Below are 65,505 nucleotides of genomic sequence, written 5' to 3' on the forward strand. Positions count from 1 at the left end.
AAATGGAAAATTCTTTTAATAATTTTAAATAACAATAATAATCTCAAATTAGATTATAACAATAAGAAAGTCATATTTCCTTTCCATCATAACTCTTTTATAATCATAGCTCACCTTCTTAATTACCTAATATGCTTTGTGTTCTAACTCTATAGGTAGATGAAGTACTTTCCTATAAACAACTCTATAAGGAGACATCCCAAGACTAGTCTTATAAGTTTTTTCTATAAACCCTCAATAGGTTAGGTAACTTCCAACCCAATCTTAATGTTCACAAATTTTAACAAAATGTCTTCCTTTTATAGTTTTCCTAGAGGATAAATAAAAGGGCCCTCATAAAGTTAAGTCCCCAATAATCCAAGACTTCTATAACTTGGACATGACTCAGACATTTGATATCTCTTGCTAATTCTTTCTAGCTCCAGGTACTACATACAACTTCTAAAATGTATGTTACCATTTTCAAACAATGAAAGCCAAGCAAATTCGCTTTGTTTTGATATCTTCCTTGCAACAAGTATTCTCTACAAGCTTTCTCATGATACATATTCAAAATACTTCATTATTCTTCCTCGGTCACATATCTTTAAAATAATTCTACTTAGCCCTTAATAGAAATCGCTTCTTCTCATCTCTGATCTAATCAATAAGTTCGTATTTACATACTATATCTATAGCACAAAGTATATGATGTGGAAAAGTATATTAAGTTGTCTTCAAATGTTGAGTTAATTTTCCCTAAAGAGATAGTCTATAACCACATTCTCTACTCTTTGTTTGTCCTTAATATGATGATTAAACTCTTGTGATAGAAGAATCCATTGAATGAACCTAGCCTTGTTGTCTTTTTGTTATTCAATAGATAGTTAACGGCTGTGTAGTCTATGAACACTACTATATGATTCGTGCCCAATTGGTGTCTCAGCTGATTCGTGTCCAGCTGGTGCTCCTTGATTGAGGGAGTAATCAACAAAATTTATAACCTATTACACCATATACTAGGGTAGCAAAGACAAAGCTACTATAGCATAGTGGCTCTAGGATCGTTCACTGGGATGGGTTTTCACTTCACAAATGATGTTAATTCAAAGTTGAATTGGTGTCTTTTCATTTCAAGGTTAGCTTTAAAAGAAAACATAAAGATGTTTGAATGAAAAAGGATTGGTTTTAAGCTAACCAAAAATAGTAACTGATTTTACTTACAAAGAAAAATGTTTCTTGGAGTTTAGATCACTAGGCTCAGGTTCCTCATACAAAAAGGGAGTTCCGGTCACTTGTTTCTTTTCCTCGCATTAGAGAATTAACATATAGTTCCTTCTCCAACCGGTATTGTACAGATGCTTCCCATTAATGGGTTCAAACACTAAATCCCTCTCACTGATGCACATTGCAATGGCTCATACCTCTCACCTAGCACTTGCCATTCAAGGTTATCTTTAACCTTGGACTTCCCTTCAAACGCTCGCAAGAGATAACTAATGGATGTCTCCTTGGAGTCCAAAAGCTTACCAAGTGTTGGCAATTTCAGAAAATCCTACCTACAAGTCACCTCCCAGAGGCTCGCAAGGGGTAAACTAGTGCATCTCCATGGTTGGAGATCACTTGCCTTACCAAGTGTTGGCCCAGGTGACTCTAAGGTGTTTTAAGTTAACTAAAAAGATAAAAACCATTAACGGGTCACACTTTCTCTTCATTAAAAACTAAAACAACAAAACTTCCAAATTATGCATGTGGAAACTTACCCGGCTTTCCTTACTCCAAGAGACAAAAAGCTTAGCCTCTCATCCTCTGAGGAAAAATCCTCAAAGTTTGGTTGGCTAGAAATAAAAAGAAATGAAAAATGAAAGAGAAGGAAAAACAGAGCAAGGCTCTGTATATTCTATATATTGATCGATTGATTACATTGGATGCAAGGGAGTTTATATAGGAAGGTAATTTACCCTTCCTTGGATACTTCCTAGCTAAGGAATTACATGAGTGGTTGAATACAAGGAGAAAATGGAAATTTAGACACAAAAATCTGAAGAAAATATCCCAAAGTGTCGGTCACAAATATCGGGAAGCACTAAGGACCATTTCGCAGGTGAAAACGAGGTCTACGAGATTTCGCAGACATCCAAAAAGGGCTGCGAAATCACTTCGCAGCAAAAGGCTGGTTCCGCACCGCTGCGAAGTTGGCTTTCATCTTGTGGTGTTTGGCTTCCATCGCGGCGTGAAACTTCAAAAGGGAATCCACAACACTGTACAAAAAGGCTGCGGAATTCTCGTAACAAAAGGCTGATTCCGCAACACTTTGCAAAATGCTTCCTTCAGCTTAGAGTGATTGACTTGTAGTGGCTGTAACTTCTTCGTTTCAACTCCAAATTGTACACCGTTTGAAGCATTGGATTTTTGACTTCCTGAGCTTTGAAATGGTATATAGCATGTAGAAAATGGACTTCGGGAAGTGCTCCAAAAGTACACAAGAAGACTACAGCTGCTGTCCTCTGTTTTCTTCACTCTGTTTTTCCTCTCTCCTTGCTTCTCTCCTTGCATACTTTGAACGAATTTGGCAAAGGTCTATGGAGCTCCAAAGCTTGGTTCTTCATGAATTTGAGCTCTTCATTGCTTTGCCATGGATTCCAAATAACTCTCCTCAATCTTGGATTGTTTTGGTGATCAAATTACTAACAAAAACACCAAAACTTACACAATTTGATTAGAAATGATTGCAAGGGTCCTTAACATGTTAATTGGGTTAAAAGGCAATAACTACTACTCAAAAGTGTTTAAAAGAGTTAATTACAAGCTATCAAATAGCACTTTTTGAGTAGTAATCACTATAGAAGTCCCAAGTAGGTAGTTTCTAAACTTGTCCAAGGCAAATACAACAAGAAGCAACTCTTTTTTTCAATTGTGCTATAATTCCTCTATATTTTGGTTAATGTCTTGTTAGCATAGTAGATTACATTTGATTTAAATTCTTTTCTTTGTCCTAGTACAACTCCTAACGCATAATCACTTACATGATACATAATCTCAAAAGGTGGTGCCCAATCAAGAGGTCTCACAATAGGTGCTAATGTCAATAACAACTTTAACTTCTCAAAAGCTTTTTGGTAGGCATTAATCCAATTGAATTCAACCACTTTTAGCAATAGAGGAGATGGTGATTGAGATATCTTTGAGAAATCTTTTATCAATCTCTTATAAAATCTTGTATGTGTAGGGAATTATCTTATTTCTTTAACAGTGGCAGGTGGTGGAAGATTTATGGTTAACTCCATGCTAGCTAGATCAACTTTAATTCCGTCCCTAGCAATGATATGACCTAACACCACTCTTAAAGTTGTCATGGATTGACACTTTTCTTAATTTAGCACTAGGTCTTTTTCAATTTATATCTCAACACTATCTTCAAATTCAACAAACACTCATCAAATGGTTTCTTGTAAGTTATCAAGTCATCCATGAATACTTTTGTAATCCTTTCAATCACTAAAAATGTTGAGTATACACCTTTGGAAACTAGTTGGTGCATTGCACACTCCAAAAGACATCCTCAATCTTATAAGCATAGGTTCCAAATGGATAGGTGAAACTAGTCTTCCTTTAGTCCTCCATTTTGCAATTTAAAAATATCCTGAGTAGCCATCCAAAAAATTGTAATACTCATGTTCTGCTACTCTTCGTCATACTTGATCTAAGAAGGGCAATGGAAAGCAGTCTTTCGTTGTTATAACATTTAGTTATCCATGTTCAATGCATACTTTCCCTCCACTAGTAAGTTTTTCTAGTATGAAATCACCTTTTTCATTCTTCATAATAATGATTTTCCTCTTCTTTAACATCACTTGAGTAGACCTCACCTAAGTGCTATTAGAGATGGGATATATGATGCCTATATCTAAAAGCTTTAGTTATTCAATGCTAACTACATCTTACATTAAAATATTAAGTCTTCTTTATGGTTATCATGCAGATTTGGAATTCTCCTCCAAATATATATGATATATACAAATCATTAGAATGATCACCTTCAAGTCAAAGATGGACCAATCCATGGCTTCTTACATTCTTTAAGAACCTTCTATAACTTATTCTCTTGTTTCTCAGTAAGGCATAAATCACCACTAATGTCTATTTTCCCTAAAAAAAGTAGACTTTAAATTTTTTTTGTACGCAAAAACGTAATTTTAGTTTTCTTTGCTTCCATTTCTTCCCCTTCATTCTTAGTTACTCTACTAAAAAAAGATACTAATGTCCACTTTCTATAAAACATCTACTATTCCCCTTAGTACCCTAATAGATTGATCAACTAAGGATATAGTGATAGTGGTATATATCGTTGAGCTCTTCTAATCCCAATTGCTTATATATGGTGTAAAGTCATAAGTTCAAACTAGCTCCTAAGTTAAGTAAGGCTCTTTCTATATAAGAATATTTAATTTACACAAAAATTGTAAGGCAGTCAAGATCTTTATATTGAACCACTTTATTCTCAATGATTGCTCAGTTAAGAAGGTCTTCTTGCTCAACTTAATCTTCTGCTTCTTTGTGCATAAGTACTTTAAAATTTTTGCATAAATAGGAAATTGCTTGATCATTTCCAAGAGACTTTATTAATCTTCGCTTGCTTCAACAACTCAAGCATCTCAATCATTTGCTCAATTCATGTTATGCTTCTTTAGTGGTGAAGGGAAAATGAGGAGACTCTTGATAGTAGTCTTCTTTGTTTCTTCTTACATCATGTCTTCTTTATTCTAAACTTCTTTTTCTTTCATAGTCTCTTTGATTTTTCCACAATTGATTCATGCTTTTGGACTAATATGTCATCTCTTTTCTGCTTTATCTCTTCCAACTTCTTCATACTTCTTACTGTGATCATGATCTTAACCTTTTCATTCTTTCACAACTCAACTACCTCACAAGAATTCTTTAAGCTGGAAATTGCCCTTTCTCTAAGGCAAGTTAGCTAAAATTTGGCCTAAAGTAGTTTAAATATTGAAGTTGGCTTGTTATGTCTTAGTATTAAGCCTCCTCAACTTTTCATTAATCTTCCCTAGTTATTGTACAAACCATTGAATCAAGTTTTCCATATTTAAACTCGAAGGTGCTTGTTGATTTTTTTATACAAACCCTTGATGTTCTGATTGAGATGTGAATTCAAGAAGGAACTTGGTTTGACGTCATTTGAGGAGCATATAGTTGTTGTCTAATACATTACGTAGTTCCAAACTGATTTTCTTACTGTTATACTAGTTATTTGGTTGAGTTGGTTGCATTTCTTGCTAAAATTGATCTCTCCCTCTCCATGACAAGTATGAATGATTTTTTCACCTAGGATTGTGTGTGTTGGAGAATGGAGAATTTATATTACTCTATTTAAATGCACCAACAGCATTGGCTTACATACTAAAAAACCATGTTTTTCAATGCTAGAATTATTGGATAGCTTGCTACTTCAGGCTCTTCTAATTGATATACCAAACACTTCATCATCCCTGCTCTGTTCATAGACTTCATATCCTAAACTCATCTAGCTCCCAAGTCCTATAATCTTTTCACTAATTTGGATATCTTTTCTTGAAATCTATCCCATTAAACAATTTGAAGATACCATTAGAGCTTGTCTCTCTAAATAGCTCCTAGTTACAAGATGTTCCCAACTCCTTAACATGTCAGCCTTATAGTCCAGAAATTGAAGAACTTCATTTGAACTTTTGCTCATAATAATTGCTTCATTTGGAGAGACAATTCTTTCATAAAAATATGAGACCAACCTCCAGTTGTCAAAACCATCATGTTGGTAAGCTCCTCCTATCTTTTTAAACTGTTCTCAACATACGAAAAACTTGTTCTTCACTTGTTCCATGAAGTTTGAAATCTCCTTCTTGAATTAAATGCTTTTCTATGGCAAGAAAATTTTCTAAAGGAAAACTAACTAAAATTCATTCCAGTTACTTGATATTATTGGGTTTGAGAGTGTTCAATCATGTCTTTACCTTATCTCTCAATGTTTGAGGGGATGACTTCATCCTCAACACATTCAAAGGCATGTTTTTTTCCTAGAATGTAAAACATATCTCTCCACCTCCTTGATGTGTGTGTATGGATTCTTATTCCCATTTCCTCTTAAAACTGAAAGCAAGGGAACTAGTTGTGGTATGATCGTAATATGCTCCTATAGAGTGAAAAAACACGATGAAGGGCTCACCCTTAGAGGATTTAAATGCTCCCTCGTGGATTAAATTATAGGCACGGAAAGGCCTGGGAGGCCCATTATTGTTTCCATGCTAATCCTTATCATTGTTGCTTGAACAAGTTAATCAACTCTCTCTAGTCTCTCTACAAAGCCCCTTCTCCAACCAAGCATAAAATAAAAGAAACTCTAAGGAAAAAGAAAGATAACTAATGGAAAGAAACAATTGAATCCAAAATTAAGCAAAATTAATCCTAAGCTGAAAATAAGCTCTGAAATAAGAATAGCTACTAAAACCAACTTAATCTTTAACCTCAACTACTAAACTGAACTAAGTAGGAAATTCACTCTAACATATCACAACAGTAGCCGACACAATTTCCTTATCTTAAATTAATAAAAAGATTTATAGTAAAAAAAAATAAATAAAAAAATAAAAAATAAATAAAAATAAATAAAAAATAAAAAACCAGATGTCATCCTCTAGGACCAGCACAATTGGCTATTTGTGTTTTTGTTCAAAGTAAACTCACTAGTAGTGTTAATGGATTTAAGTCAAATAAGATATGTATGAAAGGTATTGCCTTTTTTTTAAGCTATCAAATTGTAATAAACAAAATCAATATAAAAAAAGGCTTAAGATGTTTCACAATTTATATTTCAAGTAACAAAATGAGAGAGATACTAGTAAACTTATCTATTATACAGAGATTAAAATCAATCCAAGAGTGAATTGAATCTTAAGATCAATACATGTATGGAATTCAGATTTAAATGTTAAAACACAGCTCTAAAACTTAATCAATGTGCTCTGCTACATTTTGTTTCTTATTACTTAGACTACAACCCATCATCTATCTTGTAGCTTCTCCTTGGATGCAATCATAGTAGATGAAACCAAATTGTCTAATGGTCAAGTTTTCCACAAGAATCAATAGGACCTAGTAAGTAATTTCATATTTTGTTTTATCTCAATGCAAAGGGAGATAGTATTTAAAGAAAGTATAAGGTCTAACCATCCATCATAACTAAGGGAGTCTACTTTGGCCTTCTTTGTTATATCACATGAATCATTATATGGATATATGTGTAAATGTCAACCATACAAGCTAGTCAAAGTTCTTGTAGTTATTGCAGTATTGCCTATGGCAATCTTAATTCCATTTGTTTTTCCCAAAAATGAGTCATTCTCACCCATGCTCCCTAGTCACACAATAGGGTCCTCATTGAATGTGACATGTTGGATTCTACTTCCCCTTATGGGTCCTTAAAGGTTCTCATTTATGTACGAGTGTGTGTAGATGAAGACTTTAATGTGACCTTGGACTTCCTAAGGAAACAAGATTTTGGCTATTAGTAAAGATTCGAACATGAAACTCTCCCATATTTTGCGTTAAGGTTGGGGGTGGAGAGATGGGTGACTCGAGTGGATGAATTCCAGTTGGTCATAGCCTATCAACTTGCAATTAAGAAAATGGTCTAACCATCTTGGATTGTATTTCTGTCAATGCGGAATTAAATTTTACCCAAAGTTCATTATGTGGAGTCGCTTTATAAAATTTTTTCACTTCAAACTAGGTGTTGGATTGGATGATTTTCTACAGGCCATGGAGGAAGAAGACATATATGGAAAAATTATGAGATATGTTGATGAGAGATTTCATTTTTCCTGGAATATGCTAATATGGTTTTTAAATTAATTAAATAAATAAATTAAACTATTAAAATGTCATGTGGAAATCAAAATTCAATCAAAAAAGTAATTATTATTATTTTTTTTTTTTAAGGTAAAGAACCAAAAGGGAATTAAAAGGATTAAACGGGTGTAAATGAAATAATATAATATATGCTTCAGATTAGGTTTACTAGTCTCAAGTAGTGCATATATTGCTGACCTTCGCAAAAGATAAAATATTAACCAAGGTGTATTAAAAGAATACATAACTTATCAATGATTCAGTTAGCTCAAACAGATATAATAGCATCGTGTAACAAAAATCTCCCAACTAGAGGCCCCATCTTTTGTTTCTAGGAATCATGAACATATTTTTGAAGCGCTAAAATAATAAAGCTGCAATTTCTAGGAAAGAGAACTTCCTTCTATTGGAGCTTTTAGGTGTGAACTTGCGAAGTTGTGAACCAAAAGGTATTGCCTATCTTATTTAAAAAAAAATTGTGAATCAATTTTGCTCAATTACCAAATTGATGTAGGTTAGAAATGACGAAAATACAGGTGAGAGAAGGAATTAGGTGAGAAAAAAAAAAGTAGAAATTGGAAGATAAATATATATAGGAAAGTATAGAGAGAATAAAGAAAAGTTGCAAATTGAATTAATAATTTTCAATGGCTACAAGTTACATACTTTTTATAAACAATTGAAGAAACTTAAGGGAAATATGATACCAATAAAAATACTAGCTAAAATTTGAAAATTAAAGTGATATGAAAAAATGTTCTAACTTTGATAAGAATAATCTCAAAGTACATGAATCTCTCTTAGCACCTACATTTTTGGGCTATATATAATAAACTTGAAATTGATGGTCATGATCCTTATCACTCATATTCCCCCTCAACCCCCTACTACTTAAACCAACTCTCAAAGGCCTTTAGGATGATACATTCATTTTATTAATCTAATGTATCAAAGAAACTATTTCTTATCCATGTACATGATAGAGTTAAAAAAATTTCTTACTTGATAATATTTGCTCACCCAAACAATTTTCTATACTATTATTCCCACTTATTTTCTGCTATTTGATCCATATCTGGAATTGTCCTACTTGGTTTCAATACAAACACTTAAAAATAAATTTTCCAAGCTAATAAAAATCCCATTTTCTAGGTCTAATTCACAGAAAATTTATTCATGATTGGTCAAATCACATATCCTTTCAGTCGATCTATAGCTACAATATATTTTGTGTTATGATATTGATTAAAATCTGTGTCCCAGGGCATTATGTTCCTCAGCTAAGCCAAGCAATTGTAAGGTACAATTTCGCAACAAAGGCAAAGTCAATTAATCTAAAGGGTTACATGGTAAGGTTCTCTTTCTATTCAATATAAAAATTAGATAGCCATTTTGCATTACCAGCAGAAAGAATTGACAAACCAAGATATCTGTGATGAAGGTGGGAAATGCTCTGACCGATGATTTCCATGACCACTTGGGGTTATTCCAGTTTATGTGGTCAGTTGGTATGATTTCTGATCAAACATACAAGCTACTGAATGTGTTTTGCGACTCCCAATCATTTATACTGTCCTCAGAGTTGTGTGATAAGATTATGGACATTGCTAGAGAGGAAATTGGAAACATTGACCTATACAGCATTTTTACTCCTCCCTGCAGTGTCAAAATTGGATTTTCGAATCAGCTGATGAAAAAATTGATTGTGAGTCACAAGTCTTGAACTATCTAGCTACTTTCATAGTGTATTGAAGCTCTCATTTTATTTTGACTAAAGTAATTTTCATGTTTAGGCATGTTTTTCATATAATATAGGGACATTTAGAAAAACCCCACCCTAAATCTGGCCAATTGACTCACTAAATTTCTCGAATGATTTAAGCATGTTTATCTCTGCCATTACTTTATCTAAACCTTCATAGTTTAATTTGAGTTTTATTTGTAAACACTTAGCCTTGAATGGAAGTTCAGAACTTGCTTCAGAAGAAATCTTCTAAAAAAAATAGTTGTGACTTTTGAAATGATTTTATCATATTATTAATAAATGTAATGTCATCTGATAGATGGCCAGTGGCATCAGTCGGAAGTATGATCCATGCACAGAGCAGCACTCAGCTGTGTACTACAATCTACCTGAGGTTCAACAAGCACTTCATGTTTATGTTGATAATGCAACATTTAAATGGGCAACCTGCAGGTATAGCTCTTTCTGAAGAAATATTCAGATACCATTACGAACACTGCATCCTTAGATTGCAAAGATAACGCATACTAACAAAAGAATTCCATTGATTCTTGATCAAGGATATTATATACAGAACATGCTAGACTAAATTAATCGAGAGACATGTTAATATGAAATCGTGCAATCATCGAGAAGGTATAAAATAAAAATGTACAGATAGGAGTTTTGTGTAAAGCACTTTTCAAAGCACTACTCACTTATTCAACTAACTTATAATATGAGCATCCATCTAACGATTGTAAAAAGTACTAATGGGGAGAATTTTCTAGAAAATTAGATTGTTTGATGAGTCAATTCTAGAATAGTAATATTCATGGGCAACCCAAGGTTAGCTTTCATGCACTCTCACAGGAGAAGTCTCAGGTTTGAGTCCTAAACTTCTAAAGGGAGGGTTATGTAGTTGTGGGCCTTCCCAATCTTTCAAAACCAGGCAAGTGGGGTTTGTGCATCATAAAATGTCACAAGAACTGCATCTTGTACTGATTCATTTCGACTTGCAATATGTTTTCTGCCAGTTCTCTGGATTCTATAACATTTGCATGATTCTGTAGCCTTGGCTAAGTGGCTTGGAGACTTGTTTCTAATATTACACCTTTCATTGCTAGCGTCACCTCTAACAAGTGCTTAATAGTGTACTTATTTTATTAAACTTGCAATATATTTTCCAACAATTCTTCTCGATAACAAATATTTGTATGATTTATAACTTTGGCTAAATTACTTGAAAATTAGTTTTTAACATCTCATTGATTTTCTTGCTATCACCAGTGATGAGGTTTCTACTACTTGGAAAGATTCTCCTAGGTCGGTGCTAAACATTTATCGTGAGCTGATACATGCGAGACTCCGTATTTGGATATTCAGGTTTCTCTAAAACATTTAGCATTTTAAGTTCGTTGTGCACTTACTAACTTGGCATGCATGTGCTTGGTTAATTCATTGCAGTATCCTAACTAACTAATTAAGTTGTCCATAATTTTATGATTATGTTGTGTTGATTTGATTTAGTGGTTGGCTCATGGATTTCCTTAAACCACTTTGTGTTTTGGAGCATCGGCTACATTAAAACATAACACATTCATTGATTATGTTGATATGAGGACATTAAGATGAATGAATAGCAAAAGGATAAAGTTATCAAATTGTCTAGCACTGGAGTGTAGGACATTGGGATTTCTAGATGCCTTTTGAACCCATGTCTAGCATACTTTAATGCATCGTTACATTGTTTCTTATTGAACTGGCAGACTATGAAGCATACTATGAGGCCAACATATGTTGGAGTCATATTGGAAATTAGATTATTAAGGAAAAAAAACATTATGGTTGATATGGGAAATATGAAAAACTTTTTGATAAAGTCGAACAAGGGAGGACGACGATTGTAATCCGTCAGAGCAGTAATAATATTGATATATTTGTGTAGTCATAACTCCAATTGATGATAGTTGGTCTGTGTGTGCTTCTGAGTGCTCAATATGAAGGCTAGCTCTAAGGTAGTGACATAGTGGAGATGTCAATGGAAGCAATCCCAAAAGTCAAATATGCAAATGGATAGACGGAAACATGATGAAATTTAAAAAGCATATGACCCCAAATAGTTTCAATATAGTTAGGTTGGTATTGATACTAGTAGGGTAATATCTTTATACTTTTTTCCCATGCAATATCGCTTCTTATTTCTCTTCATCTTATTGTAAACTCAAAATTTAGAAAGTTCTCAAAAATAAAATTTGATTTTAAGTTATTGATTTCTAATTTAACTAGTAAGTTTGAGTTTCTACATGTGCGTAATATTGTAATGAATCGTTCCATCCTAAATAGATATTGTCCACTATAGACCCAATGGTTCTCATGATTATAAAATATGTCTATATGATTAAGAGAAGTTTATATATATAATACTAATGTGGGATATTATAAATTACTTTCCTATTATGTCTTATGAGATTATGAGATCAATTAAAAACTTTTTCTTTTATCCAATGTAAGATATCATAATTACTACCTCATTCTTTTTATATGAATATGACATTATCTTATGGAGTTTTGATACCATTTATAATGATTAACTCTCTTCTGTGTGGATTGTGTGGATATTGTCTCGACTTAGATAACCTTGTCAAGGTTTTATGTTGAAAGAATGTTCAAACACTTTTCCTTTGTGACAGTGGTGATACTGACGCCGTAATCCCAGTTACATCCACCCGATACAGTATTGATGCTCTCAAGCTTCCCACTGTGAGCCCATGGCGAGCTTGGTATGATGACGGACAGGTAATTTTCAATTCAATAATAATAGTGCTTCTTCGTTATTTCAGAATATATATTAGTGTTAAGAAGGCAATAAAACATGACAGTTATGAGTAGTAATTAATATGAGATGTAAAACAGGTTGGAGGATGGACCCAAGATTATGCAGGGCTTACCTTCGTTACAGTGAGGGGAGCAGGGCATGAAGTTCCTCTGCATAAACCCAAACAAGCGTTCACACTCTTCAAGGCCTTCTTATCAGGAGCCCCAATGCCCTACATGGAACAAGTAAGCTACTCTTGAAGCTTCTTCTCCTATGATTGGGAGAAAAGACTACCGGTGACAGTAGTTTCCATATTGTGAGGTTATTTGGAACCTAAAATGTTATTTCTTAGAACGTCTTAAGTGGCTCTAGCAGACATGCATTTGCAAAACATCATGCTTTCCATTTTAACTTAGTACTCTTTTATAAGTACCAATAAATTGCATTTCATAGGGATGTTCCATTCCAAAAAGAACACTTAGGGCTCCACTATCTCCATGAATCCTTTACCCTAGAACTGGGGAAATTTTATCATGCATATATATCATGGGAATGGCTAGGAAATTATCTTTAAATAAATCTCAAGTATGTTTTTCTTTAGAATATTCACTTTGTCTAAATAGATTTAAGGCAAGAAGCTCTTGGGGATACGTCTGAACTTGCTTCTCTGCATGTTGTTTTGATTGAAGAGTATTAATATACTCATCCAACTGGATGGGGAATGCAAATATTTTGCATTTGGAAATACCATAATATAAACCAACTTAGATGAGAAACCAAAGTTTTCTCTTCTAACTAGAACTCATGGAAAAAAAAATTATAAATAGAGTCAAATATGTAGTATTTATGCTTCATTTGGGAATAGTTTTTTGCTATTTGCTCTAGTTAAATGTTTAAATTCAACGTAGAGTCATGATTTTTCATCATTTTAGAGGATAATTTTAGGATTAAAAAAACTTCATTAAACAATACGAAACCATTTTTTAAGGACTTCAAATTTTTAAATATCAAGGAATACTCTTTTTCTAAGAAATGCATTTTATCAAGCAAGAAAGTTTTATCACTTTTCATAGCATCCATCTCATCAATTAGGTTCTTATGAGTCACTTCTAATTAGTTTTCTTAACTTCCTGCTTTGAGCACTCATCAGAAAATGCTTCCAAAGGAAAATTGTATCATGAGAAGCATTCTCCTATTTAGAATCATCTTGATCATCATCGGTACTTGTAAATAAGAGCAATAAATTTAGCTTCAAACTCACTAAAATGGTTATAAACACAATATTAGCATATTCATCACTTATCAAATTGGATTTATGCAAGTTCAAATAAGGAATAAAAGTAGTGAAATCTGAGCAATCCTCATCCAATTTTTCAAATTTTTGATTTTTAGGTAGGAATTTTTCAATTTTTTTTCCCTTAAATTTGTGAAGGTAAATTTAAAATATGCTCAAATGATTTGAAAATTTGATGTGAGAAAATTAGAGGTTAGAGATTTCTTTCAAAATGTACCAATACCAATACCTCTCATTATAGATAGTAGAGATAACATTAATTTGACCACATATCCCTCATTTTCTTTTAAGTCATGTTTGGTTGGAAAAATGGGATAGAATATTATTTTCAATGTGATACCATTGTTAAGATAAAAGTATGACATAATGTAACAATAATAGATTTATTATTTATTAAGGAAAAAATAACACACCCTCAAATGTAATAGATAAAAATAATATACCCTCAAGTGCAAAAGAAAAAAATAACTAACCCACACATGATACATTTCTCATAAAGGAGTGATACATTTTTTTCATGGGTTGTGTCAATCAATGTTATTGCATAAAAGTTCACATGTGTTTCATGTTGTTTTACCATTACATAAGATGTGGAGCATGTAACAAGTAATACCCTCAATGATACTTTCTTCATAAATGAGTGATACCCTTTTTTCCAATGATTGGGTCAATTGATGTTATGACGCAAAAACTCTTATTTATTTGACATTATTTCACTATTACATAAGACATAGAGCACATAACGAGCAATAATATACCTTATCCTAGACCAAAGAAGAGTGGTACATTCTTCCTACAACAATGATACTTTTTGTAAAAGTAATATGAGAATGAATGTTTGTATTATATTGTTGTGTTAATAATGAATACAAGAGCAGCTTTATATAGCTGAATTACAGAGTTTGAAATAGCATAAAATCAGCTAACTACTTACATGATTAAAGGATGATAGTTACAACAATAAGATAGATACAAATAAAACAAACTATATCTGGTTGTTGCTCTAACATCCCCCATCAAGCTGAAGGCGGAGAAGAACAAAGTTGAAGCTTGTCTCAGTGCTTAACAAATAGACGCTGACCAAGTGGTTTGGTAAGAATATCAGCAATCTAGTCATCTGAAGAAATAAAACAAACTTGAATGTTGCGTTGTTGGACTTGTTCTCAAATGAAATGATAGTCAAGTTCGATATGTTTTGTTCGGGCATGAAAGATAGGATTCAAACATAGATAAATAGCTCCCACATTATCGCACCACAATGTAGCTGGATTTGAGGAAGAGAAGCCAAGTTTAGAGAGAAGTGATCAAAGCCACATAATTTCAATAGTAGAGTTAGCAAGAGCACGATATTCACTCTCGGTGGAAGACGGGACAATGGTTGGTTGTTTCTTCGAAGTCTATGAAATAAGATTTTTGCCTAGATAAACTGCATAACCATTTGTTGATCGACAATCATCGGGGCAACCACCCCAATCACTGTCAGTGAAGCATTGCAAATCAAGAGTGGAATGCTTGGAGAAGAACAAACCGAAACCAACAGTAGCCTTAAGATAATGCAACAGCCTCTTAACTGTTGTCCAATGCTCTTGAGTGGGCTGATGCATAAATTGAGATAATTTATTGATCGAGAATGAGATATCAGGTCTAGTCAAAGTAATGTACTGCAAGGATCCAACCACTTGGCGATATTGCTCTACATTTGATAAAGGATCATCAGAGAGTTTGGAAAGTGGAGGGCTGATCGACATAGGCGTATGACAAGGCTTGCAGTCAGACATGTTAGAATTGGCCAGCATATCAATAATGTACTTTCGTTGGGTGATGAGAAGACCATTAGCCGAAAATTGTGCCAAAATACCCAAGAAGAAATGAAGGGATCCAAGGTCTCGAACTGGAAAGGTTGATTTGATCTTACTTAAAAACCAATCCAGTTTAGTAGAATCAGAGCAAGCAAGGAGGATATCATCCACATAAATTAGAACATAGAATTTAAGAGCACCTTGATGAAGAATAAACAAAGAAGAATCGGCCTTTGAAGCTTGAAAACCAAGGTCCTGCAGAAAGGAAGTGAGTCTATGAAACCAGGCCCGAGGGGCCTGTTTGAGACCATACAACGACTTAGACAACTTACACACATAATCTGGATGTGAAGAGTCTTGAAAGCCAATGGGTTGCTCCATATAAATATTTGAATCAATAAAACCATGTAAAAACGCATTTGAGATATCAAGTTGGCGGATTGACCAATGTGAAGAAGTAGCAATTGATAAAATAGTCTGAATTGTAGTAGCTTTAGCCATAGGACTAAAGGTCTTAGTGTAGTCAATATCAGGCTACTGCGAGTAACCCTTCCCAATGATCCGAGCCTTAAATCGATCTATCTTCCCATTAGCTTTCTTTTTAATTCGATAAACCTATTTATTGCCAATGATATTGGCAGTTGGAGGTCGAGGAACAAGAACCGATGTGTGATTCTGAAGCAAGGCATTAATTTCACTTTGCATTGCATCACGCCATTCAGCATATGGTTTGGCTTGAGTGAAGGTTTGTGGTTCTGTGATAAGGTAATTTTTAGCTTTGGTGGAAAGACAAGCATGTCGTTTTTGCATGGTGGAAGAACGAAGCTACATGGGGTGAATTCAAGGAGGAGAGGTTGAGGTAGAAGACATAGCATTCAGTTGAGCTGGATAATGGGTGAGATCAACAATAAGAGATAGTGGAGGATCAGTAGTGGAGGATTAGTGGTTGAATCTGATGAAGGTGATTGTTGTGGGATAGGAGAGTGAGAGGAGGGTGGCGTGGTCAAAGGTAAGGATTGAGCTGACAATAAGGAATTATTTGAAGATTGATCAATGGTATAAAATAAAGGAATATTAGAGAGAGTAGAGATCTGACCTGAATTTCCAACAGAACTCGTGGATGATGGAGGTACACTTTTAATGTGAAGCCATAGGAAATTTGAAGAGTCCTTTGGAGCTTGAGATGCTGCAATATGAGAACGATACAAAAAGAGGCTAGGATTAAAGACAACATGCCTAGCAATATAGACCCTATCATTTGATAAATTAAGACATCGACTACCCGAGTGAGAGGGACTTGGACCAAGATAAACACAAGGAGTGCTCCGAAATGCAAACTTATGGTTATTATATGGACGTAATAGAGGAAAAATAGTGCACCCAAAAGGCTTTTGAGTAGAATAATCAGGATGTTTGTGAAATAAAACAAAGTATGGGGAAGAATTATTAAGAACTAGAGTGGGCAAATTATTAATAGAAGAACAGCTCATTTCAAATGCATAATTCCAATACCGTAGTGGTAAATTAGCATGAGCAAGAAGGGCAAAGACTAGTATCAACAAGATGGCGAATTTTTCGTTCTGCGACACCGTTTTGTTCATGAGTACGAGGACATGCAAGTCTGTGAACAATGTCAACTTGTTTAAAATAGGTGTTTAGTTTTCGGTATTCCCCTCCCCAGTCCGAATAGAATGCCAAATTTTTCTAATTAAATTAACGATGAATGAATTGATTAAATTGAAGAAAGACAGAATAAACATCACTTTATTTTTAATCAAATAAACCCATGTGTAACAAGAATAATCATCAACGAAAATAAGAGCATAGCGATGACCAAGACTGGACAACAAAGGAGTAGGGCCCCAAACATCAAAGTAAATAAGTTGAAAGGGAGCAGTACTTTTATGTTGAATTGATCCTAAAGATAGTCTAGCATGTTTGCCCAAAATGTAAGAAAAACAAAGAGAACTAGAATTACTGGAACAAGGTAAATGAAATTGCTTGATTAAACTAGACACGATACGCTGTTGAGGATGTCCCAAAGCAGCATGTCATTCGTCCATGGTTGGTGCTTCAGCTGTAAATGCTTGCTTGACATTAGGGCAAAAAGTGTACACTCCATCTTCACTTGGGCCCTGCAGGAGGATTTTCTTGGACACCTGATCCTTGACAAGAAAATAAGAGGGCCAAAATTCAAAGAAGCAGGAATTATCAGTGGCAAATTTTTGAACTGAAAATAAGTTTTTGACAATTTGAGGAACATAGAGAACATTCTTTAAAGAGAGAGAACCAGAAGATGAAGGAAGGGATGTGATACCAATATGAGTTATTTGCAAACCTTGTCCATTACCAACATGGAGCTAGTCATGTCCGTTATAGTCATGAGCAATGTTGAGATTGGCTAAATCAGGGGTGATGTGATAGTTCGTTGCTGTGTCAGGATACCATGACATAGTGGAAACTCCATGAGTGTAGTTGGCAACAGGAACTTGAGAACTTGCACAATTATTTTGAGAATGACTAGCCGAAGAGTAATTAGCATGAGGAGTTGCATTTTGGTTGTGAGAGTTGTAACGAGAATATCGACGACGACAACAATCAGCAGTATGGTTTCTATAGCCACAGACTTGGCAAGGACCATGGGGTCGATTTCCATTCCAATTCGAAGATTTCTTGTGATTATTATTCTGAGATGGAGTGGGAAGCAATGGAGTAGAATTAGACTGACAAGTCACCATGTTTTCTTGAGGAAGATCAGTAGAGCTCTTAAGTAAAATTTCATGAGCAATAAGTTGACCATGGAGTTCATGAAATGACACTGGTTCAGAACGAAGATTTAAGGCAGTGATAATGGCATGATAGTCATTGCCAATATTGCGATAAATTATTGCAATAAATTCTGTTGGGGCAAGAGGACGACCTGCCGCATTTAGCTCATCAGCTAGAGCTTTAGCACGTTGCAAATATGTTGAGACAGAGAGATCATTTTTCTTCAATTCTTGGAGTTCAATGTGCAATTGCAGCTGTCGGTTTTGAGAAACTGAACCAAAAGCTTGAGAGAGAGCCTTCCATACTTCATAAGATGAAGATAACCCAATAACATAAGGAAATATCTCTTCTAAAATAGAAGAAAGGATCCAGGAATGAAGCATCTGATCCTTTTTATACCATGTTTCATATTCTGGATTTGGAATCTCACCAGGAGGAGTAGAAGAATCTTTAATTGTTTTCAATGGAGCAACAATTGCACCATCAACAAACCTAGTCAGATTTTGGTAATTAAGAAGATGATTAAATTGAGTTTTCCAAGCAAGATAATTTCTTGGAGTAAGCTTGACAAAGAAGGTATGATGAGCAGAATAAGAGATTGAATTTGAAGGGATCATTTGAGAAGAAGTCATGATTGATCAAAAAATTAGAATGAGGGCTTCGATACCATGTAAAAATAATATGAGAATGAATGTTTGTATTATATTGTTGTGTTAATAATGAATACAAGAGCAGCTTTATATAGCTGAATTACAGAGTTTGAAATAGCATAAAATCAGCTAACTACTTTCATGATTAAAGGATGATAGTTACAACAATAAGATAGATACAAATAAAACAAACTATATCTGGTTGTTGCTCTAACACTTTTAGCATACATCAGTGGTTGTTTCTTTATAAAAGAGTAGTACCCTCTTTCTAAGGATTATGTTAATCAATATTATTGTACAAAAACTCCTACACATTGTTTCACCATAACATAAGTCATAGAACACACAACGAGCAATAACATACCTTACCTTAAATCAAAGAAGGATGGTATATCCTTCCCACCTTAATTGTACTTTGAGCATATATCAGCGGTACTTTTTTCATAAAGGATTGGTACCCTTTTTTCCAAGAGTTATGTCAATTGGTATTATTATGTAAAAACTCCTACACAATTCACATTGTTTCATCATAATATAAGACGTGGAGCACATAACGAGCAGTAACATACCTTAGCTTAAACCAAAGAAGCATAATACATCCTTCCCACACTAGTTGTACTTTGAGCATACATTAATGATATTTTTTTAATAAATGAGTGATATTTGGTACTCTTTTATAAGAGTTGTGTCAATTGATGTTATTATGCAAAAATTCTCATGCATTTCACCTTATTTCACCATTCATAAAACATGAAACACATAACAAGTGATAACATACATCACCCTAACCAAAGAAATGTGATAAATTTTTTCCACTAAAGTGGTACTTTCAACATACATCAATAATACTTTTTTATAATGATCAGTACCTTATTTTCTAAGAGTTGTGTCAATTGGCATTATTGTGCAAAAACTTTCATGTATTTTATGTTATTTCATCGTTATATAAGATATTGAGCAGGTAATAAACGGTAACATACTTTACCCTAAACCAAAAAAGGGTGGTACATCATTTATGAAAAAAAAAAGTATCACTAATATGCGTTGAAAGTACGACTAAAGTGAGAAGGATGTACCGCTCTTCTTTAGTTTAAGGTAGGGTATGTTACTATCTATTACGTTCTTCATGTCTTATATCATGGTGAAATACCATGAAATGCATGTATGTTTTTACATAATAATATTGATCGATACAATCCTTGAAAAAGATGGTATCACTCTTTTATGAAAAAATATCATTGATGTGTGTTGAAAATACTACTAAGGTGAAAAGAATGTATTGCCATAACATGTTTCACGTCTTATGTAATGGTGAAATAATGTAAAATGCATGCATGTTTTTGCACAATAATATCGATCAACACAACCTTTGAAAAATAGGATATCACTCCTCCATTAATAATGTGTGCTGAAAGTACTACTAAGATGGGAATGATGTACCACAAATCTTTGATTTAAAAAAAAAGGTATGTTATCATCTATTATATGCTTCATGTCTTATGCATGCAAATATTTAAATTCCTAATAAAAATTAAGAGAAAATTAATATAAAATATTAATACAATTTTTTATGAAAATATATTTTATTTTTCATTTTATATAAATTCAAAATTAAAAAATTTAATCAAGCAAAAAGTTAAAACCATAATTAAGTTTTTATTTTATATAAATAAATAAATAAAAAAGTAAACATTTGAACTAAGAAAAAAATTAAAACCACCATTAAGTCATAACTACAAGCAAAAAGCTAAAATCATGATCATTAAATCTAATTTTCACATGAAAAATTAAAATTTTAAAATAATATAAAAGATAAAATGATATAACCAACATATCTTTATTTAATTTATATGTGATAAGATTTATCAAATAAATAAATATTTTATTTAGTATAAATATATAGAAAATGATATATAATTAAACCTCTAAATTTGTTCATTATGCATTTATGTTTATATTAATTGTGTTCTCATTAATTATTTACTATAAATTATTATTTTGTATTTAAATCTTTCAAAAATAATTAAATTCAATAAAACAAATTTGTCAAAGTCATTGGCATGGTTGGTTTGTGTAAAACTTAGAAATAAAATAAAATAGAGAGAGAGAGAGAGAGAGAGAGAGAGAGAGAGTTAACACGGGCTAAGGGTGGTCTAGGTGTGATAATGACCGGAAGGTGAAAATTCTCTCCAAGTCCGTATAAGGCTAAAATACCATGAATGTCCTTCAATTCAAAGCTTTTGAAAAGTATTTAAAGCATTTCACTTTTTTCCTCGATATTTAAAGTGTGTGGGCCCCGCATTTTATACTTGATGAGAATTGCTTACCTGTCATTATCATACCAATTCATTTTTTTGGATAACTTTCCCAAAAAAGTTGATAAGGATGCTGATGAGTTTTGTTGACTTATCATGTCAATATTAACCTAAAAAAAAAAAAAAGTTAGGTCTTTTGGAAAGTTCAAAGTCAAAGCTTTCAAACCTTTTTTTTTTTTTTTTTTTTTTTTTTTTTTGGAGGTATCGTTACATGATTTTCCATCTTAATATTCATTACTTCTATTCATACGGTTATTAACCGGTTCTCTCCCTTTTTCAAAAAGAAAAAAAGAAGAAGCCCAACTAAAAACCCAGCACGAAGCCCGCCAGTGTGGCCCATCTTGAAATCACCAATCACGGGACACCACGTCAGCAGTAATTTTGAAAGAACGGCACCGCAAATAATCTGAAGCAACACACGTATGCTAAATCGGATGGACCCCACACCAAAACCTTTAAAACCCTAGTGCCAAAACCCCCTGTCTCTCTCTCTCTCTCTCTCTCCTCTCTCTCTACAGCTCTACAGTCTACCCTTCTGTTCTGATTCTTGTTTTAGGTAATTTCGTTTTTCCCCAAAATTTGAAGAATACATGATTCTTCTTCTGCTTTTCATAATTTCTTGTAAAATTTTGAACTGAATGTTAGCCTCGATTTTCCTGCAGTTTTAGTCCCAACATTTTGTTGTTCATGAACCAACCTTTTTGCATTGCAAGTTGATTCCCATCAGAATTTCGCATTCTACGGGTTTTCTTTCTTTATGAATTCTTATGGTGAAACTTAATTCAGTTCTCTTGCTTTCTTGGATTCTGGGACTTGGTCTCATTTGGGAAAATTTTGAGTTTTTTAATTGTAAAAGCATAATCTTACTAGAATTCTGTTGAAGGGCACGATGATTTTTTGTTAAAGGAAGGAAATTTCTGGGAAAAAAAACTTTGAAATTTGGTAATCTTTCATAAGGAAGAGGTATTTCCACGGATAAAAAGTGGATTCTTGAAGTTCGCATTGCATTTTAACAAAGTTGATTATGTTCTCTCAATGAGGGGCCTATTACATTCTCGTAATACGCCTGCTTGGTTTTTGAAAGATTGTCATTCATCGAGGTACTTTTAGCAGTCTGCAATCTAATTTCCATTTTTTCATATGGCTTTGTTTCTTTTAAGTCCTGGATTGTTAATGTAGGCCTAACCCTATCTGGTTCTGAATATGTTGCCTTGGAAGGCTTGCCTCATTGATATTCAAACTTATTACTTTTTATCCACATTTTTCTTTCTTTCTTTTTTTCCCATTTTTTTTTTCTGGGAGGGGGTGTGGGTGATTTTAGTTTCTTAAATAGAGATAAATTATTATTGGGTCTTCAGAAAGGAGATTTTTTTCATGGTTTGCTAATATAAATTCAGGATTCATTTCTTAATGGAGACCAGAGATCCAATGCATTTGGAAACTGAACCGGCAACAGCCTCCACTGCCACATCTCAGGCTTACAAAAATGGAGAGCCAGGACTCCACAGTTTTCAGAGTGATCCAATACACCATAATGAGCTGATGCATTATGAGGGATCTGGCTATGGTCACAATCCTGTCCTATACAGGCCAGTGTCTGTCTTTCCACATCCAGCAGGGTACACATCCAGTATGCCGCAATTTTACACTAGTAGAGGCATGGCGAATGCTACTACTGTTATGCCTGATCAAGCCCAGTTCAATTTGATTCAACGACAACTGTTATATGGAAATCCCATAAGCATTGGACATAATTTACCGGTAGTATACCATTCTCAGGGTCAAAGTATTGGTGTCCCAGCTGGTTACAACTTAATCCCTAATGCAGTTCAAACTGGGAACCTTTACCATCAAGAACAATTGTTTGGCAGTTTACATCCATGGAATACAAATTACAGATTTCCTGGCCATGGCGTGGTTCATAATGCTGCTAGTTCACACCAGAATTTGGTTGGTGTCTCATTGAATTCTAGCTACGTACATGGTTGGCCTGGGATGAACATCAACCCTGGAATGATGCATGGCACCAATCCCAGAGCCAATTCAACCCCATCAAATCTTCCAGTGCTACAATGCCATTCACGGCAACATTTTCCTGTTCCAGTTGGCAGGGCCCTTGGTCTAGAGTATCACCTAGGTGCAAGACTAAATGAAGATTCTAATAGGTGCATTCAAGATCCCACCACTGGTTCAAGACCATTGAGTCACAGCCATGGTGGTTTGTCTCCTATGGATCTGGCTAGGTTCTCTAGGGTGGGTTTGACAAATACTTCTCTTTCAAGGATCCCCAATGAACAGAATTCTTTTGAACTACAACATGCTCATGAGAATATCATCAGAATGTTGCCAACTGAACCTTCTGCAGTTCTGCCTACAGTTTGGGCCAGACAAAGCACCAATATGGAAAATCCATCAGGTAAGAAGTGTAAACTTTGGTCCTACTTTTCCTAATGCGCATTGCCATAAGCACTGTTTCATTGGAATCTTTGATGTTGATCTACCTGACAATTCTTTTACACAGGGAAACTTTGATCATTCTATGAGTGGTAGAATAACCATGGATGCTCCAATAGCGCAACACCTTTTGTTGTTGCTTTGACATTAATAAGGGAGCATGCATCTTATTTTTGCCTCAGTGAACTTAACATCATGGGGAGAGATATTGTATAATTGATATATGATCTGATTACAAATAATTTCAAATCACTAATAATTTCAGGTTAATCTTCATGCATTTATTTATTTAGCTAGCGGACAAATATTTTTTACTTACCACATTCATCTTCTGCTGGATTTTAAACATTAGCAAATAAAGGATCTGTGGACCACCATGCCTCTGACTCTCCTTTTGCATTGTTATTGTATCACCTTCATTGTGGCATGTTTTTGTGCAGGCTGTATAGAAGTAGATTATATTAGCAAATAAAATATCTCTCACCTATCATGTGGCTTGGGAGTTTGGCATTTTCTTCATCCCAATCTGGGAGTTGTATTTCATGAATGAGGGCACTAAACCAAAAAATTTATATTTTTAACTTTCTTCCACTTGTGTAAGCTCTTGACTAGGTAGTTTTTCAACCCTACATTTGGCTGTCTAATTTTCACACACTCCTAGGCTCACTTCTCCACTGAGTGGTTGCCTAGTGTGTTTCTTAGATTTGTAGAATAATCACATAACAATGAACTTCACTTGACTTTATTTAGATGAGTGGGAACAATTACATTTGTGGTTACCTAATTTGACTTCCATCTCATGTTAGTTTTTTGATGGTTGTGATGGTTGTTAATGTTGCTCTCTTGGTAAATTACTCCTTATAGTTGAAATCAATGATAGGGATGTAAAATAAATGATAAAATTGCCATGCTTATCAAATAGAGAAATTTTTTTCATTTAACTTTATCATCAGTTATTGTTGTTTCCATAAAAAAAATCCGTACCTTGTTGTGTAACAGAAATTGTACTCGATACTATTAATGGAGAATGCAATAAAAAGATATGGTGCACTTCACTAAAGACTAGATAGAAACACACGATTTATGGTAATCTTGCTCATGTAGACTCAAATGCTTCTATAATCTACATTAAAGTAGATTTGAAAAGCTAACAGCAAATAATGGCATGCCTACCGACCTGGGTTGGCTGCACATCTTCTCGTGCCATTAAATGCTGATAAAATTGAACTATTTCTCATTAGGGAATTCTTTTAAAATAATTGAAAGGCTCATGAGAAGAGCTGCAGAGACTGCCCTTTCAAAAAGAGTTTTTTCATTCATTAACATTTTATTTAGCAGAGATCGTTTAATCTTTGGGACTTCTTGTTAGAATTCTACTTCTAGTCCAATTAACAAGGAATTTACTTTCCACATTTAAGCATATGAGGTTGTGACACAGCTGAGAAATTCATCACTCTTAACACCTTCCATTTTGAAATAAGGTAGCACTCAAACGATGTTCCTCTCTTATGAGAGTTTTACAAAATCCAAGCCACCACTATGAACATATTCAAGATTGTAATTGTAGGAAATGAAAGAAAATGACCAAAATCACTAGATATGTATGGTAAAGGGAGTTGATAAATGGGACTGCCAGAAGGAGAAAAAAGTTTCTTACTTATTTGTATTTCAATGACTTCTTCATAGGTATAAGGTATATGAATTTTCTGTGCTGCATGACTCCTTTCCAGCCATCCAGTTTTATCTAGATTCTTATCGTTTATGAGATCCTTAGTAATTCTGCTCTCCACTTTGCTTCTACCATATCTTCCCTGATCTACTTCTTTCCCCTTTGGCACCTTCAAAACAAGTCATATCAACCCCATAAACGTAGCCAAATTATCAACTTGGTGCTTGAATATCGTCCCTGTTGAAGATAGATTTCAAGATTATACCATGACTGGTAAAGAATCATTTTTATAAAATTCAAGTGAAAAACAACCAAATTACAAAATGAGAGAAATGGAAATAAAATAATGGTTTTTAAAAAATAGAACTTGTATGTAAGGATTTTTGTCTTTAATGCTTATTACATAGTACAATAAAGAATTGTGTGGTCTCACTTTTTTTATGGGCACCTCTAATAGCCAAGTCTTAGATCTGAGGATGGTGGAGTAAATCATTGAGTTCTTGGATTGGAAATATTATGCAAATCACAGATTTTTCTTTGATGTACTAGTGTTACTTGCCTTTTTTTGGGAGAGTGGCCAAGAAAGTTGATTGTTTAAGAAACAGTTTGAGATAATGGAGAAACCTTTGGATGCTACCTCATCTTTTCTTATGAATATACTATATCATAATTGAGAGAATTATGTCATGGCTAGAAGGTTTTGCTGAATCATGATTTGAAATATTTCATTAACAAAGGGAAATTCAAGAGGTATTAGGAATATTTTTTTTGATAGACAAGAGGTATTATGAATATGCAAAAGTATAAATTTTCATTCATTTAGATTTGAGTAAGAAGCTATATATGTACACATCCTTTGAACATCACCACCACAGGCAATCCACAACCACAACCAGCCCCACTTCCCTCTGACGAACCAATCTCCATTTTCCGGCTATCTCTCCACCTGTAAGCCATGGCAAAATCACCACCAGCTACTTCCAAAATTTGGCAACTTATCACCTTGTCACTACCACCACCATGCCATGTACTGTCTATTGCCCCCAAATTTTACAATAGTTTCTGGTACAAATCACTTTCAACACTCTTTGGTATCTATAATTTTCAGCACCCTATCTTCACCCTACATCATTGCCTATGTTTTCTCACCATCTTCAATAACCATTGACTACCATCACCGAAAACTTGATACTTCCTCCCAATCACCCCTGCCACCAGCATGCTTCCACCTTAGAATTTCAATACTAAGTTTACCGCCAGTCTTTATTAAAAATATATATATTAGAAACTGATCCAATCATCCAAACTGCAAAATTTTGATTCCACATACTTTCACTTCCAATACTCCGAAACTAAAATCCATAGTTTAATTCCAACCCCTTGAGCCAGACAATTTTGAATAATTCTATTATAAGTATTAATACAAAATAATGTTTGTAACTAGATTTCAATTCTCCATAATAAGTATTAAAAGCAAACATTATCTAAAAGGAAATAATTAAGAATGTATGGTTGTGCACCACACAATGGAAACAAGCAGCACACACTGTCATTAATGCATACTATATTTTCCTAAAACAGTGATATTTTGACAGAACTTTTAGCAATAATAATCCAAAAATCATTTTGTATGACAGGTATACATTTGTTTAGTTTCCATGGAGTACACAGGCTGCTGGAAAGGCCCTCTATTTTAGTATTCCAATTGCTTCTTGAATCTTTTCTTTCAAGTTTTTTCTTGATAATGTTTATAGTTTCCATTATCAATCCTAGCATAAAAAACAGTTAACATGGTTACAGATATGCAAATCCACAAAAGTTATGGTAGAGTTAGGTTCTAAGATCTAGATGTGTGGCAAGCTTTCATGTAAAGACATTTTCTGGCACTGATTTACAATAAAATGATAGAAGAACTACAAATGCTTGTGTGTTGCTTTTCATATGTTTCATAATCAAGGAGAGCATGGTCATGATTCATTTATTCAGGGAGTTGCAAGCTTATTTGGAAATTGGAAATGGTAAAGATGGAGGTATATTGCTAATCAACAGCATTACATATAGCAATAGAGTTAATGATTTCTTGAATTGTGCCATATTGCTTGTTATAGCGTGTTCTAGTCAAAAGGGCCTGTGATGCTTTGCAAATCCAGACACCTGTATTCAAAGACAGAAAAGGATGAAGATCGATCCTTGTAATAGCATTTCCCCATCATTTCTTAGAGTCTGGCTGGCATCTTTTTCCATCTTTGCTTACAGGTTTCCAGATTCTCAACATGGTGCCCCCCTTTGGCGATGATGATGAAAATTTTGCCTCTAAGCATTTCATAGAGGCCCGATTTATTTGAAAATCTTCTCTCGTGGTTTCAAGTATACATGAATTTTCTTAGAATTTAACAACACTTTATCATGTTATTTCACCTTTTTTTCCTTTTTTTGTTCCTTCAATTTTGCTAACCTAGAATTGGATTTGTTTTTCAGAAAAATTGCAAAAACAAATAGTGTGCATTATCTTCTGATTTGAAATAAAATCAGCATTCTAAAACCTTTATTGCTAGTGCTTGCAGGTGAACGCAGTCAAGCTCAAAGGAACCAGCTAGACCACTTCAACCAAACTTTTGTTCCATCTGTTAGGAGGAATACAAAGCAAACAGCTTCAGCTTCTGGCCAGGTTTCTTGGAAAAAGACCTGGACCTGGCCTTCTAATAGGATACATAAACCATCCAAGGGAAACGTTTATCATATCAGCTGGGATGGTATGTCTCTCTTTAAGTTCTTTTCATGGTTGAAAATTATCTTCACCTTTCCAGTCACTGTCGGTACAATTTTTGCAAGTGTGATATTGATATCCAAGAATCCTGGAAAGAGTTTTATGGTTTGACTTGGTTAATGGGTATTTTTGCATTGCGATAACATACTATATAGTATATACACCTTGGCTAAGATTCAAGCTAATGAAGTCCAGCCAATAAAGGTCCAAAATGCATGATAGACTGATAGACTAGGAATCTAAGCATGTTAGGTCATTGATAGACTGACAAATGCCATGGATAAGATTTTATATTGTGGTCAAAACTTGGCTTGCCCACAGCTGTTCTTGACCTCTATCCCCTGCAATACTCTAAAGGAAAGTGGTAATGAAATTTGGTAGAGCAATGGTTGTTTTAGCTCCTCAACTGAAGCATATTTTGTTTCTTATAAAAAAAATTATTTAGATTAATTGCAAATTTTACAAATAATATTGTAGTTGTTTGCGGCAGTCATGACTCGTATTTGACAATACACCTGTATGTACTTTGGTGCGCCTTTTTTTGTTTAAGCATTTTTTATAATATTCTTGTTTACCTATAAGAAAAAAAAATAGAAATAGATTTTCAAACAGTATATGACGACCCACAGATATCTTTTGTGTGGGTGTGCATGCAGTTGATTCCAATCGATGCTTAAGTTGCATTATTTTGATTCATGACTTGTGTTCTGCTACTTATAGTAAGAATACCATTTGCAGGTTTTGATAAATCCTATCTCCCAGTTGGCTTGAAGTGTAATTTTTGCAATGGGGATCTTGGATATGCACCAGTAAAGATCGAATCCAAGCCTCCTGTTCTTCCTGAAGTTTCTGTTCTTTCTTGTGGCCATGCCTTCCACTCCGAGTGTTTCCAGCCTCTTATACAAGAGCCATCTGCAGAGCCGCCATGCTACATATGCGCCCTTGGCAAACCTTGAATATCATCATCATCATCATCCATTTTTACAATTTTTCTTCAAAATTTCTCAAATGGCTTTTGTATATCAGTTCTTTGATTCTGTATTAGATAAAAGGAAAAGGGGAATAGTAGAATTAAAATAGGAAGTGGTAACTTGATGCAAGCTCACATTTAGAAGAACAAAAAAGAAAGCAAACATATGCAGTGTACAAAGGTGTGTATATATAGCTATAGAACCTGGGATTAAACTAATATTGCATCACTGGCTTTATCTACCATGTTTTCTGATAATTGATTTGTACAAGCCAGTTTCCAGTCACAATGAATATGAAGAATGGGCCCATGAAATTAGTAGGCTTAGCATGTGGATATTATTGTTGGGTTTAGTTTGTCATGGTATACGACAGGGATATTATGGGTTTAGTTGACATAGGTTTCCTAATATAAAATGACCACATCATCAACCATCTCACACAAGTTTCATTTCTCTAAATACTGCAACTATATGCTGATGGTTGAACTTGAACTGCGGTGGAATCAATGAAGTCATGGATATATAACTTATATATTATTAAAATTAAAAATAATTTAAGAAATTCAAAAATATATTAATAATCAAAATTCCTCACACACATTTCATCATTTGTCATTAATATTGTGATAAATATAAGATTTATTAAATTATTGGTATTTCTAATTTTATTTTTAATCATCTAGGTAAAATAAGATTTTATTATTTAAACTTGTTTGGATTTCAATATCTATATATTTTATTATTTTCAAAATTATTAGTTATTTTATTTATATTATTCTATAATATATAAATAAATAGTAAATATTTATTTGAATATCAGTTTGTATGGCATTTTGCCTAAAAAAAACCAAAATCATTTGGTCCCACATCGGCAACCTAAGAAACAAAGTAGCTGAATTTGCCTAGAAAGCTCCCATGCAATGGGCCTAGAGGTTAAACAACAGATTTTTTAATGCAAAGCCCAAACTATACCTAGCTGGACCTGGGGCTTCACAATAGCAAGCCGGAGAGGACACGTGGACTGTGCCTTAGTCAGGAACGGAGCCGGCTCATTGAATTAGTGGTTAGACCGCCAGGTGAACCGGTTCAATGTTGGTTGGACACATTTTCAGTTCATTGGAGTGAACACCCAACCAGATTAGGGTCTGACCAGTCGAACCGGTCCAATTTTTAAAACATGGGTTTAAGCTCAATGCTATGAATTGTATTATCAAATGTGTGGTGAGGTGAAAGCCCATGCCTTAACAGGGAAAAAGCCTTAATTCTTTTACCACTCTACTGACCTGTCTGGAACAATGAGAGCAGCAACGGGACAAAATAAAAACTACCACTCTACGGACCATAGTTAGAGAAGAGGAGTCGTTTCTAGGCAGGCGACATAAGCCGATCGTTTAAGACTTTGTTTAAAAGGAATGATAACTGATCAGGATCTCATTGTCAACACTTAAAAAAGAATGGGTCAAAATAAATAAGCAATAATAACCAGTCCTTAAGATTAAATCGTTAAGAGCTTCGCAATTGCCTGAATTCAGTGGGAGCTGAAAACACAATTTCAGAAAATTTAGCAAAGGCAAGGCAAGGCAAGGTCTTCTCCATTTAATTAAAACCTGATAGAAATTGCACAGTCCATGACATAAGCACCATTATTTGCATGGTGGACCAACATAAACTCGAATCTTCAAAGCCACATAAAGAACTTAATAGGGGCCCCTTTTCAAAGGTTGAAAGGATCAATACAATTAAGTTACAAATAGAAATCTTACATCATCTATATAACATGCAGAAAACAAGCAACAATGGAACTACAAATACCTAATGCATATATATATATATATATATATATATGAAACATTTATCAGGATTCTTCATCAAAACAATTTTCTGAATCCCAATACTTTCTAAGGTCCAATTCAGCAACCAGCAGATCTTCCATTCACAGGGATAGGGAAGGGAGAACTTCACTACCTAGCTTGGTTCTCATCATCTTCTGAAATGTTAAACAAGAACTTTGGGAGAGAGGTGATTCGCGGGAGATGAAGCAACAGATCCCCAAACGAGTCTTTCCTCGACATGGCTGGTGCCTGCTTGTAGCCAGTGACATCCTTGGAGTCCCCCTCAGGGACCGTAATATCACCTGGAGCCTTGTTCTCATGCACTGATTCAGAAGTGTGGTTAAGCTGAACATCCTTTTTCTCGTCTAGTTCTTCGAAGCAACCTTCCCCATTCATCTGCAAGTTCTGAACTGAGCCAGGGTCCTTCTGAAGAAGACAGCAGAGAGAATTGACCCTAGACATGAGGGATTTCTCATCAGAAGCTGCAGTAAAATGAGAATCACTGAGCAGGTATTGTGCAATGTCCTCCAAAATGCCCTGGCATTCTACTCCTTCCTCACTTAAGGCTGGATTTCCAGATGTCATCTGCTCTGAAATGCGATTTTCAATGTGATTCATAAGATCACTCATTGATATAGATGGATGAAGCCCTGGTACTTTTAGCTGTTCCCAATTCCTTTGCCTCTTCAAGTCGTCTGTCTCACAATTTCTACTGCCTTCCATCGCACGTGTATCCATCACTGATAGAAAAAGGCCAGCAATGATCAATTGATATTGCCAGGAAAAATGTTTATGGCTCTAAAAAAACAGAAAGGATAAATTCCACCTCCTTTACTTTAGAACTTCACACTAAAATACTACGAATCCACCCACCTCTAGGTTCAAGCTTTTATGAAAATAGAACCAAAACAATAGCAAATGCCATAGGTAAGGTAAGGTAAGGTAAGGCAAGGCAAGCTCAAAAGTGCCACATACACCTCCAATGAATTAGTGGGACCCATCCTAGATGGTGGGTTATCAAATTTAAATGCCTTCTACCTATATATATATATGAAAAAAGACATTCATCTCTCGAGGGCTATTATAAGACAACAGTTAACTACAATCTATTTACTAAAAGCTATGAACCTATTGCATAAGAATACTTAATAAATATAATGGCATCATCATGTCATAAAATGACAAAAATAACAGAAGAGCCCAAGCAAAAACTTATCATAGATCAGGTTCTCATCCCAAAAGTTGGTCACAGATTACGTACAGGCTAATTGAAGATCAGGTTTTTATCGAAGAGGACGGAGGACTAGACCAGCAGCTCCAACTAGGACAGTTAATTGAACAAGCTCAGAAATCTCTTGCTCAATGGAGATGATCACATACTTGTGAGAAAATATAAATAAACATCAAACTCGTATTTATAGGAGCAAGGCAAAGAAATGCTCCCAGCCTTTCAAATTATTATTTTTTATCTTGATTAATTTTCAGACTTCTGTGATAACTTAGGATGATCGGTTTTGTGTACATATGAATCTGAGAATTCCAATAGTGTAAAGTTCATATGGCATCTCAGGTTCAATGAGCTAACTATACGTGGTCTGATTTTTCATGAGCGCACATCATTAACAAAAGAGAGAGTAATCAAGCATTATTATAAGTCATGACCATAGGGCAATTGTGTTTGGTGGTTTAATAGCAAAGAACTTACTAGGCATCAATATCATCACACTTCCGAGCAAATCACTGATCATAAAGACATAGAGAAAGAGAATTAAAAGGCTATCAACAGGCATCATCTATATCCCCCGTGACAGAGCATGATTATGACCTTTATTCATCGGCATTAGAAAATTAAAATAAGCATCAAGTTCATTGATGTACCTGAGCTAGGGGAAGGAGATTCTCGGGACAAATTTTCTGAAGCTAAACCAACAGGATCTCGTGGCTCAATCTTCAAGGAAGATGACTGAGCTGCAGTTGGTGATGCAACATCCTGGAAGCCAGAGATGGTGGATCCTTGAACTGACTCCAGTTGATCAAAACCTTCAACTTTGGATTCATCAGGATCCTCAAAAACAGAAACTCGTTCAAAATATGGTGAATCCAAGACAATCTCAGGCTGTCGACTCAGAAAGTTAAGGCGCATATCACATTGGATCAGCTTTTCAAAATGCTTATTTAACAGTCCTTGCGGGCACTGCAGAAAGTGTTGCCTACAAAACCACAATATAAGAATTTTCCATCATGTTCCTGACAAGCTACAAACTTAAATATATAGTTGCATCAAAATAGAACATCAGGCACTTGGAAATGTGCCAATAGTGATGAAGTTTAGCACTTGATTTGATTCTAGAAGGATCATTTTAAATGCACGGTTGAATAAGGTTGCCTTAAATTTCAATGTATGGAAATTGAGGAAAGGGTAGCATAGACTTAAGTAGGAAACATATTTTAGGAAGAAAACAAAAACAAATTCCTAGAATTAACCTATTTTTGGGTAGGAAAAATTAATGACAACCTATAGAAGAGATGACATTCTTTTGGATGGTTAATATTGTAGCTAGAAGGAAATGCTTTTCAATATTCATATGTACTAAATTTAGTAAATGCGCATTCCAAGAATAATAATATCTTAACACCAAATTGTCTAGTAGAATCAATGTAGCAATTTTTCGATTTAAATTGAACAATTTCGCTCCTCTTCCATAACTAAATCACACAAGAGAGCTTTATGCTTTAAACATTGAAGAAAGCATCAATAGCATGCAAGAAAAACAGACTTAAATCTTTCCAACCCAATATGGTTTTTAAATTACCCAAAAAAATGTTATTCTGTTATCTATCGAACCCCACAATCCATGAACTCAACTCCTTCTATCACACCCCTGACTTCAAAACCAGTGCCTACAATTTCCATCATTAACCACTGCCAAACCCTTCTCTCCTACCCACATCCAACATCTTGATCAATCATTGCAGCCACCAAACTCATGGTCAACCCCTATCCTTTTGCCAGATATTTTTTTTAAAACAAATAAGATTCTATTAAAAAAGCAGAAAGTGTACAAGAGTACACTGGGAGTATACAATGAGCAAGAAAAACCATAACAAAAAGGGGATTAAAAAAAGAAAAAAAAAAAAAAACAGCTCCCACCCACAAGAACCCAACCAATCTACACAATTAAAAAAGGACAATCAGATATTGGCTGACATAAAAACAAGGTGATGCTGTGTCCATCCCTCACCATTTCTCTTCCACCCTTGGCACACCAATGACACCAAACCACCAACAAGTGGAAAAGGTGGCTGCAGAGGATGAAAACTGAGGATGGTTTTGGGCTTGGTTTATATCCCATGAAGCACCAGGCTTCAATGGTGGCAGGTTTAATAGGGGGAGATCAGAATGGAGTTGCTTTGAATTCTTTGTTTGCTCTATATAGCAGAATGCTCTAAGCTCTAACCATAGTTAAAAATTGAATTTATAGACAATGAAGGATATTTTTGCTTCAGGGACTTATTCTGGTCTACCAGATCTCTGGCAACTTGTAAGGAAAAATTAAACATCATAATAAAAAAATGATTCATTTTGTCTATTAACTTATTTATCATGCCAGGTAAAAACAAAAGGATTACATTCTTCAAAGGCCCATATCAAAGCTCAAGTCACTGGTGCTAAATTTCATAGATTTTCAAAGGAATTTTGCATTCATTTGCATAACACGCTTCTCTAGGTTGTAGTTGTCCTCCATACTAACTCAAAGCAAAAGATTGTAGATCAATGAGTCAATGTTCGATCTAGGAATTGCTCTCCAAAATCATTACACAGAGGGGAAAAGGGTTTGAATGTTAACTGCTCAGATTTACAACAGTTTTGCAGATAAAAGACCATGTTCTTTGTGTTTTACAACTTATCTAAATATTATGTATGGCCAGTCATTTTGAGATATTTCAAGATTCAAGAAACCTAAAATAATTAGTATTTATTACCAATCGGGCCTATATTAATACAACAAGGTCATCAAGCTTTACCTGTGTATGCTAGCCTGTCCATCAGTAAAATCTGCTGTCGCCTGCCATAAGGTGTGCTTTCTTGGCTGTGGATTGGTCTCCCTGAAGAAAAGAGGCTGTCTGGCCAGCTGCACCACAGAAAAAATTGACAATCTCCAATGTCAATTTTGAAAGGAAATGCAAATAAAAAAAGAATGACAATCACAAAAAATGGGAAATTCTATGCTACCCACAATTTTTTTTTTTTTTGATAGGTACTATGCTACCCATATTATACCTAACCTCACTGAATCTCAGCTATTGAGGTTCAAATTCAATCTCAGTGATTGAATAAATAAAGGAAAAAATTGTAAAATATTAGAAACTTTAAATGCCTCGTTCTCATTGAATGCAAATACGGATGTGGTGCCACATGGGTCTCACTGAATGACTATAAAAACTCATGGAAACTCCACTATGCAAGCCTGCACAGGAAAAAAAAAAAAAAAAATTGATCCATACCACTACATTCAAGGTCCCTGGACCATCATCAGGACAATTTGCCTTCAAAGCCATTATGTCCGACCACTGGATTTCTATTTTACTCTTGAGACCACCTTCAAGAACTTCCCAAACAAGCTTATGCTTCGCAAAGTAACATTTTGCCACTAAATCACCTTCATATCTTGATGCATACTGAAAACAGACAAAGTTTAAGCTATTTTTTGCATGCCATATGCATTTCAAAATTAAAATAAACTAAAATCAATAAGAACCGCACATTTGAGATACTAAAACCAAAATAATAATAATAATAATAATAATCATAAGTACCTCCCAACGGCCGATCCTTAGAAGTGAAGCAGGAAAATTAGAGGCTTTTAACTTGTCAGTGCCCAAAGCCATGTTTCCTTTACCCGGATCCTTCTTATCCCCTGGATTAGGGCCTTTGTTTGGTGCGCATCCTACATTAGAAGGGTTCCCTTGGGAAAGCCTCATTTGAATCAAATCCAGTAAAGATGGGCTCTTCCTCAACCTCAAACCCAAAGGGCTTGGCTCATCAAGTGGATTGTATTGCGAAGGGGGAATTGGGTATGCATTGTTTCCGGTGCTCCATTGCTAATTAGTCAACAAAACCATGTCATAAAAAATCAGTGAGACAAAATCCACCCCATAGAAAAAGTCAAAACGACAAAACGGATGTCTTAAAAATCAACCCTACGGAACCCAGTAAACCAAAGTTTCAGGAAAGCTCAATAAGCCACGAAACAAAAGCTCTTCCAAATTTTCCACGGCAATCCAAAATGCAGACCAGATTAAAATTTTAACGCAATAAAAATTTACTCGGAAAATCCTATGTTTGGTTCGCAAGAAAATTTTGGGGAAGAAAACTAAATTCAGATCTTCAATTTCAGATTTCCAGTATTTGACGTCCAAAAGAAAGAAACATCCACTCAACTGATCCCGTACAACCATTTAGCCCAATTGGACTACCATTTTCAATTTTTGGAAGACCAGTAACTTAAATAGAATACAGAAAATTTTCCTCTGCTTTTCTTTTCCTTGGTTTTATCGCAACCAAACAGAGCTCAAAAATCTTCAAAAAAAAACCCTCTACCTGATCATGTAGAACTTCAACGAAACTAATGCACAAAAATCACTCACGATAAAAAAATTCTTAAATCAAGATAAACCATTTTTCCAAACCCTAACGCTCCAATTGGTTACCGATAAAACAAGGAAACAAAAGAAAACCCCCGCAACAATTAAACTAAACAGCTGTATTAGGATCACCCGAAAGTAAGCCAGCTCCCAAACAGATCGAAAACCCCAAAATCCCTTTCTTGTCCTACTTTTTCTCGGCAGCCAAACAGAGGAAAAATAGGATAGAAGAAAAATCAGACCTGGTAAGAGGTAGAGGGCTTAGATCGCTTGTTGAAGGGACCATGCTCCTCCTCCAAGGAGTCCTCGATCTCCAACTTCACCGGCAACTTGTCCCGACACGGCGTCGTTTCACGTTCCGGTCGGAGACTCCCCGATTTCATCAACTGAACCATCAACTTCCAAGGACCCAACGCTGGATAATATCAAAATCGCCTGAAACCCAAATTTCCCTAAAAATAAAAAAATAATAATAAAAATAATGATAAAGCCTTTTCCTCCCTCCCTCCTTGATCGCTGAGAATCCGAAAACCCTACGAAGCCTCTTTGTTCCTAAGGAGGGGCACGCCTGGAAATTTAACAAAATCCTAACGCCGTTAATAGATGACAGCAAGCACGTGAGCGATCACGTGTTTTAAGCCCAATCACGCCTACTTGTAGTCGTAGTCGAGACACCAAGTTTGACCGCACCCCCTCAATCACCAAAACACCCTCTCCCAAAGGCGGCCGCACCGCTTCACTGCAGGGTATTTATGTCTTTTCATTGAATTCGCAGCCCATTAGACACGTGCCGGCAGATGCCGCATGTAAATTAGTGGATATATGTGGAGCCCAGCAGCCTTTGGAACGACGGCGGTGGTCGGGGCTTCCATGACACGTGTCGAATGATCCGTAGGTAGCTTGTATAAGATGGTTGTTCTGCTTGACACGTAGGCAGTTGAATTGGATGTCAGATTCCGCCTTATTTTTCTATCTTCGGTGATTTGGATAAAGCTGGAATATGCTTTGGGAGGTGTGAAATGGTACTCGCGCTTAACGACAAACCGCGTAGACTCGCTCTCAGGTGTCGACAACTGTCCTAAGTGCTGGCACTCAGCCACTTTGCTAATCAATTTTCCCGGCCATTAATATCAGCATCCCCATTATTAGATGTTACATAAATTAGGAAGTTTAGGTCATGGTACTGCTTCTAAGGCCTAAAGATATTTCTTGGTGAAAATTACACAACACTCCTCAAAGAAATCAATGATTACACTTGAGATATCTTAATTTTCTAAAACTACAATAATATCTCTTTTATGGTATTCTTGTAATATCACTATAGCTTTCATCGATGGTGACTAACATTAAATCGATAGTCGACCTGTGATGTCATTACTAAAAAAATCGAAGAAAATACCTAAAAGTACCTCAAATACTTTCTAAAGCATTTTCTCAAGAGTCAACCTTAAAATAAATAAAAAGTAAATAAACATTAAATTAGTGTTAATTGATGTGAAATTATAACTAGTCACATTTGAGTCATTATTGTTATATTTTTCTATCCAATTAAAAAAATCAAAATCAAAATCCTTTTCAACCCAACAAACCCTAACTTAGGGTAGGAATGTGTTTTTTCGAGGTACTCCCTATATCCCGTCCTATTAAATGAAAGGGTTTGAAAAGGGTTTGAAAATTTTTTAAAAAGATAGATTGAGGACATATTCGAATATTGTCTTATTCTATCCCATCTTACCTTAATTATATATAAAATTTAATTTTAATTTGATTTAATTTTTATTTTCTCATTTTTAATATATATATATAAATAATAAAAATACTTTTAAAATAAGTTATAAAAAAATAATAACATTTTAATTATCTATAAAATATATTTATTTTAATGTAATTAAAATCATTTTTTACCCAAAAAAAAATTAAATGATATAAGATAAGATACATATATCAATATAAATTTCTTATACCTGCCTCGTCCCATTTATAAGAAATATTTTGAATAAATGGGATGGGTGAGTCCCATCCCGAATTCATCCTGATATCATCCCTAATTTTTATTTATTTTCTTTAATTCCTTATTTTCTTACCTTGAAAACACGTACCCTAACATTCAAATTTCTTGAATTTTTTTCTTCCCAAATTTCATCCCTTACCATACAAATTATTCATACAATGATTGAAGACATTTTCTCATCTTGGTTAGCAATTCTATCCACTTGTTCTATTTTCAATTGTCCTTCTTACGGAGTAATAGGAAGCAAGGACTTGCTACTCGGAAGAACCTAATTCTTATCGTCCTTTAGCTTTTTATGCACTTTTAGTACAGAAGTATTTGAGTTTCCAAAATGGCCTCGAACTCGCCAACTAAGCCTTTAAAAAGGAAAAAAAAAAAATCTCAGAAACTCAAAGCCTTAACCGCCGTCTCTTCTTTCTCAACATCAAACTCAAAGCCTTTCCTCTATCTTCTCATTCTGAAACCTACAAAATCTAGGTCAAACGGACTCACAATATCCATTGCCACCTTTATAGTCAAAAGGTACATAAAACCCCAAATATGTGGGAATGACATGATATAATTTGAAATATATGGTTCCCATTTTGCATATACTTTTTAATTAGTATATAAAAACACATTTTTTTTCAAAAAATATTAATGTAAAAAATAAAATAATTAATTATTTGCTTATTTTAAAATTTAATAAAATACTTAAAGGGACGATTGTAAAAATCTCATCAAAAATTAAAGAATTCCAATTTTATTTTATTTTTTACATTGAAAAATAGTCTCTAACCTAAAATTTGTTTAAAATAATTATTTTAACTCTTTTAAAGCACCTTTCAAATAAATAAACAATAAATAAATCTACTTATTCTTAACGTAAATTAATATTGCACTTTAAATCAATTAGAAAAATTACATACCATAAGGTAGGAAAAATATTTTATTTTTATAAATAACATATATATTTTCAAATTGGGTTTATGAAATGGAGTTTAATTCCAAAAAATTCCACTTTTACATAAGGGATAAAAAGTCTAAATAATGTCTTTTTTTTCATTGCAAACCAATAACCAATGAAATATAGAACATATTAAAAATGTATTACATAACTTAATGATGCATAATACAAGATAACAAACATCAACAAGATGAAACCACAAATACAAGATGTCTCTATGCATCATCGTAACACATAATACAAGATAACAAACATCAACAAGATGAAACAACAAATACAAGATGTCTCTATGCATCATCCTGAAACACTTCCTCGAATGTAAATGTAAGTTGGGGGTCATTCAATAATACCAACATATCTGCATCAGTAAATAGAGTAATATCTTGATTTGGGTTTGAAATATTTAGGTTTGAAGGCATCCTATCACTGCTATTATTTGTTGGGTTAAAAATATTTAGGTTTGAAGTGATAGTATTATTGTTGTTATTTCTTGGGTTTGGAAAACTTAAGTTTGAAGACACGGTATAATTGCCATTATTTTTTTCCTTTGACTTCTTGTAATGAATTTCACATAATACTAAGTTATGTGAATGATTCACCAACATATATTCGTTCATAAGCCATTCAGTTTTAACTCCTTTACCCGTAGGCTTATTATGGTAGTAAACCAGAGGTCTTTTCGCACCTATTTCTTTTCCATGTTTGTTTAGTATTGGACTAATACTTTGCGAAGCTTTCCAATGACCATGTTTGGTAAGTCTATTGATCCTTGAACCACCCTCCTGCTTCTTGCAAATGGATGAAAAGAAATACATCTTATCACCATGATTGAAAGCTAGACCTGCATTTGATAAAAAAGAATAGTAAATGATGAGTTGATTGATAAATGATTAAAATGGATGAAAATTTAGATTTGAGTATTGTATTAGTATTACTTGCATGTAAAATAATCTAAACTATACATTAATATAAGACATTTACAATTTTGCATCTTTCTAAATTTGCTTAAAACACCTATGTACTAAATCCATGCAATAAACTCAACCCTATACATAGATGTTGTTTAATTTAAAATATAATTAAAAAAAATTGTTTACTTAAAAGTTGTTTATACCAATAAATGAATAATACAGAAACCAAACTTAATATTAATTCATCTCCATTTAATCCAAGAAAAAACAAATATTGCTCTTTGGAAAAAAAAATCTATTCCCTAAATTCCACACATAAAATTTTCATGTAATTGCAATTTCACAAAGAAATTGGAAACAATCACATCAACTATATTAACCAAGATTAAAATAGAAATTAACAAAAGATTAAAACAAAAATTAACCAGACTTACTTTGAAGTTGATATGGCTCATAGTCGTAAATGTTAAGATCTTTTATTATACCTTCATGAATTTTTCCATTATTCAATCTTACCCACAAATAATTGTTTATAAGCTCCTCATCCGTGGGTATAAATCTCATTCCTATATTCCAATTAACATCCATACTAATTTTTAACTTCTTCAACTTGAACCCCAATCTTCAACTCCTTCAACTTCAACCTCAACCTAGTCCTCAACTTCAAGCCTTCGATCTTCAACAAGAAATCTTAAACTTCAGCCTATCTTCAAGCCTTCAAATCTTCAATCTTCAATCTTCAATCAACAAATCTTAACTTTAATCCAATCTTCAAACCAAACTTATTAGACCAAGAAAGATCTGACCTTATTTATAGGAAAAAGGAGTCCTAGTCCCAATATAATAAGAATTCTTGAATAAAATTATATAAAAAAATTAACATACATAAAATAAGTTTGAAAAGTATATAAAAATAATTTATTGATTTTAAATATAAAAATAATTTATTTATATTTTCTCTTTCTATTTTCTTTGCAATGTTTTGTATTAGCCAAACATAACCTTAAATTTTTATATGAATCCTACTGAAAATGCAGTTTGTAAACATGAAAACTCGTGGAATGTTGGGCTTGGGCCCTCGTGGTTAAAGTTCGAACTACACCTAGCAAGGCTCAGGTAATCCTTTGAGCCAACTTGGACTTTTACTACCTGAGCCGACTTGGATTTGTAATTTTAGGCCTTCACTTATCAGATATTTTTGTAAGAATTGGGTATGGATTATGGGTGATGCTTTAGGCAGTGTCTACTTGATAACGATTTTATGATTTTTTTTTATTTTTTTTTTATCAATATAACGATTTTATGATTTTTATCACATTCAATAATTGGATGGTAAAAAATAATTTGGCGGGTCAGAATCCAATCTAAAATGGATTAGACCAAGAAAGATCTCACCTTATTTATAGGAAAAAGAAGTCCTAGTCCCAATATAATAAGAATTCTTGAATAAAAGAGTTTAATAGAGGTACAAATGGATAAAAAATAAATAAAAATAAAAATAAAAGTTGTCACAAATATTCAATTGAGGAATAAAGAAACTAACTAGGTTTATATTTTAAAAGAATTAATTTTAAATTTTAAATTGATTTAATATTAAATTTAAATAAAATAACATTTTATGTTTCTATATTTCATTTTTTTATAAAGAAAAAATTTATAGATGATAACTTTTTTTTAAAAAATGATTCAAATATTCAATTTCTATATATTTGTCTTAATTAATTAAAGAAATTAACACCCTATTTTCTTATTTCATCATTTTTATTAAAAGCATAAATAAAAATAATAATAATTGTTTCATTTTTATATGTATTTATTCTTTTTAAATTTTAATATACATTTTTAAGGACAAAATTAAGGAAAATTACACTGATATCTCTTTTATGGTATTCTTGTAATATGACCATAACTTTCATCCATGGATGATCGACATATGATGTTATTACTAAAAAATTCGAAGAAAATACCTAAAAGTACTTCAAATACTTTCTAAAGCATTTTCTCAAGAGTCAACCTTAAAATAAAAAGTAAATAAACATCAAATTAGTGTTAATTGATGTGAAATTATTACTAGTCCCGAGTCATTATTGTTATATTTTCATATCCAATTAAAAAATCAAAATGATAATCAAAATCCTATTCAACCCAACAAACCCTAACTTGAGATAGCAATGGGGTTTTTTTTCGGATACCCGCCCTGTCCCATCCCTAATGGGACAAATTTGAAATTTAAATAAAAGGGTTTGGAAGGGGTTTGAAAATTTTTTAACAACCCGTGATAGGTTCAAGACAGATTCAAGTATAGTCTTATTCTACCCCGTATTGTCCGAATTATATATAAAATTTAATTTCAAAAATTAATTTGATTTAATTTTTATTTTCTAATTTTTAATATATATATATATATATATATATATATATATATATATATATATATATAATAAAATACTTTTAAAATAAGTTATAAAAATAATAATATTTTAATTATTTTTAAAATATATTTATTTTAATATAATTAAAATAATTTTAAACTAATTTTTTATCAAAAAAAAATTAAATGATGCAAGATAGGACAAGTATGTCTATATGAATTTCTTATGCACGTCTTGTTCATTTATGAAAAATATTTTGAATAAACGGAATGGAATTGAGATGGGACTGATCTCATTCCGAGTCCATCCTAGTGTCATTCCTAATATTTATTTACTAGTTTTAATTCTTTATTTTCTTACCTTCAAAACGCATACCCCAACATTCAAATTTCTTGAATTTTTTCTTCCCAAATTTCATCCCTTACCATACATCGTATTCATACAATTATTAAAGACATTTTCTCATCTTGGTTAGCAATTTTATAATCCACTTGTTCTATCCTCAATTGTCCTTCTTTGGGTGTAATAGGAAGCAAGGACTCGGTACTGGGAAGAACCTATTTCTTATCGTCCTTTAGCTTTTTATGCACTTTTAGTACAGAAGTATTTGAGTTTCAAAAATGGCCTCGAGCTCGCCAACTAAGCCTTTAAAAAGGAAAAAAAAAAAAAAAATCTCAGAAACTCCAACCCTTAACCGTTGTCTCTTCTTCCTCTCAACGTCAAACTCAAAGCCTTTTCTCTATCTTCTCATTCTGAAACCCACAAAATCTAGCTCAAACGGACTCACAATATCCATTGCCACCTTTATAGTCAAAAGGTACATAAAACCCCAAATATGTGGGGATGACATGATATAATTTGAAATATATGGTTCCCATTTTGCATATACTTTTTAATTAATATATAAAAACACATTTTTTTTTCCAAAAATATTAATGTAAAAAATAAAATAATTAATTAATTAATTATTTTAAAATTTAATAAAATACTAAAAGGGAACGATTGTAAAAATTTCATCAAAAATTAAAGAATTCCAATTTTATTTTATTTTTACATTGAAAAATAGTCTCTAACCTAAAATTTGTTTAAAATCATTATTTTAACTCTTTTAAAGCACCTTTCAAATAAATAAACAATAAATAAATCTATTTATTCTTAACGTAAATTAATATTGCACTTTAAATCAATTAAAATAATTACATACCATAAGGTAGGAAAAATATTTTATTTTTATAAATAACATATATTTTTCAAATTGGGTTTATGAAATGGAGTTTAATTCCACAAAATTCCACTTTTACATAAGGAATAAAAAGTCTAAATAATGTCTTTTTTTCATTGCAAACCAATAACCAATGAAATATAGAATATATTAAAAAGAACTTAATGACGCATAATACAAGATAACAAACATCAACAAGATGAAACCACAAATACAAGATGTCTCTATGCATCATCCTGACGCATAATACAAGATAACAAACACCAATAAGATGAAACCACAAATACAAGATGTCTCTATGCATCATCCTGAAACACTTCCTCGAATGTAAATGTAAGTTGGGGGTCATTCAATAATGCCAACATATCTGCATCAGTCAATAGAGTAATATCTTGATTTGGGTTTGGAATATTTAGGTTTGAAGGCATCCTATCACTGCTATTATTTGTTGGGTTAAAAATATTTAGGTTTGAAGTCATAGTATTATTGTTGTTATTTCTTGGATTTGGAAAACTGAAGTTTGAAGACACAATATGATTGCCATTATTTTTTTCCTTTGACTTCTTGTAATGAATTTCACATAATACTAAGTTATGTGAATGATTCACCAACATATATTCGTTCATAAGTCATTCAGTTTTAACTCCTTTACCCGTAGGCTTATTATGGTAGTAAACCAGAGGTCTTTTCGCACCTATTTCTTTTCCATGTTTGTTTAGTATTGGACTAATACCTTGCGAAGCTTTCCAATGACCATGTTTGGTAAGTCTATTGATCCTTGAACCACCCTCCTGCTTCTTGCAAATGGATGAAAAGAAATACATCTTATCACCATGATTGAAAGCTAGACCTGCATTTGATAAAAAAGACCTGCATTTGATAAAAAAGAATAGTAAAGGATGAGTTGATTGATAAATGATTAAAATGGATGGAAATTTAGATTTGAGTATTGTGTTAGTATTACTTGCATGTAAAATAATCTAAACTATACATTAATATAAGACATTTACAATTTTGCATCTTTCTAAATTTGCTTAAAACACTTATGTACTAAATCCATGCAATAAACTCAACCCTATACATAGATGCTGTTTAATTTAAAATATAATTAAAAAAAATGTTTACTTAGAAGTTGTTTATACCAATAAATGAAGAATAAAGAAACCAAACTTAATATTAATTCATCTCCATTTAATCCAAGAAAAAACAAATATTGCTCTTTGGAAAAAAAAAATCTATTCCCTAAATTCCACACATAAAAAATCTATTCCTTAAATTCCACACATAAAATTTTCATGTAATTGCAATTTCACAAAGAAATTGGAAACAATCACATCAACTATATTAATCAAGATTAAAAGAGAAATTAACAAAATATTAAAACAAAAATTAACCATACTTACTTCGAAGTTGATATGGCTCATAGTCGTAAATGTTAAGTTCTTTTATTATACCTTCATGAATTTTTCCATTATTCAATCTTACCCACAAATAATTGTTTATAAGCTCCTCATCCGTGGGTATAAATCTCATTCCTATATTCCAATTAACATCTATACTAATTTTTAACTTCTTCAACTCGAACCCCAATCTTCAACCCCTTCGACTTCAACCTCAACCTAGTCCTCAACTTCAAGCCTTCGAGCTTCAATAAGAAATCTTAAACTTCAGCTTATCTTCAAGCCTTCAAATCTTCAATCTTCAATCAACAAATCTTCAACTTTAATCCAATCTTCAAACTAAACTTATTAGACCAAGAAAGATCTGACCTTATTTATAGGAAAAAGGAGTCCTAGTCCCAATATAATAAGAATTCTTGAATAAAAGAGTTTAATAGAGGTACAAATGGATAAAAAATAAATAAAAATAAAAATAAAAGTTGTCACAAATATTCAATTGAGGAATAAAGAAACTAACTAGGTTTATATTTTAAAAGAATTAATTTTAAATTTTAAATTGATTTAATATTAAATTTAAATAAAATAACATTTTATGTTTCTATATTTCATTTTTTTATAAAGAAAAAATTTACAGATGATAACTTTTTTTTTTTAAATGATTCAAATATTCAATTTCTATATATTTGTCTTAATTAATTAAAGAAATTAACACCCTATTTTCTTATTTCATCATTTTTATTAAAAGCATAAATAAAAATAATAATAATTGTTTCATTTTTATATGTATTTATTCTTTTTAAATTTTAATATACATTTTTAAGGACAAAATTAAGGAAAATTATACCGATATCTCTTTTATGGTATTCTTGTAATATGACCATAACTTTCATCGATGGATGGTCGACATATGATGTCATTACTAAAAAATTCGAAGAAAATACCTAAAAGTACTTCAAATACTTTTTAAAGCATTTTCTCAAGAGTCAACCTTAAAATAAAAAGTAAATAAACATCAAATTAGTGTTAATTGATGTGAAATTATTACTAGTCCCGAGTCATTATTGTTATGTTTTCATATCCAATTAAAAAATCAAAATCATAATCAAAATCTTATTCAACCCAACAAACCCTAACTTGAGATAGCAATGGGGTTTTTTCGGATACCCACCCTGTCCGTCCCTAATGGGACAAATTTGAAATTTAAATAAAAGGGTTTAGAAGGGGTTTGAAATTTTTTTAAAAACCCGTAATAGATTCAAGTATTGTCTTATTCTACCCCGTATTGTCCGAATTATATATAAAATTTAATTTCAAAAATTAATTTGATTTAATTTTTATTTTCTAATTTTTAATATATATATATATATAATAAAATACTTTTAAAATAAGTTATAAAAATAATAATATTTTAATCATTTTTAAAATATATTTATTTTAATATAATTAAAATAATTTTAATTTTTTACCAAAAAAAATTAAATGATGCAAGGTAGGACAAGTATATCTGTGTGAATTTCTTATGCACATCTTGTCCATTTATGAAAAATATTTTGAATAAACGGAATGGAACTGAGATGAGACTGATCTCATTCCGAGTCCGTCCTATTGTCATTCATAATATTTATTTGCTAGTTTTAATTCTTTATTTTCTTACCTTCAAAATGCATACCCCAATATTCAAATTTCTTGAATTTTTTTCTTCCCAAATTTCATCCTTTACCATACATCGTATTCATACAATGATTGAAGACATTTTCTTGTTTAGCAATTTTACCCACTTGTTCTATCTTCAATTGTCCTTTTTGGGGAGTAATAAGAAACAAGGACTTGCGATGGGAAGAACCTATTTCTTATCGTCCTTTAGCTTTTTATGCACTTTTAGTGCAGAAGTATTTGAGTTTCAAAAATGGCCTCGAACTTGCCAACTAAGCCTTTAATAAGCGCAAAAAAAAACAATCTCAGAAACTAAAGGCTTAACCGCTGTCTATTCTTCCTCTCAACGTCAAGCTCAAAGCCTTTCCTTTATCTTCTCATTCTGAAATCACAAAATCTAGCTCCAACGGACTCACAATATCTATTGCCACCTTTATAGTCAAAAGGTACATGAAACCCCCAATTATGTGGGGATGACAGGATATAATTTGAAATATATGGTTCCCATTTTGCATATACTTTTTAATTAGTATATAAAAACACATTTTTTTTTCCAAAAGTATTAATGTAAAAAATAAAATAATTAATTAATTACTTATTTTAAAATTTAATAAAATACTAAAAGGGAAGATTGTAAAATTTTCATCAAGAATTAAAGAATTCCATTTTTTTTTTTACATTGAGAAATATAGTCTCTTTTAACCTAAAATTTGTTTAAAATAATTAGTTTAACTATTTTAAAGCATCTTTCAAACAAATAAACAATAAATGAATCTACTTATTCTTAATGTAAATTAATATTGTACTTTAAATCAATTGAAAAAATTACATACTATATGGTAGGAAAAATATTTTTATTTTTATAAATAACATAAATTTTTCAAATTGGGTTTGTGAAATGGAATTTTATTCCACAAAATTCCACTTTTACATAGGGAATAAAAAGTCTAAATAATTTTTTTTTTTTTTCATTGCCAACCAGTAACTAATGAAATACATAATATATTAAAAAGGTATTACAGAACTTGATGAATGCATTATACAAGATAACAAATATTAACAAGATGGAAATATGTCTCTATGCATCATCCCGAAACAAATTCCTCCTCGAATATAAGTTGGGGGTCATTCAATAATGATGACATATCTGCATCGTAGTGTAATATATTGATTTGGGTTTGAAATATTTAAGTTTGAAGGCATACTATCAATGCTATTATTTCTTCGATTAAAAATATTTAGGTTTTAAAGTCTTAGTATTATTGTTGTTATTTCTTGGGTTTTGAATATTTAAGTTGAAGACATAGTATAATTGCTATTATTTTTTTCTTTTGACTTTTTGTAATAAATTTCACATAATACTAAATTATGTGAATGATTTCATTCATAAGCTATTCAGTTTTAACACCTTCACCCATAGGCTTATTATAGTAGTAAACAAGAGGTTTTTTCGCACATATTTTTTTTCCATCTTTGTTTAGCGTCGGACTAATACTCTATGAAGCTTTCCAATAACCATGTTTGGTGAGTCTATTGATCCTTGAACTACCCTCGTGCTTCTTACGAATGGATGAAAAGAAATACATTTTATTACCATGATTGAAAGTTAGACCTGCATTTGATAAAAAAAATAATAATAAAGGATGAGTTGATTGATATATGATTAAAATGGATGAAAATTTAGATTTGAGTATTGTATTAGCATTACTTGCATGTAAAATAATCTAAACTATACATTAATATAAGACATTTTACAATTTTGCATCTTTCTAAATTTGCTTAAAAAACCTATGTACTAATCCATGCAATAAACTCAGCCTTATACATAGATGTTGTTTAATTTAAAATATAATTAAAAAAAATTGTTTACTTAAAAGTTGTTTATACCAATAAATAAATAATAAAGAAACTGAAACTTAATATTAATTCATCTCCATTTAATCCAAGAAAAAACAAATATTGCTCTTTGGAAAAAAAAATTATATTCCCTAAATTCCATACATAAAATTTTCATGTAATTGCAATTTCAAAAAGAAATTAGAAATTAACAATCACATCAACTATATCAACCAAGATTAAAAGAGAAATGAACAAAAGATTAAAACAAAAATTAACCTACTTATTTCGAAGTTGATATGACTCATAGTCGTAAATGTTAAGTTCTTTTATTATACCTTCATGAATCATTCCGTTATTCAATCTTACCCACAACTAATTGTTTTTGAGCTCCTCAGCCATGGGTATAATTCTCATTCCTATATTCCAATTAACATCCATCTCATTCCTATATTCCAATTAACATCCATACTAATCTTTAACTTCTTCAACTCGAGCCCCAATCTTCAACTCCTTCAACTTTAACCCTAATCTTCAACTTGTTCGACTTCAACCTAGAACTTAACTTTAACATAGCAGGCTACATGACTCGGAAGTTAAGGTGCACAACAATGCTTGAAAGATCTTAGGTGCCTTGGTGAAATGAAGTATCCTCTATTTATAGAAGACTATGTAACTCTCTGGAACTCTCAAATGTTCTTTAGAATTCTAACATGTACAAGAATATCTGGAACTTTAAAGAATTCTACCTCCACACCTTTTCCCTTATCTCTCATCCTTGTGTAGAAATGTGTAAATGTTTGTAGGCTTTTCTAAAATTCTCCCTACTCCTCCCTCATCTCTCATTCCTGTGTAGAAATGTGTGTGCCTTTTTAGAATTCTCTACACTCCACTAAAAGATGGGTTGATTATAAATGATTGAAATGGATGAAAATTTAGATTTGAGTGTTGTATTAGCATTACTTGGTAAAATATTTTAAATTATAAATTTATGTAAAAGATTTACAATTTTACATCCTCTTAATGAGGCTTTTTGGTACCAATATTGTCCTTTTTTAAAAAAAATAATATAAAACTTTTGGCACAACCACATGTCTTTTAAAAAAAATAGACATTGAAAAGTGAAAGAAGAAATAGAATAAGAAAAAAAAAAAAAGATAATGATGGGATACCTATTATAAAAAAAATCATCTTTAAAATAAAATTTAAAGTATTACATTTTTGCAAGTATTTTTTAAATTGCTGTTTTAAAAAATATATATATTTAAACAAAAATCCTGACAAATTGTAAAGAAATTCTATAGATTGCAATATTTCTCTAGCAGCAAATTTTGAGTATCTTAGTTACTAGAAAAATGAGTAAAACGATAAAATATAAGAAAAAAATAAGCAAAATATTAGAAAAATAGAGATAGATTTGATTTATTTTTATAATTAATAAATGGTTGATATATTAAAATGTAATATACCTATATTTATATACTTAAGATACCTATTTATTGATCCATGCAATAATAGTCATAATTATTTCTACTTCTACTTCAACGTCAAATTGGGTTTTCATGTTCTTGCACACAAAGCAAAATGGATTGGATACATTTGAAGTGCCTTTCTGAGGCACAATATCTTTTCTATCGAATGGAAAGCTAACTACAAAAGCATTGAGGTTTGTTTTCCCAATACTATTCAACATTCTTTAGCAATACAAACTGACTGTGTCATGCTGTTTCCATCCTTGAAGACACCTCAGTGACTGGAAAAATATAGAGACAATGTTCCAACTTATGCTACATTTCATGCCCAATTCTGGAACTATGGCCTGCTCAAGATGGCTATGGATTCCCACTCCAAACTACAAATCACATCCTGTTAGATCAACACAAGGAACCACCAAATACAAAATACTTAGATTCCCAGCACAATGCTTAGAGCATATAAAATTAATAGATTCATAGCCATACTTACGGAGGGGTTTTGTCTATCAATGTCAAAGCTGTTGATGGCACAGGGCTCTGCCAGGAGCTCAATGGGTTCCTCACCTATACAGTACAAGAATAAATATGGAACAACACGGTCCTGTTAAAGTGTCTGAACCATTTTTTTTTTACCAGCCCAAAAGGAAAACACATTTCAACCAATTATGAAGAGGTTTCTATAGATAATAATGTCAGAAATTCATGAACAGATGCAGGAAAAACTCCATACCTTGTTCTACAACAGCAAGGATCCCATCTTCTGAGCAAAGCATAGCAGGTAAGATCCGTGAGGATGACATGTTCCCAAAGTTAGAAGTCCGCATGTAAGGGTCATACTTGACCTCCCATACCTCACTTTCACAGGGTGAATGGGTTGCTACCTCACTCGTGCCAACCCCAGAAAGAATAATTGGCTGTTGCTGCCATCGAAGATCCCAGGCAAATACTGTACCTAAAGACCCTCCTGCCTGTAAATCCAGGAAAATTAGAAACCAGAACAAAATTCAATGAAGATTAAAAAGTATCACATACGTTTAAGTCACAGTGAGAAGCTAAGTAAGATAACATTGCATAAAAAGCAAAAACTCATAAAGTATTATTCAGAGCAATGAAGAAATAAACATTCAAATCTTCACCTATTACAATTTTGAAGTAAACCACTTGAATAATAGTATCACCACAATCAGCCAAGAAAATGAATGAGTGCAATGATATCTAGTCCCAACTGACATAGAATAAATTCATTCAGCTGATGGTTATCAATTTTGATGTCAATTGGGCATTGCTTCTTCTCTTGTTGACATCTATCTACATATTGAAAATCCTACCTGCCTTCTCTGCTGGCCAAACCTAAAGTTATAATTTCTCCTCATCTCTAAATTTTTAAATAAAAGCATTCATGTACCTTAGTCCATTAGTATACTCAGCATTATGCAAATTCTTGAAAAAGAAATCCTAATTCCTAAGCCAGTCAAATGGCATGTCCCCCATTCTAAAAGCATCTTTCTCAATTGTTAAAATAATTCCTTTTTTCTCTTTTTAATTCCTTCAACTAGTATCATGATGCTCAGTTCCAAGAATGAAGGGCTCAAACAAGGAAAAAAATAAATAATAAAAGATCTTTTCTTTTAATTTTCCAAATGGAAAAAAGTTTTCTCATCAGTCAAATTGGACAGACTCCTGTTTTTAACAAAATGCTTCACAGTAAGAATATAAATTTTATCAATAAAATTTCAAAAATTTCTATTCGGTGCATCATACATTCAATCTATCCATATTTATTGATTTATTTTAAACTTATTTATTTTCTTATGCAGTTACACAAGAGTTTAGTATGGATATATATATACATATATATATACATATCTATATATATATATACATATATATATACATATCTATATATATATATATATATATATATATATATGCCTTTCATTCTTGTCATTGAAAATTATGATGGGTGAGTAGGGTAGAGAGAAGAAGAATGATGATAAATTAGCAAAATCATGGAAGGAGGAACAGGAAAATTTCAGGAGGAATATTAGAAATTAAATAGTAAGAATTCTAGAAACAACCAATAATGAGAAACTTAAGAGGAAAAACTAAGAGTGTGTGTGTGCATGAGTGAGTGGGTGAGTTAAAGAAAGAGGGAGAGAGGAATGATTATCTTAGATACCATGATGAAGTTCAAGAATACAGATTACCTTTTTTTTTTTTTGATAGGCAATACAGATTATCTCATTTCAATTACTTCATTTTCTTTCCATAAATCTAGATAATGAGGATCAATCAAGGTACATAAACATTTTATTTGATAATTCAAAATTTGGAGAAATTAGAATTCAATGTTTGGAATGCATAGAATGTCTGTATAATTCATAAGTGTACAGACAGGTGGGAGTAATGAGAAATGTTGGAGCAGTTCTCTTACCAGGCAAGTGTGTTTTCGGGATGGATGAATATCAATGGAGTGTACAATCCCAGATGTTGTTCTTTGAGCCCTGCAATATTGTTCATTGTAAGAACTTCTTAGTAAAAAGAGAAATCACATTGCAATTAAAAGGAAAAGGTGCAAAGATATGAATATATAGTTCAAATTTGAGTAAATGGGAAAAAAAATCACACTAGAAAGAACACAAGCTCATAACTAGAACTTACTAAAAATGAAAATAACAAGTAAAACCAACTTCAGAAATTTAATTTTGTATTGTCATGGTATGCCATTGTAACTCCATATCTCCTATCACTTTAAGCTTATGAATATAATTTAATTTTTTTAAAAGAAAAAATTGGATAAGAAACATACCTTATTAGAGGAAAGCGAAAAGGAAGGAGATGCCTTGCCATCAAAAATGAAAATTTTAGGTTGAAAAGTTGAAAAAGCTTGAGGAGTTTTGTATGAGATTTCTTATGACGTTGGCTTGGGAAATTATAACTTTGCTTTTATAGGCAAGATAAGAGGGTATATACTAATAGGTGCCTAACAAATATGGAAACCCAACCCAAGTATATTGGAAATGGTTACAACCATGTTACTTGGGATTTCTTAATTTACTTAAGCTATGTTTGGTTCCTAGAAAGTACTAAGGAAAGAAAAAAAAATGCCAAGAAAAATAATTTTCAAGTGTTTGGTTTCATTATGGAAAGTATGAAAGAAAATAAAATATAATTAAAATTAATTAAAAATTTATGTATTTTAAAATCATTTAATTTTTATATAATAGGAAAAAATAAGTGAAATGAGTTTGAAGAAGCATTTAAAAAAAAATTATTGAGTTTTGACTCTGTTTTTTATTTTCCTTCACTTTTTCTTTCATCCTACTTTTCCTCTCTATTTTCTTTCTTTCGCATCTTCCCTCAAATTTTCCGGGAACCAAACATAGCCTTAAGGTGCTTGGGATTCAAATTAAGGTGGAAACCCTGGATCAATAATAAAAGCATCCTTGCTCCTCTAAATCCTTGAACAAGGCACCAAAAGGAATCTTCCCAAGCCTGAGGGCAATCAAATAAGGCAATATTTCATCTTTATTTCTTTTCTGCATTCCAAGGGAAGCTTCCAATTGACTTATAGTGAGCAGCACAAGTAATGGTTTCTTATTGGTGCAGTGATTCTCCTCACTCACCTCCAATTTGTAAATGACTTCACAGAAGGCACTCGCCCCCCCTAAATTGTCGGGAGCCCTATTCAGAGTCAAATCCAACTACTGAGAAGGTGCCATAAAATGCCAGAAATTTTGAACCATTACTTGTTATGGTTCAGTGAGCTTCAGTGCCTTTTCTTACCCATCTTGTTGTGGCTTGTTAGGTTGCTTGCAGGATTTTGAGAATGCAAATGGGATTTTCTTAGAATCAGATAGCTTCTAAAGGTATTTGAGTTATAAAACTTACACTCAAATCTTAAATGCAATGACATATAAAACTATCCACCATTGGAAGTGACCTCAGCAAATTTCTGGCTTATGCTAAGAGAAGAGAATACTAAAGAGGTCAGAAATTTTGAAATTCACATTATTAATAGAGAAACCAAAGGAGAGGCCAATTGTTTCGTTCTAGCACAAACATTTTCAAACATCATGTAGAACTTGGACAGAAAATAGATAGACTAAAATTCATAGTACAAAACCGAAAAAAAAAAACCCAAATTCTCTTACCAGTTACCCTTGAACTGCGAAACCGGGCCACCAGGTTTCCTCAGATCCCACCACTGAAGCCCAAACCCAAACCCCCCCGTAGCAAACTCCGTTGGAGACGCCCACTTGGCCGCCGTGTAAGAAACCAACCCATCGCTATCCCAAACCCTTCTATAACTCAACCTGGATCCATCTCCAAAAGCCACCAAATTCACCCTCCCATCCTCCCCAACACTCACGCACTCCACTCCACTCTCCTGCAAATCAACACAAGAAATTGCTCCAACATGTAACGACTTCTCGGGCACTGAAAACTCTGATTGAACGGAAGCATCGAAATCGAGGAGGAGGATGTGGAGGGAGCCGGAGAAGGTGGAGGCGGCTATGAGGGGTTTGTGGGCGGAGAGGGAGAGGGAGAGAGAAGAGACACGGGAGGAGAGGGAGAGGGAGGATTGGAGGTTGAGGGATGGAGGGGTTGACTTGGGGAGGGAGTGGATTTGGAGTGAGGGTGAGCTGGAGTGAGTATCGAAGAGGGCAAGGACGGCGAAGCGGTCCAAGCCAGAGAAGGCTGGGAGGAAGCGGACTGCGTCAATGTATTGAGATTGCGGAAGGCGGTGGATTTGGAGGGAATGTGATGGAGGTGCTTTTGATGTCGCCATTGTTGGGGTTTATGGTAGGGTTTATGGGTTTGAAATGCTGGGGAGAGTGGGAAATGGGGGCTTTCATCCATGCCTTTGACCTTGTCACGTTAGACTTTTCCTTTTTTAAATTATAAAAATAAATTAAAATAAAATAAAATAAAAAAGCCACAAACCTGTGATATTCGTATTCCATTATAAATCATTATAAATAGAAGAAAAAGTTTTTAATGCTAAATATATATTTATAAACTTTTTTTAATCTTATAAGGGTAACTTATCACCCTTGTTTACTTCTTCCATAAGTTGTGCTAATTGATGGTCATTATTTTGCAAAGTTTTAAATTTTCCTCATAAATTTTTGGTTGTACTGTGAAACTTACTAAATAAGCTTGTGATTAGAGTTAAAATATGTGCTTTAATTACACATATTTGTACTAAAACATTCAAATCATCCGACTTAACCTAAATTAATGTTAAGACCCTAATCATGAATTTAACTTTTATTTTGAAGATTTATTTCAAGTTTAAGGGTAAAAAATGGTGCAAGTTGAAATCATTTTAGATTTTGAAAGATCAAATGGTTAAATGAGAAATTGAGCAAGTCAAGTCTCATGGAATTTGAGGAAATGCAAACCGAGGATGTCATGAGTTAGGGAAATGAGCATTGATCATTATGTAGGAAGAAAGAAGGCACCCAAACATGAACAATGAGGCATGAAACAAATTCATAAAGTTTGCATGAAAATTTGGAATTGAAAATATGGTGGCAACATGTACTTTGGATTTGAGGCAAAATTTGGAGTACTTTATGAAGTCTATTTTAGGCATTCTATATATTGTTTCGAAGCTTAAGAAATTAGAAGTCCAACACTTCAAACAATGTGCAAATTGGAGTTGAAACGAAGAAGTTATGATCATTTGAAAACAAGTGTGTAGAGTTGAAAAAGCATTTCAAAATGGTTTCGAAATTCAACTTATGAATTCGAAATCCAATTTGAAATGACGCCAATTTCAAATTCACCGACCGCCACTTTGGTATTCACCTCCTCCACCTCAAGAATTGCATTTAGGGCACTCCATTCGCCTTAAGTGGGCTCCACACAACTACATTTTATTATTGTTTAGTCATTTTTAGGTAATCATTTTGTAACAAGTAGCCTATGAAATTGTGTCACATATTAGGTAATTGATGATATTATATAAACTTTCTTAGTTCTAGGGTTTAGAGGTTTTTTTTTTTTTTTTTTGGAGAGTTGGATATTAAAGGCCAAAGAAGATGAGAACTTTGGTTTGTTTCTTTTCTTCTTAGTTAAGTACATTGTTTTTAGTTCTTTTTTATTCAAATTATAGAATCTTACTCTTTTATGGATTTTGATTATGACTTCACCTCCATGAAAGGCTGAAAACTAGTTTGGGGCTTGAAGCATGAAAACCTAAGGGCTATGAAACTTATAGGGACAATGGGTAAATCATTATAACAATGAGATTAATTATTAGTTGAGTTATAATTTATTAATTTTGTTTTTACTCTATGTTTGTGAGTTAATTTAAGGAATGATATGGTAGGTTATTACTCAATACTAGTGATTCTTGGTAACTTTTGTTCATTAATTATCTTGATTTTCCCTATTGTTATCTATCCCATAACAAAGTTATAAAGAGTAAGAAGAGTTAAAATGTCAAATCTTAAACTGACAATTCATCTAATTTATTTGATGGTTTTAAGAGTTTGTTTTAAAAAGGAAAAATTAGGTTTCAGATGTAATCTTGAGTTTTAAAGCTCAGATTGATCGTGAGCAACTAAGGATCCTAAAACCCTAAGGCGATATTACTTAAAAGACCTTTGTTTTCTCTAGTTTCCATATCCTAAGTTGGATTGCGGAAAACCTCAAACTTGAATCAATTAAATTTAAAATCAATATTCTTTTTGTTATTAATTTAATTTTTTTCTTAGTTTCGTTTCATAAAAGTTAATTCCTAGATTGTTTTTCACTTTAGGATTTACATAATAAATGATTCATTTATTTCAGTATTGACAAATTCCATAAGTCAGTCCCTAAAGACGATATCTGAAGTACTATAAAAGTCGTAGTAACCCTTTCTTTGGTTTTTCTTTATCAGAGTTGCTACATAAAAAAGGCTTAGTATTTTGAACAATAAAGAAAACTAGTTAGCTCCTAAGTTCAAAATTTTCATATGGACTTATAAATTCCTCAAATCTTCTAATAATTGTCTTTAACTAACACTAGTAATTGCATAGGAACTAACTAATTTCCTGCTTAAGGCATTATCTAAAACATTTGCCTTACCCAAATGATATTGAATAATGCAATCATAATCCTTAAGTTATTATATCCACATCCTCTGTCTCATGTTTAATCCCTTTTGGGAAAACAAGTACTTCAAACTCCTATGATCTATGAATATCTTATAAATTTCACCTTAGAAGGAAATATCTACACATCTTAGAACCAAAAATTATTGCAGCTAATTTTAGATTATGAGTGGGGTAGTTTTGCTCATAAGATTTCAACTACCTAGAAGCATAAGCCGCAACTTTCCCATGTTGGATAAGAATGCAACCAAAACACTAATGGGAAGAATCATTATTGTGAAACCAAGGTTTGTTTAATCTTGATTTTGATGATAACAAAACAAGGTTTAGAACTAATAATCATATTTCAAGTGTGATTAGGCAAGACGATTTCCAAAGTGGCAATCACAAAGACAAATCAAGCCAAGAAGAAATCATGAAAAAGAAGACCACCAAAGAGAAGAGTTTTTCAAGACCAAAGCTTCATAAGATCTCTTTGTAAGGTTGTTGGTGCACTAGGACTTTCATGCATTTCATTCTTTATTTATACACTAAAATCATCCAAGAGTAATATTATTTTAAATATCTTAAGAATTGGATGATTTCATGTTTTCAACTAAAATCTTATGTTAAATGATTTTCAAACTTGTGTTAAAAGGTTTTAAGTTGAAAAAGGTTGGGTGTTGAGCCAAAAAATGGCTCAACCGGTTCAACCGGTCGATCGGTTGTGCTCGTCCGGTCGAGGACCGGTTGAGAGAGGCCAAAAAGTTTCTCTCTCTCCCAGTGGCCTTTTCTTCCCGATCAAGGTTGAACCTCAACCAGTTAAGGTCCGGTTGAGGTCCAATTAAGGCCCAACGATCACCTGCCAAACATTAAATGCTAACGGCTGGTTAACCGGTTGACCCCTAACTCGATCGGTCGAACCCCAAACGGCTAATTTGGCTTTTCTCTTCTATAAAAAGGCTCCAATCTTCATTGTTTCATGAGTTTAACCTTCCCAAATCTTTCTTGATTATATTTGAGCCTTGAAAGAGTATTTTTTAGTGCACCATTATTTCAAAACTTGTATATCTTTAGTGCACCATTCAATCCTAGTTTTTCTTGTATCATTTGAGCTTAAAGTTCTTGTGCTAGGATTTTTGAGAGATCATTCATTTGTAAATCTTTGAGAGGAAGTTTTTCAAGTGTGGGGTATCACTCAAAGGGTTGTTCAAGAGTGGGATATCTCTTGAAAAGTGTAAAGGGTGCTTTGAGTTAAAAGTCCAAGAGGGTGAATTGGAACCATAATCCAATTATATTGCTTGAAGGCTTGGTTTGGAAGCCTTGGATTAGTGGAACCTCGAGCTCGGGATTGAAGCTAGAGGAGAGTGGATGTAGGCCGGGTTGCGCCAAACCACTATAAACTCTTGTGTTTGCATTCTCTCTTCCCTACTCTTTAATTTATATGCAATTGTCTATATATTGATTATTATATACTTGCATATAATTGTCTCTTGCATTCACTTGTTTAAATTTGTGAAAAGAGACCATCACCCTATTCACCCTCCCTTTAGAGTGATTACCATAGGTTAGATTAGCCTCAATTTCCTAACAATTATATATCACAAATCCTCCAAAACCTAAAGGGATATTCGAAACAAAAGTTGACACTAATTTGTTCTTTAGATCTTGGAAGTTATGTTGATGGTCATCAAACCACTCAAATTCAATCCCCTTCTATGCCAATTTGGTCAAAAGGAAGGCAATCTTAGAAAATCCCTTAATAAATCACCTATAGTAATCAACAAGTTACAAGAAACTTCAAATCTCAAACATTATAGAAGGGCTTCTCCATTTTGCTACAACATCTACCTTTCCAAGGTCAACTAAACTATAGTCCTTGGTTACCACATACTCAAGGAAAGAAACTCTATCTAAACAAAACTTACAATTTTTAAGTTTAGCATACAACCATTTATCCCATATAATTTACAATATAATGCTCAAATGATGTGCATGAAACCAAAATATCATTTATAAAAACCACTAGAAAATTATCCAAATAACATTTGAACACCTTATTTATTAAATCCATGAAAACAACAGGTGAATTAGTCAAACAAAAAGGCATCACAAAAAACTCATAATACTTGTATTTGGTTTGAAAAGTTGTCTTGGGTACATCCTCATCCCTAACCCTTGAGTGATGATATCCAAACTGTAGATAAATCTTAGAGAATACACAAACACGTTAAATCTAGTCAAACAAATCATCAATCCAAGAAAGAGAATATGTAGACCCTCAATTTTGTCCCTTTAGCACATGTCTTTAAAATCCACTTCCAGTGCTCCACGGTAGTTCCTTGGTGGCCCATTACTACTCGTACCACTTACCTTTTTCTGAGTCACCTCGGAGATTTTGGTTGAGGGATTATTTGATCCTTTATTGTGACCCTTGGCAGCCCTAACTTAGACTTAGGCTTTTCTTGCTTTTTTTTTTTTTAGGATAGCTTTTAGATACACTTGGCCCATTAGGCACCACCCTAGGACCACTTAGTCTCATCATAGGCCCGTTTAGGCACACTTGGCCCATTTGGACATTTTTAGCGTGACTTGTATGACTTGCATGGTTACATGGCTTTTGGGCTCGGCTTTTGTTTATTGGTTTATTTATATTTTATTTTATTTATTTTATTTTATTTTATTTTATTTTATTTTAGTTTTAGTTTTATGATTATCATTCACTTTTTATTAGTTATTCTCCTCTTTATATTATTTTCCTTAACTTATTTATTATTTATTTTTATTTATTTATTTATTTATTTTTACCGTTTCCTAATTTATTTACTTGCTTATTTATTCATTCAATGATTTAACTTTAAAAATTTCATGTTTTTGCAAGGAAACTTACCATTGGAGTTTAAGGAAGGTAGGACTCTCTTTGGAAGGTTTTGGAGGGGAATTTGAAATTGGGAAGATTGCTTTTGATTGGAAGATTTAAAAAAGGATAAGGAGAAAAGAAGAGAGAAAATAGGGGATTTTCCTTTCGGGAACAGATTTAGGATTTGGGAGGTGATATATACATAGATACACGAAAAGAGAAAAAAGAAAGAGAAAAGGAAAGGAAGGGGAGAGCTTTTTTAGGATTAAGGGAGGAGATTCTTTAGGGAGCAGCACGTATTGGAGGATTGGAGAAGTTTTGAGAGGAAGAAGGAGAGGCACAGAGGAGAGGGGGACTGGCAGACGTATTGGAGGATTGGAGAAGTTTTGAGAGGAAGAAAGAGAAAAGGACAGAAAGGGGAGAGCTTTTTTAGGATTAAGGGAGGAGATTCTTTAGGGAGCAGCACGTATTGGAGGATTGGAGAAGTTTTGAGAGGAAGAAGGAGAGGCACAGAGGAGAGGGGGACTGGCAGACGCATTGGAGGATTGGGAGAAATTCTGAGGATTTTTGAGGAGAAAGCACAAAGGAGCAGGAAAGGAGCAAGTGCAACCGAGTTCATCCAGGTATTTTTTCTCGTTACTTTTGGAATTCTTACCGATATCTGATTTTTCTTCTGTATGTTCGTTTTAATGTTTAATATAATGTTCTTTGGTGTGGACGAAGAGGGCCACAAAATTTTTTGTTGATATTGGTTATTTGCTAGTTTGCCTCGAATCTGTTCCTGATCATCCTCCCACCGATCCGAGCCTGTTGAATGAAATTTGAAATAAGGCTTTCATGAGTTCCTCAGTTTTATTTATTTATTATTTTTTTTCTTTGTGTTGTTTTCGTTCTTTATACTCTGTTTTCTCGGTTGCATCCCTCTGTTCTTCATGAGGGATTTTGGGTGCATAATCGTAAGTGCTTCACCAAATGATAACGCCTGCTGAAACTTGGATACCGAAGTTTGGAAGCTTTACATTGGTTGAGACATGGATTACCAGAAAAGTGGTGAATATGTGGTCTGAATTTCTTCAGCTTTGGGTCCCGCTAACACTCCATAACTGGAGCTTATTTTATGAATCTGGGATAACTAATTTTTAATGGCAGCTTGTGCTCGCCCTACAGAAGTAACTGCTGGATCCAGGAACTTCACTATTATAGGTCGCTCTCAAGCGAATATTGGTACAAAAGAATTGTTGCAGCCTTTTAACACTGAATTTTTGAAGTTTGGTACTGGTGATAAACATTTTGATGATGAGAGATTGAAGCAAACTAAAGTATCTGCTTCAAACAATTTGTCAAATTTGCCTTTTGGACATAAAATTGTATGTTGAGATGGGCACATTTGCAGAAGTGGCTGTGACTGCGAGACCTCCATTGAGTGTTTGTCTAAAATATCTTCTAAGAACCTTGAAGGTTGGGATGGTGCTACTGGCGCAACACTTTCACAATTTAAGAATTGTGGTGGTAGAGATTAGGGAGATGATGCTGGTTTGTTTGGGACTCACATTTCAGTATTTGCAGATGTCAACATGGAAGCAAAACCTGTGGAACTTATTGGCGTGACCTTCCACCAGAAGCCTCCCACTGTAGACTGGATGGATGGAACTTTTGATAATGCCTAGTTGTCACCTGCTATCCCCAATTGCTCCTCTTGAGAATGAGGAAAGTTGTAAAGGGAAATCAGTTCAAGGCACAATTATGGATGAATTCACCCCATATGTTTTTTTGAGGACAAGCGATAAAAAAATTTAATGGTGGACCAAGTTGGGGCCTATCCTGCAAGAGAAAGGCCCTTGAAGGTACTTCTGGACAGTTTTGTCCTGGTAGAGGTTCAAGGTGTTCTCCACAAGCTGAACCCATTGCTTAGCTTGCTGTTCTCTGGTTTCAAATAAGGATCAAAGGAGAATTGAAGACACTAGCTTCCAAGTTGAAATCTTCCAACGTTACATCTGTCCAGAATAAATCATGCTCTGAGAGCAACCTGAATACCGACACCAATTTTGTAAACACTGTGCAAGCAAAGACTGTGGTATCCATTGATCCCGAGAATATTAGATCTTTTAAAGAGAGCTTATGGTTGTTCCGACAGATAATTTTCTTTCATCAAAACTGCTGGTTAAAATTTTAAACAAACACCCCCAAGAGTTCAATGAGGTGTGCCTTTACCCGTCTCGGAGCCATGAATGAAAGCCCCCATGCTATTCAGCAAATGTTTCTCGAATGTCATAGTCCTCTTTGATCCAGCATTCAGCTTTGAGTGATCCTCTTCATAGGAAAGAAAAAGGGAAGTGACAATTCAGCTTCTTTTGGTATGAATGAAGATGAGGATTCTGGTATTCAGATGATATTCTCAGAGAATGACCCTCCAAATTTTGATTATGATATTTTATCATGCTCTTGTAATGGTTTGAATGAAGATTGTGATATCCAAACAAAGAGTAGTTCACAAACAGAATCCATTTGTCTTCTACAAAGTTCCAGAAAAATTGTGATGAATAATTTAAGGGACATAGGATGGTTCAATCAATTCTGACCTCCTTTATAGCTACTAGAAAATTGCATTACAATAATAAGAATCCCACTTCACCTAAGGAAACTGATGATGGGAATACTATGCCCTGCATATCGAAATCCAAGAGAGTCATTCAGATTCTTCAATTACCCTACTGTCATGTTTTTAAATCTGCACATCTTTGCACCATGCAAGGCGGTTATTTCAGTCTCAGTTTCAAGAGTGAACGGATGTAGTATTTCCAGTTCCTCCAATAGTGATTCAAGCTCTTCATCAAGCGATTCAGGCTCAGGCACTTCTTCAAACGGTAAATCAGAATGTGATTCCTCAATTTCGGTAATGGCCCTGCTGAAGGTAGCTAATGTAGTCTTATAATGAGAACTCCCTGCTCCGTATAAGAGGAAGGTCTTGATTCAAGGTAGAAAGATGCATGGTTCAATCAGTGACTAAGAGATACTTGGTTTTCGAAATGGCTTGGTTCAGATTCTACAGCTGTCAGTAGAGACATTCTGACCAGAATTATGTATTCCAAACATTTGGGCACGCGGATATGGCCTTCGGAAAATGAGAAGCACGGTTTTAAATGGAATGAGACTGTTTTGGGAAAGGGAAAACCTTTGAGCAGTCAGACCTGAAACGTTCAGTGAGGGTTGGGAAGACAGGTTTTAAAGAAATGGCAGCTTACCTTCTTGACTATGATCCTTTTGTCAATAAGCCATTCATTGGTCCTGTAAAGGTTGCGCACTTAATTTTCAATGCCAAGGATAGATTGAATGGAAATATGAACAATATGAGAAGCTAGATCCTGCAGGAAAAGACTCCAAATAACTTGAAGAAGGTGTCAGTTACGCAGAAAACGGCTCTTGCCTTAGTTAATTGGGCGCATGGCTATGTTAAAGTTATTTGAGATGGCTTCTGTGATTCATTCAAAAGCCAACTAATGGGTGTATAGAGGTGAACTCACCACTTAATACTCTCAATTAGCTCACTTGTTGGACTCCAGCCATACACAATGGCTCCCTTTGGCGAAGTTGAGAAGGCTTATCCTGGCATCTTTAGCATGATCTAAGGTTCATCCAGATCCGAGACGTCCCTATCAACAGAACTACACTACTTCAGCAGAGTTGCAGATTTCGTTGATGACAAAGCTCCTGGGAAAAATTCTGGTAGTGGTGGTGAGCCAAAGAAGTTGTAGAGAACTCCATGCAACTACTTCTTACATTGCTCATAACCTCTTGTTTAACCAGAAACCATTGTTTAAGCCTAATGACAGGGTTCTTTTGGTCCGTGTATCCAGGTCTGGATTTCATCGATGTCTTCTTTGGGTGCCTAAGGGCAAAACTCTTATCAGATCTAGTTTTTCCTCTGGATACACTGCAAAGAGGTGGGCAGGCACTTCCAGAAAGTTTCTCATCGCCTTTCGTATTTCCTACATTTGCTCCATTATTGTGGAATGGTTATCAAGATCACTATCATGTACCCAATACAAAACCGTGAGTAAAGGGTTGATACTTATGCATTGGTAGGACAGATTGAAAATTTTATACTGTGCTACATCACAGGTTTGGACATTCAGAGACAAGCCGTGGAAGTTTGTGCCCACCTCGTGACTTGTCATCAAGATCTTGACAGAATACTTTTCTGGACGCAGGACCTCTTAAGAATGAAAGCTAGTAGATTCGTCTCATATTCTTATAGAATCCCTGGAATTTGTTTTTGTGATTGAGTAATGACCACCCCCTTCTTCAGAAAACTCATATGGAAATGGAGTAGATTAACTGATGTACAGTCTTGAAGAGCTTAAAGAAAGCAACAATTTTTTTAAGGTAAATGCAGATATGAGGGAACCGTACCTAGTGGACAAGCAAGGAAAGCCCCTGACTAGAATATTTGTAGAAACTTAACTGAGCTGCTCAGACACGGACCCAAAACTTAAATCTTATGACTCATGGTATAAAAGCTGGTTTCGAACAGATAGTAGTGATGGCTCATGATTGGGACGTGTTGCATGAGAATACGTTTGATGACCTGCCCGAAGATATTGACTTAAGCGAACCAACGCTCTCTTCATGTTTCATTTCTTGGCGTGGTGATGGAAAATACTTTGTGACACTGGGGGCACTGCACACTCTTTCCTCACATAAGAAGCTTAAGGTTTGAGAAAGAGACGCAGGGGCGCTGCATGCTGCTTTAGAATCAAGGGCTCCCATGAAAACAGTTATGGACTGGATGCCTAGTGGAGCTAAAATCGCTTTGGTTTATGACAAGAAAGCTGAAAATGGATATTTGTCTGTTGTAGAGCTTCCTCCTCTTGATATTTGGGAAGAACTAGAAGAGAAAGAATTAAGTTTTGATGCCTCATCTTCTGAAATAATATATGGGTCATTTGTAGATCTCATGTGGATGGATGCACACATACTTCTTGATGTTTCTCCTTTCGGGCTCAATCACAGTAGTCACTTTTCATAATCTCCGTCCAACAGAAGCTGAATCGGTTGAAACTCGAATCATCATATTTTTCTCCTCTGTTGTGGCTCTCAAGAGGTCTTTATTTGACACCGGAAGCAATCCCACTTCTGAATCTGTAGT

At 33.5% G+C, this 65,505-nt stretch overlaps 4 protein-coding genes across 9 annotated transcripts in view; 2 read left to right on the forward strand and 2 right to left on the reverse strand.

Moving 5' to 3' along the window:
* The window catches only part of LOC100263885 (serine carboxypeptidase II-2), a 24,176-nt gene extending 11,280 nt beyond the window's left edge, over positions 1-12,896 (forward strand). Inside the window, exons 5-10 of the mRNA XM_002273288.5 lie at positions 9,142-9,227; positions 9,320-9,583; positions 9,942-10,075; positions 10,892-10,987; positions 12,295-12,400; positions 12,518-12,896. Of these exons, the coding sequence (XP_002273324.2) occupies positions 9,142-9,227; positions 9,320-9,583; positions 9,942-10,075; positions 10,892-10,987; positions 12,295-12,400; positions 12,518-12,679 (848 nt within the window). The 3' untranslated portion in view covers positions 12,680-12,896. The remainder of the gene's footprint in view (positions 1-9,141; positions 9,228-9,319; positions 9,584-9,941; positions 10,076-10,891; positions 10,988-12,294; positions 12,401-12,517) is intronic.
* Positions 12,897-21,623: 8,727 nt separating this feature from the next.
* Positions 21,624-29,374, forward strand: LOC104880711 (uncharacterized). 5 transcript variants are annotated; one of them, XM_059740824.1, is made up of 4 exons: positions 21,624-21,802; positions 21,909-23,662; positions 27,925-28,122; positions 28,875-29,374. In XM_059740824.1, the coding sequence occupies exons 2-4, from the start codon at positions 22,657-22,659 to the stop codon at positions 29,090-29,092; spliced, it is 1,422 nt and encodes a 473-aa protein (XP_059596807.1). In that variant the 5' UTR covers positions 21,624-21,802; positions 21,909-22,656; the 3' UTR covers positions 29,093-29,374. The 5 variants fall into 5 exon arrangements, with proteins under 5 accessions (XP_059596807.1, XP_059596809.1, XP_019078412.1 ...); XM_059740826.1 differs by having other exon boundaries at positions 22,668-23,662; XM_019222867.2 differs by having other exon boundaries at positions 21,625-21,802; positions 22,644-23,662.
* Positions 29,375-30,784: 1,410 nt separating this feature from the next.
* LOC100251901 (uncharacterized) lies at positions 30,785-37,310 on the reverse strand. Of its 2 annotated transcripts, XM_002274658.4 has the most exons (6): positions 36,828-37,310; positions 35,758-36,042; positions 35,446-35,619; positions 34,966-35,072; positions 32,818-33,149; positions 30,785-31,679 (listed from the first exon to the last, which is right to left on the reverse strand). In XM_002274658.4, exons 1-6 carry the CDS (start codon positions 36,978-36,980, stop codon positions 31,069-31,071), a joined length of 1,662 nt encoding a protein of 553 aa, XP_002274694.1. In that variant the 5' UTR covers positions 36,981-37,310; the 3' UTR covers positions 30,785-31,068. The 2 variants fall into 2 exon arrangements, with proteins under 2 accessions (XP_002274694.1, XP_010656631.1); XM_010658329.3 differs by lacking the exon at positions 35,446-35,619 and having other exon boundaries at positions 36,828-37,209.
* Positions 37,311-50,448: 13,138 nt separating this feature from the next.
* On the reverse strand, positions 50,449-55,276 carry LOC100251872 (nuclear pore complex protein NUP43). Its single transcript, XM_002273201.5, has 5 exons — positions 54,566-55,276; positions 52,846-52,915; positions 51,142-51,379; positions 50,902-50,975; positions 50,449-50,802 (listed from the first exon to the last, which is right to left on the reverse strand). The coding sequence occupies exons 1-5, from the start codon at positions 55,201-55,203 to the stop codon at positions 50,749-50,751; spliced, it is 1,074 nt and encodes a 357-aa protein (XP_002273237.1). The 5' UTR covers positions 55,204-55,276; the 3' UTR covers positions 50,449-50,748.
* Positions 55,277-65,505: the final 10,229 nt, after the last annotated feature.

This window comes from Vitis vinifera, chromosome 11, assembly GCF_030704535.1.
Source record: "Vitis vinifera cultivar Pinot Noir 40024 chromosome 11, ASM3070453v1".
Classification (NCBI taxonomy): domain Eukaryota; kingdom Viridiplantae; phylum Streptophyta; class Magnoliopsida; order Vitales; family Vitaceae; genus Vitis; species Vitis vinifera.

Coding starts and splice junctions, on each gene's coding strand:
- LOC100251901 (XM_002274658.4), bottom strand. CDS start 36,980: ATGGTTCAGTTGATGAAATCGGGGAGTCTCCGACCGGAACGTGAAACG. Junction 35,073..35,445: donor CAGGGACCTTGAATGTAGTG/GTATGGATCAAT, acceptor TCTGTGGTGCAG/CTGGCCAGACAGCCTCTTTT. Junction 33,150..34,965: donor GGACAGGCTAGCATACACAG/GTAAAGCTTGAT, acceptor GTGGTTTTGTAG/GCAACACTTTCTGCAGTGCC.
- LOC100251872 (XM_002273201.5), bottom strand. CDS start 55,203: ATGGCGACATCAAAAGCACCTCCATCACATTCCCTCCAAATCCACCGC. Junction 51,380..52,845: donor CCCGAAAACACACTTGCCTG/GTAAGAGAACTG, acceptor CTGGATTTACAG/GCAGGAGGGTCTTTAGGTAC. Junction 50,803..50,901: donor TTGATAGACAAAACCCCTCC/GTAAGTATGGCT, acceptor TTGATCTAACAG/GATGTGATTTGTAGTTTGGA.
- LOC104880711 (XM_059740824.1), top strand. CDS start 22,657: ATGGAGACCAGAGATCCAATGCATTTGGAAACTGAACCGGCAACAGCC. Junction 23,663..27,924: donor CAATATGGAAAATCCATCAG/GTAAGAAGTGTA, acceptor CTTTATTGCTAG/TGCTTGCAGGTGAACGCAGT. Junction 28,123..28,874: donor TTATCATATCAGCTGGGATG/GTATGTCTCTCT, acceptor TACCATTTGCAG/GTTTTGATAAATCCTATCTC.